This window comes from Camelus bactrianus, chromosome 1 (genome assembly GCF_048773025.1).
Source record: "Camelus bactrianus isolate YW-2024 breed Bactrian camel chromosome 1, ASM4877302v1, whole genome shotgun sequence".
In the NCBI taxonomy this organism is placed as follows: domain Eukaryota; kingdom Metazoa; phylum Chordata; class Mammalia; order Artiodactyla; family Camelidae; genus Camelus; species Camelus bactrianus.
Window position 1 is genome coordinate 111,464,498 of NC_133539.1, and position 61,987 is coordinate 111,526,484.

Genomic DNA, 61,987 nt, shown 5'->3' on the forward strand with positions numbered 1-61,987 from the left:
GCCATCATCTTCTTGTTTAATCCTTTTCTTTATAACTTCATTCACATATGGGACCGTCATGTCTATTGGTCCCTTTTATAGTATCCTTTTTCTTTTCCACTTCATATTTCCTTTTATATTTTATTTAAGAAAAATAATCTACATTTATTGATATTTATTAAAGGTAAGTCATGTTTTATTTCATTTTAGAGCTAATCTATATATTTCTCTCTCTATCCTTCTCAAAATACCCTCCTTCTCGAATATGCACCGTGTACTCTGCATGTGCTCAAAGCTTGATAGACAACAGTAAGAAACACTGATCTAGATTGATTATTTTATATTTTCCTTCATGTTTATTTCTCTTTTAAATCAGTAATTTTGTGCAATTTTTGTAGGTCCTAATATCAGTACCGTAACTCACTTTTCAGTAATCATTCTGTATGTTCATGATCTGTGTTTAGATGCTAGTGTGATTGACAGAGGCAGTACTGTATTGATTGCTTCATATGTGACCATCTGGATAGACCAAGGATTGAGATGTCATCATTTTGTGTTTTAATGTAATTAGTAAAACTTTAGAACTAGCATTCACTGCTGTATACCAACGCTTGGATACCCTCGGGGTGGGGTGGGTTATCTATATATTTCTTGCACTAAACGTAACCCCAAGTCCCTTCCAACAGTGGTTCTAAATGTGTGACCCCAGGAGAAGTTCCTGAGAGTGGGGGCCAGGAAAGAGCCGCCATGACTCCTGACCCAGCAGAGCAGCTGATCCACCACACGTCACTGAGAGCCCTGCTTCAGGGTCCCTTCTGACCCACACCTATAAGCTACTCCCTTCCTATTCCATCTCTAGGTGGCAGTAAGGGCAAGCTGGAGAAGGTTTTTCTTATAGAAATAAGCTCTTAGGCTACACACTAATGCAGTACATGCCAAGTGAGGCCTTCTAGACAGAACTTGAAATATTTGAGGGGAGAATACAAATCCAATTATTGATTTCAACTTCAAAATCAGACAGGTTAGCTCATCATTCTTTTGGAGGAGAGCAGAGAATCATTTACTTTTAACATCCGAAGTGGAGGCTGAAACAAAGGAGGGCACACGTGGACCCTAAAACTCACATGATTAAATCTGCCATGCTGCTGAAAGGAAAAAAGCCCAAGAGTTTAGAGAATCATTTCTGTCAGGTTGTCTCCGGAATAACCCAAGAATGAACTACAAATACACATTTTATCACGTCTTTATGCCTGACTTAATGGTTAATTACATTCTACAATGTTTGAATTTAGCTAGAAAAATGAATGGACTCATGAAAATTTGAGCTGACTACAACAGAGGGCAGAAGGCACCCTGGGGATATTTCTGGTAGAGAGAGAGAGAGAGAGTGCAAGCAGAATCCCTTCTACACCCAGCTGCTCTGTGGAAGAAGCCTTAATCCTTAAATGTAAGCCTTTCTACTTTATTATCCCCTCTCCTGGGTTCTTTTCTCTTTCTTGGAGTTTGATGTGATGGTGAAGGTATGTTGCCCAGATCTTGGGTCTTTCCATCAGCCTGTTGGAAGCCTGTGTCATGCTCACAGAAGGAATCTCACAACTTTTGGGGGTTGTAAACTAATAGTTCATTTGTTTTTTCTGTCATCTTGGATATTTTCCAGAATCTACTAATCACTGTACGAGAGGATGTAATGCTCTCTTATACTCAGTTTCCAAGTCACTGTTTCAATTTAACACACATATATTGAGTGCCTGCATTGTGCCAACCAATGTGGTAAGAACTGGGCAGACAAATGTAGTCGGAACATCTGCTCTGATCTCCTAAACACGGGAAACCTGATTCATCTAAACTGTAATTTCATTTCAGCATTCTTCCAATAATTTTAATACTTCTTTTCTCATTTTTTCTGACTTGGCATCCATGTATCAGTGCACACTTCCTGTTCAAGACCCATGATAACAAACAGACTGGTGTAAGTCCCATTGTCAGTTCCCAAGAGAAATTGAATCATACACAGGGTTATCTGACTTTAAAAACTTTAATGAAACATTGAAGGATGTTGTGAAAGTATCAAATGATACACCTTCTTGTTTTCTTCTGTCTTTTTGGCTCCGTCTTCATCCTGTCAAAGGATTGCTCTTCTGCCACTTGATCGTCCCCACCACACACCCCTGAAAAGTGTACAAATCCACCCTTTCAGGTGCTTCTCCAGTGTGGTGCAGCTCAAGCAATCAAGGTTGCTTTCATAGAAGGAGCTCTACCCCTACCTCCCAGGGTAGACCAACTAGCTACCTAACAATTGATGATGCAGCTAAATAAATGTCAACATGAACGCAGACAAGTCTTCAGGAGAATTCAAGTCTTCAAAATTAACTCAAAAAGAAGTAAAAAAAAACTTAATAGGTAAGAGCTAGCATATTTGAACCCAAGAAAAGTAAAGATAGTCAAATATTTCCCCCTAAATCCATATGAAGTCAAAATTATATCTTGTGCGTCTCCAGATTTTCAAGAACACGTAATTTCTATAAAACAGAAATTTCTGCAGAGCACAGAAATTATGCTAAATATGGAAATCTTCCCAAATCACCCTACAAGGATAACTCTGACAACACAAATGAGAAAAGAATGCATAAAAAGTCTCATTTCCTTGAACAGTTTAGAGGTATTATTTTTTTTCCTTGAGTCAATTCTGAAAAGTTATATTTTTTTGGATCTCATCCATTTCTTATAAGTTTAAAATTGTTATTATCTTAACATTAATTTCATTCTTTTATTATTTTTAAATTTAATTTTATCAGAATATCACACACATATATATATAACGTGCACAAAGCACTTGTAAGGTAGATTCCTTCTCACAAAAATAAATAGAAATACAAGCAGTTCTCACAAAAAGTAATGAAATAGTGTTCAGAAGTTTCCTTCATTCTCTCTGAAGAAAACTACATCATTGCAACCACTATTCTTTCTCATACAATCATAGACTAGAATTGTTTTTGACATTTATGTAAACTGAATCACACAGGTGTGCTCTTGTGTCTGGCTTTTCCTCTTAAGAGGGATTTATTCATATTATAGCACGTAGTTATTGTTAGTCTTTATTAGTGTGTTGTTAATTCTGTGTAGTCTTAGTTTTTATTCCATTGTGTAAATACTACACAAATATATGTATGTATGCTGCTTCTGATGGATATTTGAGTAGTTTCCAGTTTGGGCTATTTATTTTATTTTGAGTTTTTTTTTGAAAACAGTATTTATTCATATAATATAGTGTATTTATTATATTTCAGTAACCCATGTATTATCACAGGAACTTCTAAAAATAGATATCTGTATGGGCTAATCATTCAATCATAAGGAGTCAAGAGTGCATGCATTGAGGCTGGATTTCTAAGAACAGATTAGATCTTTAGCTTATAAACTTACATAGTGGGCCATTTCTTAAATGGAAGAAAATTAAAGTGGAGTTGACTATCTCTAAATAGATAATTTAGGGACAAGCTCCACCAGACTTTTATGAACCCATAATTTCTATTCTTTATAAACTGCTCCAGATCATTCTTACACAGGCCTTTTGGAAGGAATCACTGTGTCGCAGGGTGTGAGCAAGTTCGTTCAAACATTTTTCTAAGCTGGTATCCCTACTTGCACTCTCATCAGCACAGTTGTACTACATCCCCGCCAACATTTGGGATTCTCAGTCTTTTCATTACAGCCATTCTGGTGGCGTGTCGTAGTATTTCGTTGTGTTTTCATTCACTTATGAGTTTGTATTTATTGGTCATTTGGTTGTCTCTTGTGATTGGTTTCTTTTAGTCTATTTGCTTTTTTCTCATTAAATTCTTAAAAATATATCCTAGACACAGATCTTTCATCCCACATGTACAGGGCAAATCTCTTTGCCCACTCTCCACTTTGTCCTTTCACTGCCCTTAACGGTGTCTTTTGAGGAACAGAATATCTTCTTCATTTTAATTTAGACCAATTTATCCATTTTTTTCTTTATGGCTTTTGCTATTCTTGAGACTCGCTTAAAATATCTTTGCCTAACACAAGGTTTCAAAGATATCCTTCTGTGCTTTCTTCTAAAAAATTATTATTTTAAGTTTCTTATTTTGATATACGTAATTCATTTGGAATTTGTGTGAGTGTGTTTTATAAGATATTGTCAGGACTTCATTTTCTTATGGGTTATTGAGTTGTTGTAGTGTCATTTATTGAAAAGACCACCTAGTTCTCATTTTCTCTGCAGTGGTGCCCTATTCGTAAATCAAGCGTCTGTATAAGGATGGGTCTGTTACTGAGTTCCTATTCTGTGACATATGTTTTGTTGTCCCTACCTTCTTAATTCCTAGTCCTTAAAAATACATGTGATACTTGACTGTCAGTGTTCTTCAGGGTTGACATTCTTCAGTATTGTTTTGACTATTCTTGGCCCTTTCCATATGCATATAAAGTTTAGAATCCTCTTGTCAATTTACACACACATACGGTGCTGTGGGATTTCATTTGGAATTATATGGATTCTGTAGACCAATTTGTGAAGAAACTTAATTTTTTTACAAAACAGAGTCTTTCAGGAATACAATCTCTCTCTGTTTATTTAGCTATTTTTGAAGTTCATACAATTATGTTTTATAGATTTTAGTTTACAACATATTCTGTTTTTTGTTACTTGATTTTTATGCTATTTATTTTGTGTATTTAAATATTTTCAGTTTGTTTGTTGCTGGTATATAGAAATCTAAATTGACTTTATATTCTGCAACCTCACTAAATCATTTCAAGTCTATTTTATCTGTAGTTAGTTAACTTCTATATGCCTCTATTTTCTGATGTGTGAAATAGAGATACAATTTATATTACTAACTACACAGATATAGTGTAATAATTAGGTGAGACAATACGTATGAAACACTTATAATAGTTTTAGCACATAATAATTACTAAATAAATGTTCAATGTAATTATATGTACTAACATGAAATGATCTCCAAGACATGGTTAACACAATATTATAAATCAAGACACTATAATTCCCTTTATGTTTGAATAGCTATGATTATATGTATAAGTGCATATGAATGTGTAGAAAAATATCTGGGGGGACACAATCAATATGTTAATAATTGTTACTTCTGGGGAGGAAAAGTGAGGTGGGGAAATGTGAGATGCTTTATTATGTATGCATCTATGTTTTGTTTGTTTTTCTTTGTAATAAGACTGTATTAGAATTTTATTTATATTTCCCCAAATTCTAATTTAGAAATGAGAAAGTCTTTAATTAAAATTAGATTAATTTTTAAAATTTTAAAGCAGTTTTGCAAGTAGCAGTGGCACAGGGAATGGGGAAGAAAGTATGGATGTCCTGCTCATGTGGAATGAATACACCTCAGAGATGGACTAGGTGTGAGGGATGAAGGAGAAAGGCATTCACCGTGATGTCTGAGTTTCTGATTTTGGTGGCTGTGTGGATCATAGTGAGGTTCCCTGAGATGGCAAACGCCAAAGGAGGATAGGCTGGGAGAGAAAGAGACAATTTCTGTTTTGGGTTTGCTACATCTGAGAAGTCTAGGCTGCCTTCAGGTGGATCTTGTCCGTAAGCAATTGGGGTCCCATAAACAGAGTTCATACAGTGATTTGGGCTAGAGATTATATTTTGGGGTGGTCTGTGTCTAGCTGGCATTTAAGCAGCACAGGATGGACAGCAAAGATGAGCGAGATGGATGAGGAGAAGCCTTTCACCATTTTCCTTAAGAAGGAGTCTGGGGTACAGGACAGAAAAGCAAAAAGCTCTAACAGAGGCATCGTAATCTTTTATCTTCTCTTCCTTGCAAGATCATCATTCTATTCATATAGTAGAATATTAAATTCCTTTTTTTATGGTGGTCTGCTTTCTTACCAAGCTGAATCGCTTTTAAGAACAAAATAATAAAATAAACTTTGAGCGCTTTTCTGTTTCCACATAAACTAATAGGAAACAGTGGCTGAGGAACATGTCCTCCTTCTTCCTTTTCTCTAGAATTACCCCATGTGGGATCCTGATTCACCGGCCAGCCATTCAGAAACGGGTGTGGGATTCTGAGGCCTGTGAACATCTGAAAGCAGAGTCCTTTTCCTTGGTTGACCAGAGGTACATTGTCTCTACAGTCACACCATGAGTCCTGAGTGAGAAGTAAAGGGAAATGCTAATTTGTTGTTTTAGCTAGTCGACACAAATCAATTGATTTTTTTTTTTCTGTCATTGAATTGATTGTAGCAACAATCAGGAAAGTTTCATTAAATTCTTTGCAAGTTTAGGAAATGAGTCTAGGCCTAGTATCTTGGATTTGAATGTTAGATGGTCATTGTCATTTTTATAGCTCTCAGAAGGGCCCTAAATATTTAACATATGTGTCCTCCAACACTTTACAATAGAACAGTGACTAGTACTTTGAAATAGAGTGGGGAATTTCCAGTGTACATTTTTTGGATAGAAGTTTTTTTTTTTTTTAGTTGTCCAAAAGCTTTTTTTTTTTTTTTTTAACATTTTTTTATTGAGTTATAGTCATTTTACAATGTAGTGTCAAATTCCAGTGTAGAGCACAATTTTTCAGTTACACATGAACATACATATATTCATTGTCGCATTCTTTTTCGCTGTGACTTACCACAAGATCTTGTATATATTTCCCTGTGCTACACAGTGCAATCTCGTTTATCTATTCTACATATGCCTGTCAGTATCTACAAATTTTGAACTCCCAGTCTATCCCTTCCCATCCCTCCCCACTTGGCAACCACAAGTTTGTGTTCAATGTTTATGAGTCTGTTTCTGTTTTGTATTTATGTTCTTTTTTCTTTTGGATTCCACATATGAGCGATCTCATATGGTATTTTTCTTTCTCTTTCTGGCGTACTTCACTTAGAATGACATTCTCCAGGTCCATCCGTGTTGCTGCAAATGGTGTTATGTTGTCTTTTTTTGGATACATGTATTTTTATAAATGTATCAAAACAACAAAATTTAATACTTTGTCAGCTTAAATCAGTAGTATTTCAGGCCTGAAGAAACAATATGGCTTTTCTCTTAGTTACCAAGAGATTTTCTCAGCAAAAAATCAACAACATTGACATTTCCTGAAAGCTTCCTTTGTGTTGAGACATGGTTTAGGTATGAGAATTTATGATAATTAGTCAAACAAAAATAATTGAAGCTATCATTCAGTATGTGTGACTAGAAAGTAGTAACCTAAGGAGAAATATGGCTGAGTGATTATTTAAACAAAGAGTGTGGTCGTGTCTCATAAAAATCTTGGCAACGGTTTGCCAGGGACTGTATCTTAACTGAAAGTAACATATCCATTGTGTGGATTTCCTGACACTGCAACACCCAATCAGAATGTTAGGATAAACTACTGACTTCTCTGACCTACAGACACCACACATATACAAACACACACACACACACAGTTTTACAGAGTAAAGAAAATAATTCTCTGAATACTTTAGTCCAGAGTCCATTAAATTAAAAGAATAATTAAGGAGAAGAGAAGTTCTTCCCGAATTATTCACATTCACTTAAGTAACAAAAAGCAAACCAATAGGAAAATACAGGGTCTTTTTGGAAATGTTTCTGTAACTCAACGTATTGAATTTCTTTTACATCTGTAGCAATGATTTGTGTTTTACACACGCAAAATAAATTCATCCCATACTCAAGTTTCCAAATTCCAAGTTCCTGTCCCCAGGTTCAACCATCAGAGTGTCAACTCAAGTCTGAAATCTCATCTAAGTCTCATTAGTTCAAAAGTCCCAAATCTCATCATTAAATCATCTAAATTAGGTAGGAATGAAACTCTAGATATATTTCATCCTGGCACAAAATTTCTCTCCATCTGTGAACGACACTCAAGCCTTAAGTTATCTGCTCCAAAAATAAAATGATGAGACAGGCATAGGGTAATAATTATATGAGTTCCCATCCTCCAGAGGAGAAAAGGAAAGGAGAAAAGGAGATTTCAGGCAATTCTGAAATTCAACTGGGTAAACTGAATTGTGTTTTAAGGCCCAGAACTAGTTAATTCCTCCATGGCCCATGGATCCACTCTCTGGGCCCAAGGTTCTGTCCTCTAGACCAATAGTTCTGCCCAGAACCAGCTTACCTTTTTCATGAAGGACACTGTGAGTCTGAAGCTGAGTAGTTCTATTAACTTGCTTCCTGCCTATAAAATTTTGGGAGTCCAACAACTTCCTTTAAATTCATTCTCCATCAGTCCCTTTTAGTCCAAGCTGATGGTATTGCTGCTGATAAAACATCCTCAAAAAATTGGTGGGTTTCCTGTTTATCTCAGGAATTCATTTTGCTAGACAAGATATCGTTTCTAGATAATCTATCTCTATCTTTGGCTTCTGCAGAGATGGCTGAAGGGGACCAGGACTGACACGCCTAGTCACTTCAAAGAGCCTTCTGTGTGACTAAATATTGTGATTTTTGTCTCTTACAGAGATCTAGCAAAAAGCTGTTGAACAGCACTCTCGGATATCTCTCCAGAGCATAACTCCCTGATAGTGAATCTCCTGCTTTTCGTATCTCTTGCAATCTGGATAGGCTAAACATTTCCTAAATCATCGAGTTCTGGTTCCTATTTGCTTAATGGTTCTTTCTCTATTTATCTCTTTCCTATCACACTGTGGTATAGGCACCAAAGAGACACCAGGATACATCTTCAACATTTTACTTAGAAATCTCCTCATCTAAATATCCAAGTTTTGCTTTTTATCAGTTTTGCTTTTCTCTCAACTGGATCACACAGTTCAGCTGCGCTTTCTGTCACTATGTGACTAGGATGCCCTTTCCTTTAGTTTTCAAAAACATGTTACTAATTCTTTCTGAATAGCAGTCCCCTTAATGTCCATATTTTGATTAACAGTCTTTAATGATCATATAAATATTCTCTGAAATGATACAGGTGTTCTCTATCATGCTGCTTACTTCCTTTTGAGTTTTCACTAGCAGTACCTTTAATATCCATGTTTATACCAATTGCCTGCTCAAGGGAATCTGTGCTTTTTCTCTCATGCAGCTGAAAAGTTTTCCACCCTCTAACCATTACCCAATTCTGAAGCCACATTTACATTTTTAGATATTTTCCACAGAAGCACCTCGTTTCCAGATACCAAAATCTGTATTCATTTCTTCTGGTTGTTACAAAAAAAATTATTACAAACTTAGTGTCTTAAAATAGCACAAATATATTATATTATAATTCTGGAGGTGCGAAGTCTGCTATGAGACTTAATGGGACTAAAATTAAGGAGTTGACTGGTTTGGATCCTGCTGGAGGCTTTGAGGGAAGACTGTTTCTTCATTCTTTTCAGCTTCTAGAGGCTGTTTGCCTCTCCTGGATCAACCCCCCTTTTTTAATATCACGCCAACCTTTATCTCTTACTACTCTGATTTTCTGCTTCCCCTCTACAAGGACCCTTATATCAGGCCCACTCGGGTAATCTAGGATAATCTCCCTATCTCAAAATCCTTAATCACATCTACAAAGTCCCTTTTACTCTGTAAGATAAAAGGGGTTTGGAGATTAAGACATGGATATTTTTGAGGGAAATCACTCAAAGAAAACAGAATTTTGCCTAAATTACACAAGTAATGTTGTCAATCCCCTATTCTGACAATTACATATTCACTTGTCTTTTTATTTAATACATTAGCATTTAATAACCATCTCTTTTGGTCCAGGCACTGTACCATGCATCTGAGTTAATAAAGATGACTACTAGATTTCCTACTCTCAGACCTAGCAGGGGAGAGAGTTGCAAACAATACTGTAGGTGCAATAATGGAGATACAAACAGAGTGTCAGATCTGGGGCAATCAGTACCCTAGTGCCTGCTCATCATTAAGTGAAATGACACAACCACGTTGTCAAGTATTTTTCAAAATGTTAACCCGATTATAGCCTCCTCCTGGGAGTCTTGGTTGAAGACAAGCTGCTTGACAACTTTCACCCATTTCAGCACAATTTTAGACTCTATGAGAGGCTTTAAACCTAAAGTTTTCTTTAGCAGGAAGCATTTTAGGCATTTATTCCAGCAATCTCCATACCTTGGGCAATCCTGGTCCCCAGAAAATAGCCAGCAAGGTTCTAGAAGCATTGAAAATGTTTGCTAAATATTTGTCAAACTGAACTGAATTAAATTTGGATTTGAGTTGCAAAGAAAGACTACTTGAAAAAACATGATTCCTGGTATTATAGGTGGGATTTGGGAAAAGCACAATGAAATTTCTTTTTGTTTACCTCCACGTTAGCTGTAGTTCAGAGAAAAGAACTCCCACCAGGTGTAAAATGTAGATAGGGGATTAGAAGATAAGAGGACACTGGTTGGGATTTGAAAAATGATCAGGAGAGGTTTTCATTTATCCCTAGGTAGACACGACAGATCCTTGATAGTCATATCCTCCCTAAAAGGTTTAATTCCCCAACCACTCTGTCTGGCATTGACGGGATTGCTGATTACCAGTTGCATGCTTGCTGAATATTTACGAAGAGCAAATCCAGCCACTCAGTGTGCAGTTCAATAAAACTGACAACCATAGAGGAAACACTGGCCTTGAGGTGCTATAGTTGCTATAAAAGATCCAGGACTGTCTAGTCCTGACACTTTTTAATTCTACCGTTAACACTGTAGCCTTGGATACAAACTCTGCTCCTGGCTCAGAAAGTGATTCTGTCACCAGTATCATAGCTTCATCCTACAACAGACACACTGTACTGTTGTGGCATCTTCTCATCTACAATTCCAGAGGTTGGGCTGAAATTTATCTTTTCACTGTAGACCAAATATATATGGTTCAAAGGGTTTGCTGAGCAAATGGGTAGAATAAACATGGGGGGTGTTGATCTGCCTTCAGGGTAAAGGCCAACAAATTAATTTCAATCTCTTTAGCAGGTCCCTTGGTGTTCACAAAATGGAGTTTCTTACCAATCTGGTAAAAGATTCTAGAGATTCTCTAAAACCCAGAGCCTTATGTATCTAGTCTCCCTCCTCCACTGCCCAGACAGCAGTGTCCTTTCTGTTACTTCCTCCATTATCATTATTGTCAACCTACCATATACCAGGCACTGTAATGAACAGTTCATTTAAGTGATCCATTAATTTTATTTAATCCTCTTATATGAAAAGATTCCAACTCCCAACATCAGTGTGGGGTGTTCTTAGCCTGCTCCATTCAAGTCCGAATTTCAGGAACAATTACCTAACACCAATAACCCTCCAATGTCCTTGGGCCCCTTTTATGCTTTCAAATATGCTGACATGGGTCATGGAAGAGACCCTCACAGAGTAGCCCAAAACTATGACTGTCAGTGATACGAAGCATGGGCAAGATGTTGGCCTGCTTACATTGCAACTTAAGAAGTGACTTGCAGGGTCTCTGGGTATGAAACAGGTGACATTGTGACTTGCTCAAGGGAAGCTAGCCAGCCTTAGCAAATTTCACCCCAGCGGGAACCTCAGGATTGGTGAGCTCCTTCACACTCCTCGGCAGGACAATAGTGACTCTGCAGCGTCCTTGTGCTGGTCTGTATACCTCAGCATTTTCCACACTGCCAAGCCCCCCTCTGAAGTCTGGGCCCCAAGGTTTCTACACCTTCTGATTTGGCATCTCTTCTCCTTGGGTTTCCACCAATGATCCCCTTTCCCTTCTACACTGAAGCCCTCATCATGCTCCTTTTACTCCAAGAAAGAGTGCATGAGATATCTAGACATACCTCATTTCTCTGGATCCGAGCCCCTAATCATGATTTACACACACACACACATAAAATGTGTTTATTCTACCCCAAGTGTGTGATAGGATTGGAATTAGGGGCAAAAATATGGGCCCAATTGTTTCCAGAGAAAGAAAAATAAAGTTGAGTGTTGTCTTGAAAATTTGAATAGACTGCATACTACTGGGAAAAAGGAGAGCACAGAGGCCAGTCTGTGTGTTCTCAGGTCAGTCTGGCTGGGTTCAAAACTAGATTCTACCCCTGACTAGTGAATCACCCGAATCAGCTGGCAAAAAAATTTTCATTGTTAATAATAAATATTTTGGCTTTGTGGGCCATGTAGTTTCTGTCACAACTACTCAACTCTACCACTGTAGATGAGAGCAGCTACTTGCATTATATAAACAAATGAGTATGACCGTGTTCCAATAAAACTTTACTTAAAAAAAGAAACAAAACATGTATTGGGCTGGATTTAGTCCACAGGCTGTAGTTTATCAACCCCTGACCTAAGCAAAATTACTTAGTACTATGGGCTGAATATGTTTGTCTCCAAAATTGAATCCTAACGTTGAGTCCTAATCCCAGTGCGATGGCACTTGGAGGTGGTTGGGAGGGGATTTCAAAGGTGATTAGATCATGAAGGTGGAGACCGCATGAACGAGATTAGTGCCCTTTTAAAAGGGACCCCCGAGAGCTCCTTTGCACTTTCTGTCCTGTGAGTATACAGTGAGAAGGTAGCCATCTATGACCCAGGGAGCGAGCTCTCACCAGATACTGAACCTGCTGGCACCTTTATCTTGGACTTTGCATCCTCTGGAATAGTGAGAAACAAGTGCTTGCTGTTTAAACCACCCAATGTATGGCTTTATTTTTTCATAGCAGCCCCGAAAGACTAAAACACTTAACCTCTCTGACCTTATCTATAAAATGGGGATAATAAAATAATACTAATACTAATATAAATTACTTAAAAGTGTATCTGACACTCAAGGAATTCTATTACTGTTGTTATTATTATTATATGAATTTATGTCCAACTGCCTACTCAGTGATTGTGTTTTCAAATTTAACAAATCCCAAACTGAAGACTTAATCCTCCTATCAAACCTGCTCCTTTCAGGAATTTCTCCACTTTAGTTGATGATAATTCTATCCTCAGTTGCTCAGACCAAAACTGTGGAATCAATGCCAACTCTAGTCTTCCTCTCATATCCTATATTCAATCCAGTAGGACATCCTATTGGGTATGTATCTAAACATATCCAAAACCTGATGGTTTCTCCTCATTTCCACTGCAACACCTGGTGTGAGCCCCCATAGTCTCTTGGCTATAATTGGGCTTTTTCATGGAAGCTTGAGGAAAATTATCCTCCCATTTTTTTCTTTCTGACCAGTTTCACCCTCTCTCCTGCAGCTCATTAAATTATGTTAGTTTTGATTCTTTATAAGTATCTTGAGAACTTTTTAAAGTAAATGGGCAATATTTTCTTCTCTAATATATCATCACTGGAGAATCTTGAGCATTAAACATAGGAAATAAAATTACACAATCCATGCAGGAAAATTGCCAATGAAAACAGGAGGACGGTGACTTAAATTTTCTGTGGTTACTTAAGTCCTTGCACCTTACCAGATGCCAGGTAGAGGACTGTTCTGTAGGAGCTAGTTATTTCTTCCTCCTAACCAAGAAGTGGTAAGTCGGGGCAGGGCTGGGATGAGGGCAAGGCCAGTGAGGTATTTGCCTCTGGTGCAAAACTTAAGAGGTTGCCCAAAACTCTGTAGCTCCTGGCATAACCACCTGTTTTGGTCAGTGAAATTTAATTAGAAGAGAGCTCTCCATTTCTGAGGGAGATGGGTAGCAACTCCAGAGGTAGAGTAGTAGGGAGCTGCATGGGCAAGCTGCCCAGCCAGTCTCTGTGCCTATCGCTGACTCCCACCATCAAGCATCACCTTCCAAATGACCCTGGTGCAATGGAAAGGAAATCAGGCTGGAAAGCTCGTGACAAGTATTCTATTCCAGGCGCTACCCCTCCCTGGACAAGATTTGTAATCTCTCCTCATCCATGAAATAAAGGTATGGACTTCATCATCCTCAAAGGTTGTAGGCTTTTAAAATTCAACCAAATGAAGTTACTGAACTTTCTCTGGATACTTATTCCTGTATATGATTTGTCTTGCTCCCCGAATCCTCTATAATCACACTTTTCCTTTTTCCAGTCAAGTTCCTTTTATTCTGATTCCCCCTCCTCCCACCCCCACTTCTGGTAACCACAAATCTCATCTCTTTTTCTATGAGTTTTTTGTTTGTTTAATTTTGAAGTATAACTGACTTATGACAGTACGTCAGTTCCTGTTACACAACGTAGTGATTCAGTATTTATATACGCTTCAAGATGATCACCATGATAAGTCTAACTATGATATGTCACCACACAAAGACACTACATAGTTATTGATTATATTCCCCACGCTGGACATTTCATATCTGTTGACCCATTTATTTTGCAACTAGAATTTGTGCCTCAATCTCCCTCACCTATTTCTTTCCTTCCCTCATCCCCCTCCCCTCTGGCAGCCATCTGTTTGTTCTCTGTATATGTAACTATATTTCTGTTTTGTTTGTTCATTTTTTGTTTGTTTGTTTTGTAGATTCCACATATAAATGAAATCACTTAGCAGTAAACTCTCTATGTTGTTGCAAATGGCAAGATTTTATTCTCTTTTTGTGGCTAATAGTCCATTGTATATGTAATAGTCCATCTGTATATTTATATCTACAATATAGATGGATATATGTATATCTATATTTATCTTCTTTATCCATTCATCTCTTGATGGGCATTTAGGTTGTTTCCATGTCTTGGCTATTGTAAATAAATGTTGCAATGAATATATGGGTGCTTATATCTTTTCTAATTAGTGTTTTTACTTTCTTTGGATAAATACCTAGGAGTGGAATTGCTGGATCATATAGTAGTTCTATTTTTAATTTTTTGAGGAATATCCATACTGTTTTCCATACTGGCTCAGCCAGTTTACATTCCTACCAACAGTGCACTAGAGTTCCCTTCTCTCCACATCCTTGTGGAGCCACACTTGTTATTTGTTGTCGTTTTTATAACGGCCGTTTTGACAGGTGTGAGGTGGTATCTCGTTGTGGTTTTGGTTTGCATTTCCCTGCTAATAAGTGATGTTGAGCATCTTTTCATGTGCTTGGTGGCCATCTGCACATCTTCTTTGGGAAAATATCTATTCAGATACTTTACTCATTTTTCAACTGGGTTGTTTGTTTTTTGATGTTGAGTTGTGTCAGTTCTTCATATAATTTGAGTATTAACCCTTAACAAACACATTGGTTTCAAACTTCTTGTTTTGTGGATAGTTTCCTTCACTGTGCAAAAGCTTTTTGGTTTGATATAGTCTGATTTATTTAGTTTGCTTTTGTTTCCTTTGCCTGAGGAGAAATATCCAAAAAAATATGACTAAAACTGGTGTCAAAGAGAGTAACACTTATGTTTTCTTCACCAAATTTTGTGGTTTCAGGTCCCACATATAAGTCTTTAATACATTTTAAATTTATTTTTGTGCATGGCATGAGAGAGTAGTCCAGTCTGATTCGTTTGCATGTAGCTGTTCAGTTTTCCCAACACCATTTATTAGAGAGGCTGCCTTTTTCACATTTTATATTCCTGCCTCCATTGTGGTAGGTTAGTGGCCTGTATCCATGTGCGCTCATTTCTGGACCTTCTATTCTGTTCCATTGAGCTATGTATCTATTTTTGTGCCAGTATCATATTGTTTTGATTACTATAGTTTTGTAGTATAGTTTGAAATCCAGGAACATGATACCTCCAGCTTTGTTCTTTCTCAAGATGGTTTTGTTTTTTCAGTCTTTTGTGTTTGCATACAAATTTTAGAATTATTTGTTCTAGTTCTGTGAAAAATGTTACTTGTATTTCGATAGGAATTTCATTGAATCTAGATTGCCTTGGGCAGTATGGGCATTTTTATTAATTCTTTCAATCAACGAACATGGTATATCTTTCCATCTGTGTGATCTTCATTTTCTTTCATCAGTGTCTTAGAATTATCTGAGTCTTTTAGTTCTTCAATTAGATTTATCCATAGGTATTTTATTCTTTTAAAATTTGGTTGTAAATGGGATTGTTTCCCTAATTTATCTTTCCGATATTTTGTTGTTAGTGTATAGAAATGCAGCAGATTTCTATACATTAATTTTGTATCTGGCAACATTACTGAATTTATTGATGAATTCTAGTAGTTCGTTGGTGGTATCTTTAGGATTTTGTATGTATAATATCATGTCATCTGCAAATAGGGACGGTTTTACCCCTTTCTTTTTGATATGGATATCTTGCATTTCTTTTTCTTGTCTGAGTGCTGTGAATAAGACTTCCAATACTATGCTGAATAATAGTGGTGAGAGTAGGCAACCCTGTCTTGTTCCTGATCTTACAGGAAATGCTTTCCACTGTTCACCATTGAGTATAATGTTAGTTGTGAGCTTGCTATATATGGCCTTTAAAATGTTGAACTATATTACCTCTACACCCACATTATGGAGAGTTTTTATTATAAATAGATATTGAATTTTGTCAAAAGCTTTTTCTGCATTTATTGAGACAATCATATGATTTTTATTCCTCAGTTTGTTAATGTGGTGTATCACATTATTGATTTCTGGATTTTGAACCATCCTTGCATCCCTGGAGTAAATCCATTTGATCATGGTTTATAATCCTTTTAATGTATTGTTGAATTTGGTTTGCTAATATTTTGTTGAAGATATTTACATCTATGTACGTCAGTAATAATGGCCTGTAATTTTGGTTTTTTTGTGTATGATATTGTCACTTGACTTTGGTATCAGGATGAAGCTGAATTGGACACTATTTTAACCATGTATTAAACATGGATTTAACCAGCACAGAAGACAAAATAAATTGAGGTCCCCATCCTCAAGTATATCAATTTTTATGAACACCAATAAGTCTATTTCCTCCTTAAATGTTTAATGAATTTCTGTGGACACTAATATGAACCATTTCTTTGTCTGTCTCTCACCTGTTTCATTTCCCACTAAAAATAAAGAAAACCACTCAACTCATACTAGCTTTTTATCTAACTGATAGTAATCACGATTTCCACCCTTTTTCCTGTCAGTGAAAAAATTTTCCATTCACCACTCAGGAAAAAAGTGCCAGCCTGGACTGATTGCCAGAAAGACCTGCATCTTGTACAAAACCCAGTGACTAATAAGCAAACAAGCACTCCAACGAGCACCATTCATCATTAAGGTTGGCTTAGGGAATATTTTCTCATTTCCACTCAAAATAGTACCTTCCAGGCCATTAGTCTTCAGGCAACATTTGCAGCCCTGCTCTCCCAGATCTTTTCCAAGCAAAACTTGTCTTCATGAATATGGAACCTAGCATCTTTTATTTCCATGTTCACCCACTCATTTTCTGCCTACACTCATGCTCTGTCATCTCTATACAATTATACTAGACAGTCGATATTCTCAGAGAAGCCAGAATCATAAACAAAGAAATTGTCCTAGAGAGCTTGAATAATCAGTGAATGTAGTTGACATACGTCACAGTTTCTCTGAGACTCCTTTGTTCTGATTATTGGAGAAACTATTTAAAAAAAAATTTTTTTGTTTTGTTATGTTGTTGTTTTGTTTTGAGGGGAAGATAATTAGATTTGTTTATTTATTTATTAATGGAGGTACTGGGGATTGAACCCAAGACCTCATGCATGCTAAGCACGCACTCTACCACTGAGCTATATGCTCCACACCACCCATCCCGAGACTAATTTTTTTTGAGTAAATTTTAAACATAACATTGTTTTTAAGGGCCATTTTCTCACAAATAATGTTTTACAAACAAGGGTGTCTCTTGTTTCTCATAAAAGTGACTCTGTTATTGTTTTAAGCACATAAAAGCATTTTATAGTCCTTTGTGTTTGTAAAAACATTATGAAATTAGAATAACTTAAGTTTTTAAAAGAATTATCTTTAATCTCACTATCTAAATATAAGAATGTTTTTATTCTTACGTATCTCCTTCCAATCTTAGTCTCTATACCTAACTATATTTTTTAAGTTGCAATATTTTTATATGTGCAAGCTTACTTAACTTCCATCACAGGATTTTCCCATTAAACAGTCTCCACTGGTACCATTTTTTAATGAGAGATTAAGAATCCAATGGGTGACTAGATAATCGTTTGTGATAGTAACACCCTATGTTGCCCTAATGTTAGTAAAGCAACTTTGTGGGGTATAGATTCAAATTCCACTTCTACCTACTATCTCTTTTATCTGTGCCTACTAGAAAGACTCTGTTTTTTGAATTCCTTGAAGCTCGGATTCCATCATAATCATGCAACCCAGCAAAATGTAGGTGCGAGTTTTCTTGGTGTCATTTCTTTCTCTTTCTTTTCTCCTCCTCCACCCCTAACCCTAACCTCTAAAATGCAAAGATGAGGCTACAGCAGCCATCCTGTAACCATGAGGCTACAGGCATTGAAGAGTACACACAAGACAGCAAAACAGAATGACAGAAGAACTCGGAATTTTGAGCCATTGCACTGGCCCTAAAGCACCTAATTCCAGATTTGATATTATGAAGACAAATAATCTCATCTATTTTAAACCATTGGGGTTACATTTTCATTATTTGCAGCTGTACTCATTAATGACACAGTTGATAAGCCATTAGATTCTTCTTACTATACCTGAGGGAGTCACACCATAAAAGACTCCCCAGTTATAACACAGCAATGTTACCAACCATGACCCTGATGATGACACAGTAGTAGCTGCCATGCAGCTTCCATGTTGGTTTTCCTCATGCAGTACAGGGAGCAGACAGGGGAACTGGATATGCTTATACAAATTCTTCACCTCTGCTGGCTCTCAGTCAGTTAAGGTAATGCTTTCCCGTCCACCTATCCAAGACTTGTTAGGATCAAAGTATAAATACCCAGATGAGGACAGTAGAGAACAGCTATTGGGAGCATCTGATGATATTTGTTCTGTATGTGTTTATTTATTAAACAAATGTTGAGTGTCTATTATGAGCTAGACATTGGGTTAGACATTGGGATATTCAGATAGTTGACTAAGGAAATTTCTTAGCTGCAACTTGGTCTGAAGCACCACTGGGCCATATATGAGGCAGTATAATAGAGAACACTTGGAGAGAAGGAGCCCAAACTGAAAAGATACTAAGTAAGTGGCTGCTAAGAAAATAGAGAAGGTTGGTTGTAGGTCCAAAGTAAAAGGCAGATTAGCAGAAAGAGCAAAAGATGGTGAATACAGACAAACACTTTTTGTTTTTACTTAAAAAAAATCAGAACATATATGTATATACCACATACAGGAAGGTACACCTGTCACCTATAATAATTGTACAGCTCCATAATTTTTAACAAATTGAATACATTTGTGTAACCAGAACCCAGACCAAGAAGGAAAATATGGCCGGCACCCCCAAAGTCCCCCTCCTGCTTCTTTCTAGTCACAATATCGCCAGGGGTAAAACTATTTTACTTTTTAACATTGTAAAAAAATTTTGTCCATTTTGTTGCTTAATTGTTTTTTTTAATTGAGGTATAGTCAGTTTACAATGTTGTGTCAATTTCTGGTGTACAGCCCAATATTATTTTGTTACGTTATATTAATGGGACCATTCAGTAGGCACTCCTCTGTGTCTAGCTCCTTTTGCTAAATTTTATATTAGCAAAATTCACTCATGTTGGTACGTAAAATTATCACTCTTCTCATCGCTGTACAGTTTTCCACTGTGTTGCTGACCCACGATCTCTCTTTCTATTCTACCTTTGATGAATATTTGAGCAGTTTCCAGTTGGAGGCTAATTGCAAAAATATAGAAAAATTCACATACATAGGTTTGGTATACTTATGTAAGCATTTTTGCTGGGTGTGTATACTTAGGAGTGGATTTGCTGGGCCATCACATAGGTGTATATTTAGTTTTGGAGAAACTGCCAAACACTTTTACCAACATTATTATACAAATTCATATTTCAGCAGTGGTGTATGACAGTTCCAGCTGCTGCAAAATCTTTGCAACGCCAGGTTGTTTGCATCATTTTCAATTTAGCCACATAGTTCCACTGTGGTGTACAGTAGTTTCCCCTTATTTCTCTGTTTTTTATGCTAAAATGCCTTATTAAAATGTAATTTAAATATTATTGAAATTGCTCAACTCTTAAGGGTAAAGCTCAATGAATTTTCGCAAATGTATACACCCATGTAACAGCCACTTGCCGTGTAAGGATGTAGAATATTTCTGTGTCACAACATTCACTATCCTCTCTGGACACACGCTTGTAATTTCTAACACCATAGATTGGTTTCGTCTGTTCTTGAACTTCTTACAAATGGAAACATACAGTACACTCCTGAGTCTAGGTTCTTTAGCTCAACATATTGAGATTAATCCATTCTTGGGTATATTAATGATTTGCTCTTTTTCTTTGCTGGGTAGTATTTTATTGTATAGTACTTTTTTAAAGGCAAAAGGCCAGGCCCACCCAAACTAAACCTGATCTTCCAGGGACCCAGGAATCTACACCAATTTTAACACTAGCCTTTGTAGAATCGTAACAGTTTGGCATAAATGTGTGGTCTAACTTAGCCTTAGCTGATTTATAAACTTGGTTCTCTCTAGAGCAATCTCATTTTGGCGGATGTAGTCTGACATGACCCATTACTGTCAGAATGCTTATTCTGTTCTCTGCTTCGTGTCTTCCTCTTTTCACATTTTCCTTCCTACACAGATTTCAGCTTTTTACACTGAATTTATAAATGAAACCATACCATTTAAGTAAGAATGTCCACTGAAAATTCCTAGTGCCATAGAAGCTTATGGAAATTTGACCCAAGTGTAGTTGAAGTCCCTAGAATTACAGTTACCCGCATCTCCCATCTCTGGGACAAGTCATCATTTTCTCTGCCTTGTTTCCTAGTACTTTGTGAAGGCTTCTGTTACAGCTCTCGGTTCTCTGTGGTAGTTAGGATTTGGACCTTTTAAATATGGTGACTCCTTTAGGTCAGTAAATTGGTGCATTTTAGCAAACTCCTGCCAAGCATGACTTAGTGCCAGATACCAAAGGAAGAGAGAGAACAAAATTGTACCTCTGAGGGGGTCTAGCTCGAGCTTGTTTGGCACCTGGAAGGAATTCAGTAAATGTAAATTATTTGTTCCTCAGATGCACTGTCTTAAATGGGTTGGGCAAGGAGACTGTTAAATTGTGTTTTCAAATGATTATATTCTATCCAGATCAAAGTGTATCTTCAAAGTTCAGAAAATGGAAATGTTCAAACACCTTGAAATAGGTTTTTGAAATAGCTGAAATTCGGGGCCTTCTCTTTCTTCCCTTAAAATAAAAATCTGCTGGAAGAAAACTTAAAACAGTGTAATCTTTAGTAGCAAATTAGATTATTAAATGCTACCGGAAACACCAAAGCGGGATTAACTAGAAAAGGAGGGAGAGAAAGCAGGGTGCTTCTGGAATCACAGTGGTGCCAAATAAATGAAATGTTGATTTCGTTTGGGGGAGTATAGTCTCTATTATGCGTTTTGAGTATCATATTTTCCTGTAGCATATTTTCCTGTTCTACCCCTGGCTAAATAAGAGGGCTAGACTGAAACACGTAGCCAATAGGCCATAACTCAGCTCACCATTCAAACTGATGTTCTTTGTTTTTGTTTAACATTTATTGGTGAGCAGCTAAGTGTTCGTTAATAAAATTGTAGACTCCATTCTATATATTCAAAATAAGGCATTTATTGTATGTATTCACATAATACAAGGCTGTGATTTATTTGAAATTACCTTTCATGTCACTGTATTTTGGTACTTGTAGCTGACTACGGATGGTCATTTTCACTCCCTATGGACAGACATAACGTATATGCACCAAGCAACGAAATATCTCCTGAAATACTCTCGTGAATGTTGAATACTTGCCACTTCTCTGTAGTTCCTGTTCTCACTCCAGTTTTCTTTTTCGTAATGCATATGACATGGCTTGATGCTTAGTGATTAGGATCAGTCACTCCTCATCACGCTGGAACAGCACTTCCCAGTCATGCTTTGGTTTCTGCTTGAGGTACGAACCTCAGACTCAGCCTTCCCAACTGGTTGACTTCAGTTCAGGTTGGTGAATTCTGCTTTGTTTGTTTTTTTGTTTGTTTGTTTAATTTTCCTGTTACTGTTACTTTGTGTTATTTTTTCTTTTCTTTTCTTTCTTCCCTCTCCTTATCTTCTTTTATTCCTCTAAGACAGTGGGCATTTCTGAGGGAGGAGACTGTATTTACACTTTGTCCATTATAGACAACGCTATGTGTGAAAATCTGAGTTACCTGGAGTCATTCTCCTGTTTAATTTCAGTGCTCACATGACCTGACATCCGGTTCTTATGGGATATTCACCAAAAGAAGGCTGAAGAAACTAGTTTAATGAACTGTTAAGGCAAGATTTGGGGTTCCCTAGGAAGACATTAATAGAAAGATTATCCAATTGTTATTTCATATTAATATTTAATGTATTAAAATTAATTAAATATTCTAGTTTTTTCTCATTTTAAGTTATACTTACATATCTTTTTATTTTACTTATAAATTTAGCAAAATATACCACTCTATACCACTCAGTTTTAAAGGGACTTCGACTAATATTCTGTTCTATTTATAACTTTAAATTTTAAACTCTTTTGAACATTATAAATTCAATTTATAAATTTAATGTATTAATACATTAATTAATTAATTAATACATTAAATTTCTTTTTTAAGACCTTCAGATAACTGGCATGCGAAAAATATTCTTAAGTACCTAAACCACCTTTTCAAATCTGGAAATTAAGCTTATAAAAAATAGAAATTTTAAATTTGTATTAAGCAGTCTCACATTGTATATATGCGTAGTGAAATTTCAACCTCAAGTCATACATTTAAATCAGTTGCTGTTACACATTTCACATTGGAATCACAAAGCTGATATGTTACTCTCAAAGGCAAAATTATTTTAAATATCACAAACTCTTAAAATATCAATCACATATATCATACAAAATATTAATACCATAATTCCCTTAAGCATGTCTACATTTATTTCCAAATTTTCTCAATGTTAAGAGATTCTTATTTGCTAACAAAAATTATAGTATCTAAACAATTTTGAAATTACCTTCTCAACTTGTGAAAGTTACCTAAGAACTAGAGATACTGTCTAGGACCCTGATTACAATTTATTTGCAGACTTTTAATGATCATTGTGTCAGAGACAGTAAACAAGGCAGATCGCCTACCATCTTGGGTGGTGAATCCTATCAGCATCTCATTCTTTTGTCTGTTTAAGGACATTTGCAATCCATGCTGTTTTAACCTCTACTGGATTCAACTGCTTGTTTAATTCTGCGTTATTTTCATCATCTTCCCAGCTATTAGGTCTGTACAGCTTCAAGTGATACCACATTTCTGAAGAGTCAGACGTGCCATTACAAAGGCATGGCCAAAAAGGACTGGGATGCACACTCTGAAAAAATACAGAGACAAGAATGTAGGAAGGCAAGGGATCGAAATCTAGTTAACCAGTGTACTCAGAAGATGCTTTTACTGTGTCAAGTTCAGAACCATTGCTATGCACTGAAAATCCATCCTCTTTTATTCATAATAAGCAGTCAATAAGCTTATTAATATCTACCATTGTCTACCCTCCATTGCTTAAAAAAAAAAAAAGGAAGAAACAGGCAAAAGAAACTGATTGTTTAAATACCTATTATGCACCAGACATTCTATCTGCACTCGACAACCCTGGGAAGCAGGAAATATCAGTTTTATTTTACAGATGAGGAAAATGAGGCTCACAGGGGAGAACCAATTACAACCTAGAAATGGCTGATTCTAAAATATACAGAATTTACCTCCAGAGAGGAGTTCATCATTTGGAATGGAAGGTGGAGCTGGGGGTCCAAAAGGAGGTGAACAGAAATAATAGAGGCAGGGAAGTGAAATGCTAAACACTTGAACTTGATGCTGGAATTCAGATTGAGGGGCGTGTGTATGTGTGTATGTGCGTGCGTGCAAATGCGTGTAAGTGTACACATGTGTGTTGGAAATGAGGATGTTGAAGACGGGAGAACTAGACATGGTGATAAAACCTTCTCAAGGCAGGCCTCTGTCTCAGAAACAAATTTAAGAATGTTTACTACCAAAGATCAATACGAAGTGAATATGAAAGAGGTAGACACATAGCTCAGATAAACTAATGTTTTTAAGTTGTTACTTATGTCCCTCAACATCTTAGAGAATGCATATTGCTATTTCAAAAAAGAGAGTTATTCTATTGACAAATCACATTAGGCATATGTCTACATTAACCTTTCAGCCTTCTCTCATATCTGTGTGGGGAACAGTCTAATGCAACGACCGTCAGAGGAGATTCCCTAACTATGGGGGAGCAGCTGCCCGGATTGCAGGAACAAGTACCTTGCCCCCTTGTACAACTTGGTAGAGTAGACAGTCTTAAACGATGACCAACATCATCAGTTCGTGCCCAATCTCCAGTGGGCTCCTCCCATATGTTTCAAATTTATACACTTAACTTCTTGCTTTTCTATGGCTCATTTTTCATGTCCCCATAAGACCTTTTAACGTCCTTCCTTCTGACTACCTCACTGTTTGTTGCACTTGCAGAGTAAGCAGAAGAAGGTAAACGTCTAGTTAACTGATGGTGCGTTAGCTAAGAGCCTCTGTTGTAAAAATGGGCTTTGAGTTTTAATTTGCATGCCTGGTGTGGTCACTGATTTGGATTAACATCAAGGTCACCCAGGCTCCCCCCTGCTCCTGTCACAGTCACTCTGCTCTGTCTCCTCTTCTAATATGTCAACTTTGAAACCACCTCATTTGTAAATGATCGGCTATTTACAAGCTGGCTTTCAGCCAAAAAACTATTTTATGCAGAAAAGCTGCACAGCATCGTGCTTAAACTGGACACTGCAATGAGGGTCCCTGAGTGCAGAATTCATGCTTCTCATTTCCTAGCTGTGAGACCTCGTGTAAATCCTTTAAACTCTTTGTGCCTTAGGGTCACGCTGTCAGATGGGGACAGTCATAGCACCCACTTTGTAAGTTTACTGTGGGGATTAAATGAGTAAATAGATCCAAAGCATCTGGAAGCACTCCAAGTGCGTAATTAGCGCTAGATAAATGTTTGTGATCATCAGCCTTATTTTATGAGTGCAGGGGCTGACACAGGTTGCATGGAGAATGTAAACGTCAGGCTGAAAGAGAGATGCGCTGGAGTTTCTCTCGGCCCAGCGCTCTAGACCCCGAGGCCAGCAGTCAACGAGAGTCAGCTGTGGGCTTAGTTTCACTCCGTTAGAATGAAAAATGTGCAGGAATTATTTTAATTTGGCCTGAATCCCCATATCCTTCCAACTGTGCCCCTTTTCTACACTCAAAGCTCTCTTGACTCAGAAAGTAAAAACCCAGCAACTGTAAGAGCAACTAGAAGTCAGCTGTGTCCAAGGAAAGAACAGGAGAGAAGTGGCCAAAGAACGGGGGCTGAGTGGCCAGAAATACGTCCATCCGGCTCTCTGAGCGCCATGTTCTGAGGCCCCGAGAGACAGTCCTGGGCGGCATTTTCTTCATGATTCACTGGGAAGTTGAGTCTATGATGCTATGTTCTCTGGACACAGGTTCTTTTGGAATTTAGTTCTCACAGCATTAACCAGGTTCTAAATTGTGAATTACCCTGAATCAACTGGCAATGGGTAAGTATACAATAATCATTCTTGTTCTCTGAGAGCTGGGTCTAACATTTCTGCCCCCTTCTGAGGTTTGCCCGTGTGGGCCGTTTGGGGGTGGGAATCCAGGCATGCCATCTGGCCAGCCCCTCTTTCTTTCATTCTTCTGTAGTGGGGTTCTCTTCCATTGTGTTGTGTGTTGCATCTGCTTGGTGGGTGAACGCTGAGCCCAGCCAGTACCTCCCCGCTCTGGTGCAAATGCCACCTCATTGTCATGTTTAGCAGACAGGGGCTACTGTTCTAGGACCAGGAGTCCAGGCCGCCTAATCCTGATCACACAGATGGTATGTGGGCATGATTCAAAAGTTGTGAGTTGCAGTAAAACAGATACATCATCTCTTCCAGGACTATTCAAAAGAACTTTGTGTTAAGGATGAAAATGATTGAAATTATGTGCTATCAAGACTGTAGCCAGTAATCACAAGTGGCACTTTAAACTTGGCTAGTGTTACTGAGAAAGCGAATTTTTTTTAACATTTTTTATTGAGTTATAGTCATTTAACAATGTTGTGTCAAATTCCAGTGTAGAGCACAATTTTTCAGTTATACATGAACATACATATATTCACTGTCACATTTTTTTTTCTCTGTGAGCTATCGTAAGATCTTGTATATATTGCCCTGTGCTGTACAGTATAATCTTGTTTATCTACTCTATGTATGCCTGTCAGTATCTAAAATTTTGAACTCCCAGTCTGTCCCTTCCCATTCCCCTCCCCCTTGGCAACCACAAGTTTGTATTCTATGTCTATGAGTCTGTTTCTGTTTTGTATTTATGTTTTTTTATGGTTTGTTTTTTTTTTTTTTTTTTAGATTCCACATATGAGTGATCTCATATGGTATTTTTCTTTCTCTTTCTGGCTTACTTCACTTAGAATTACATTCTCCAGGAACATCCGTGTTGCTACAAATGGCGTTATGTTGTTGGTTTTTATGGCTGAATAGTATTCCATTGTATAAAGATATCACATCTTCTTTATCCAGTCATCCATTGATGGACATTTAGGCTGTCTCCATGTCTTGGCTATTGTAAATAGTGCTGCTATGAACATTGGGGTGCAGGTGTCATTTTGAAGTAGGGTTCCTTCTGGGTATATGCCCAGGAGCAGAGAAAGTGAATTTTGATCTAATTCACACATACTTAGGGACTAACATACTGGATGATGCAGAAGTCTTTATTTTATAGAGGAGAAAGCTAAGGCTCAGAGAGGGAAAGTGAGTTGCCTAAAGTCACAGAGTTGGTGCAGAGCAGAGCTGGGACAAGAGCTTGAGTTCACACACTTCCAGCTGAGCACTTTCCCATTTATCGTCCTGAAGCCAGGAACACAGTTTTGCTGGCCTCTGGGTGGTTTCTTTTGAGAACATTAGTATTCATTGAAAGCTTTGTTTTAAAACACTGGAAATTGGCACTCAAGTAGAGTGCAGCTAAGGGCTCCAGTCTGAGAAGATTTTCTGCTGCTCAGTGGAGAAGTCCACAATAAATAAATAAGTAAATAAATAATTTAAAAGATTCCTCCCTGTGATTAGATGCACATCCACCAAAAGGTGGAATATTTCTCAGTTTCCCAGCTCTCCGGGACACCAAAACCATTATTCAGGGTCCTTGCTCCTGAAATTTGGGCCCCTGCATTGTCCTGATAAGTTGATCAGAATTGCGATGCACTAGGGTAGTCACAATTTACGCCTTTCCCCCCTTGCTTCTTGTTTGTTTGATGACACAGCACAGAGGGTCCCCACAACAAAATCAACCACAGCCCCGCACTTTCTGTTTTTTTGAATAATGTTTTCTTCCTGGGAAAACTTTATAGCCAAACTTATTTTTTTTTTCTCTGCACACAGTAAGTACTTGGTAATGCACTTTTAAACATTAGACTCAAATGATTATTCTGCATATGTTTTCATCTCTTTCTAGGATTAGGGGTGTATGGGGAATAGCAAACCTGCCCTGTGGAATTTCTCTCTCAACCAACAGGTCCTTAGCACCATAACAGACTTGGATGGTATCCCTCACATCATACCAGATGGTATGTTTTGCAAAGATCAACATATAAGGAGCCCTTCAATAGGCATAAAGTTTTAGTTATACAAGATGAGTAAGTTCTAGAGATCTTCTGTACAGTTGATGCTATACTGTGCACTTAGAAAGTTAAGAGAGTAGCTGGTGCCGAGTTTCTTACCTCCCCCTACACACACAAAACAAAAAAACACGGGACTCAAAGGAAACTCTGGAGATGATGGTTATGTCTATTCTTTGATTGTGGTAATGATTTCACAGGGTATATGTATATGTACAAACTGTGAACATTAAATCAAGTATTCATTAACATCAAATTGTATACATTAAATATGTGTAAATTTTAAATATCAATTCACCTCGATACAATTATTTTTTTAAAAGAATCTGAAAAGAATGCAGCAAGGTAATGACTCGCTGTTTAAAAGGAAACAGAGTCACTTTTCAGTTAAAAAGATGCAAATATTTCTGTCCCTTTTAGGTGTGAAGGGTAGAATGTTTTTCCTCAAAGGTGCATATTTATATACACGAGTCTGTGTTTCTGATCTGCAAAGTCAGGACAGGAGTTTCCTTCCTGCTTATAATCTCCGATTCAGATTCAGTGGTAAAAACTGTTATCTAATGAAGGGGTGAATGGCTGATACCACAGCCCCAAGGATCACTTCACTGGGCCAGTGATGACTCAGAGTTCTTCATGGACCGACTACCTGGATGAAACAGATTCAATGTTGAACTTAATGGGATGTTGTGGAAATGCTGCGCACACAGACAGTGAACCAGATGGCTGAGTAGGTTCTGGATAATTTCTGCATGGATAAGCAGTGGAAATAATTGGAGCAACAAGCTCTCTCTTTTCTGTAACCCAGCATGTGGTGTCAACATGACAGTCAGTATGTTCTAGACAGTAGGTCCCGCGATCTCTGAAGCAAAGTAGGCATTACGGAGTTAGGCGTCAGTCAGGCTTGGGTCTGAACACCTCTGGTGTAATTGTGGGCTCTTGGGCAAGTGGCTTACCTTTCTTAGTTTCTGTTTTCTCACCTTTAATATGCAGGTAACAGTATTCAGCTTGAAAGTATTCACCTTATAAAATATAAATATAGATATACAGATCTATCAGTATGGGACTTGACATGCCACCAAAACACGGGCCACATTACAAGGTGGAAATATCTAAATTATTCTTAAAATTAAGAACTAGCTTATATAAAAACTTATAACATTCACTGGCATTTATTCAAACTCTGGGCTTCATCTCCTTGTTCCCCCAGAACTTTCCAGCCTGTGGGCACAGAAGAGGAAAGTAACAGGAATGTTCAAATTCAAATTCCCCAGCTCTTTGCCCCTTCTGCTCAGGCCCTGAGAAACACAGATTTCTCAGAGCCCTCTGGGGAGAGCCACGCACTCTGGAAGGAGTCTGCACCCTCAGGCATCTTCTGGAATCTGCCATGTACACCAGACTCAGGAGCACTTGGAATGACATGGCTGACATGATATGACAAAGCTTAGGCTATCTTTAATATGTGGATAAAAATAATACCGTATGTTCCATCAAAGGTGCTTGAATAGATGAAAAATAATCACATAGTCAAATCATTTTGGAATACAGTTTTACAGATGACACACTTTGTTCCTCATCTGCTGTGCTCTCCCGAGGGGATGACACTGCCTCCTGTTAGAATCACCTGCTGTCTGTTCTCCTGAGCAGGGGAAGACGTGCTTATTCTTTTCTGTTACACATTGTTAGACAGAGCTTTTCAGAAAACAGCCACCCTTACACGAGGCTCACATAAGCACACACACATACACACACACACACACACTTGCACATATATATATAATCCCTCCAGGGCCACTACACATACATGTGATTTAATGCTCAGTCCTAAGTGGTGCCATTCTCACAGATGATGATGTGAATGGAACCCCCTGGGTTGTGCAGTGCACAACCTGCCCAACTGTGCATGGGCTTCTGCACAGGGGAATGGACAGCAAGATCACCTCTCCTTTCCAGGATGTGCCCCCTGGTACCTGTACACAGTCTTCTTCAGAATAGTCTCTTCCAAGTAGAAATCAGCCCATGAAAATAGATTCAGAAGGTTATTTGACATCTTCAGTTCATCAATGGACACAGACGAGTCTCACTACCTTCCTCTATCAGTAGACAGTATGAAACAAATTTCTTCCCCTGCCACCAGAAGAGGGACTTCAGCTGGCAATTCACAGCTGAATGTAGCTCGTAGGTTTGTCTTGTTTTGTCAACACAATGTGTTAGGAACTTGGAAACTGAATTTCTTAAAGCAGGGCTTCATTTTCACATTTCACCTGTACCCAAACTCACTATTATCTTATTCCATGTGCATTTCTTTTTTCCCTGGTAATTGGGAGAATAGAACTTGATCTATGGGGTCATTTGCTTCATTGTAATATTCGATAAAATAAGAATGGTCACATAACATTTGATCAAAGTTCCAGCTTTAAAAGTCTAAGCTTTTATAAACTTGACCTTTGGAAATTTTCTTCTCATGTTCAGCACTGGATTTATATTCAAAAGTGTCTCCCTGCAAAGGGTTTAGAATATACCAGAATTTTCCAATCTCCAGTAGTGTTGTAGGATAGTAAATCACAATGAAATTTTTTTACAAGACTACTATTTAGTTTGTACTTAGTAAGGAAGAAAAAAAGAATAACTAATCTGTATTGAGCACACATTGTATGTCAGATCTTTTATTATCATATTTAATCTATGAAATCATCCTGCGAGTACAATCTTGTCCCCATTTTACATGAAAGAAATCTAGTGAACAGAAAGTTTATGAATTTACTTAAGTTCACACATTAAATAAAAGATCACACATATAAACCTAGACAGCGTAAGTATGGAACCCTTACTCTTAATACTAAGAAACATCAGGCCTTATTTTTGTATGAGCCCATTTGTCTTCACAACGATCCTGTAAGGTCTGTATTACTGTACGCATTTCATACATTAGGAAGCTAAAGTTTAGGAAAATTAAATAATGTATCCAAAATCCATATGTATATATCCATATATATATGATCCAGGATTGAAGCCGAAGTGCTTGATTCTAAAGTTTATGCTCTTGATCACAATGATATATTCCTTCCTTAGTCTCTAGACTTCCGGAGTTTCAGTTTCAAGTCTGCTATTAACAAAACATAAGGAAAGGGCTCCCCGCTTCATCTGGGATCTGCTCTGACATACAGAACCAGAAGAGGAAAATATATTTCTTTGCTCTGCCTCCGTAAAACCATTCCACTGGACACGGGGCTATGGAGGAGTGCCTCTAAAGACAGTGAAAGAGTAAGTACATAAAGAATGTTTTCTGTTACATATGCCCGATGGAGCTGTACAGTAGGGAAAGCAGAGTATCTATTCAGAGTATAACAGATCTGGGTGTGAATCTCTTCTTAAACATTTACTAGCCATGTAAATGGTGGCAGTAGCGGCAGATGACTTGATGGCCACAGCGTCCTCTGTTTACTGATACGGCAGGCGATGTTTTTCATTCACACCTCTCCAAATTTTGGGTTCTATATCTACAATAATACTTTTAAACAAAACTCAGTTCCAACAAGGGGTATTTATTCTTGTGTTTACAGTCTAAACGTCCACTGTCGGTTGGCCGATTTGGAGTGGCTTTCCTTCAACTTGTGATCTGGGCTTGCCTCCTCACTGTGGATTAAACTCAGAATTCCTCTATATGGGTCAATTCTGGGGCCCAGGTAGAAGGCACAGAAGCTATCTTGGGAGGAACCTCTTCACAAGGTAACGGAAGAGGCAGAGGAAGGCATGCCCAACGTCACAAACTTGATCCATGCCTTTGTTTGCCTCATAGACACTAGACATTCCATTGACCAGAGCAAGTCACATGACCAACCCTAGCATTGATAGAAGTGAGAAAATATACAAGGATGATTTAAATACTTGACTAATAATTGAAACAATCACGAGTTCCTTTTACATAAAATGGGAATAAGAGTGACTTTAAAGAGATGTGATGATAGAATGCAATGACATACTTCCATCGGTTTGTAAGGTATGAAGAACTATCTAAAAGTAAAGTATTGTAATTATTTTTTCAAAGAGAGGCATTGATAGCCAGCAGAATGTGTTTCCATCTTGAGAGAATTTGCTATTTTCCAAAACAATAGGCCAGCTCTTGCCCAGGGGATGATACCTGCTGAGCCCTTTAAAGAAACTGGTGAAAATGTCATTTGCAGACAATAGACTGTGTCTGCCAGGCTTGGCATTTTGATAGCTATTTTAATGTCTTGGACAATTAAATGCTGGCAGTAAATATTCACACATTTCAGTGAAATGACTAGGTGATGTGAGATTTTTGAATTAACATTAGTTTAGGAGGCAGGGAGTCAAATCTGATGACAAACGTTGGTAAACTAAGGGTGCCATGGAAATAGCTGAAAGATGAAGACTTATAATCAAATAAAGTAAGTCAAGTAGGGAAGGCAGAATAGTGGGAATAATTCACACCTTTCTTCATAAATCAAATGGCAAGGGCTCTCTTCTGTGCTCCAGACCAAATTCTTCAAACCATTATCCTGCTGGGTTATGGTGTATGCCAACCGAAAAAAAATGAGTCTGAGTTTTTTGAAATAATTCCTTTAATATGTATCTTCACTATCCAGGACCAGTAGCCTGTTTTTCTCCATCCTGAGCTCTCCCCAGGGTGCACTGTCAGGAGCTGCAGTGGCTAATGGCTTGATGGCCACAACATCCTTTGCTTACTGAAATGGCAGGCAACATTGTTCTGTCCACAGCACCTCCTCTTGGTCAGAACTTGGACCCAGGTTTGGGAGGCATTTCGTGACCAATTTTGTCCCAGAACACTAAGAAGCTTTACTCCTAGATCAAGTTGATAGGCCACGCAACATGTTGCTTTTTGGACCAGGTTCTGTTGATAATCTAAAATTCTCTGGGTTGCCTGTTTTAATAGTCTATTATGATCCAGGAAATGTTTTCTTGTTGCTTCTTCCCATATCTGGAGTTGCACTATGACAATTATTCTATGTAGATCTATATATATATATATATATATATATATATATATATTCAAGACATTAAGCCATCATTAATTTTGTTAGAGGTCTAGTTAAGCATTGGGTAATGCAAGGATATAATACAGCATATAAGCAATACAGCTAATAATGTAGGGGCTTAAACCATGAACTTCTGGAACCAACTCAACTTCCTAAAAGATCACAAAGACTGGGAAGTGAATCACTTAAGGCAGAAATCTGATTTTTCATGTGTCATTAAAAGTGTAATATTGAAAGGTTTTTCTGGTATGGAAATACAGCAGTCAGTATGAATTTTGGCACAGGTGCTTCCTTGAGATGCTCTAAAGCTATCAAAGTCTTTGTAATTTTGCAACACATCTTTCTTCATCACAGAGACATCAGAATTCAGTAGGCTAACAGCCTGGTTACCATCACTTACACTCTTTTGGGTGAATTCTGTTAAGGCTTTGATGTGAGCAATTACATCTTCCAATTCTACTGAAGGTACAAAAATATCTGCTAAATAGTCATACTGATGGAATGCAGATCCCTTGGTCCATTGGGCTCATATTAACGGCAAATTTGCTGGAGTCGTATCTAAAATGGCACTCAAGCGGCCTTGAGTCCAGGAGAATCCTCAAGTACGTCTTTCTGTTCACCCTGGTGGAAGCCAGGGCCATAGATTGGTGCCTCAAAATCATTGAGTTCCACTAGGTGCAACCCAGTATATTTCTGGTCACCTGACCCAATATGTTCCATATCAATCACCATCTTTAAGGGAAATGAGGTATTGGCATCTTTCATAAGACATATTTTCTAGTGTTATTAGGCTCATTATCTTTAGTATAATTTAATTTAACATGGTGGCCCTATTCTTGTTTAGCTTGGTATTCTGATCTGAAATCCAGTTTGTCCTCAAAATCTGTCTTCATTTTTCTACAGTCCCTTTTCCAATGATCTGTTTGGTTTTTGTTTTTTTGTTTGGTTTTTGTTTTTTTATTTGGTTAGTTGGTTTTTACAGTAAAAACAAAGTCTAGTTTCCTTTGTCAGTCGTGGATTGAACACAGGTTAGTTCATCATTGACCTTAATTACTTAATTGGCACAAGTGAAGGTTCATAGTTTTTATAGATGCATTTCTCTCCTTTCTTTTAATGATTTTGGGAAGTTGGTCAGCCAGTGAGATAGGGGCATTTGTACGTAACGTAGACCAATCTAAATCATGTCTGTTAACTAGAGTAGCAGATTCCTGGTCTGTACCTTCTAAAAAGGCAGAGTTAAGCAAGAGACCATTTTGGTGGTGAGATAATGATTCACATGTCATGCCAGAATATTGTTTGAAAGTTTTCTTGACCCCTTCATCATACTCCAGAATTGATTCATCTGGTCTTTATTTACTGTACTGAATCTTTGACCCGTCTATGTTTTTGTTTGGAAAAAGCTCTAGGGTAAATCTGAATAATTTGTGAGCTAATTCCTTGCATTCAACCTGAGCCTGTGAACTATGTAAGTCAAAATCCATTAAGGGCTTTTCAATCCTGCCTTCTCTATCCATTCATTTGCCTTATTTTCAGAAACTAACAGTTGTACTAACTGATATAGATTTGAAAACCTGGGCTCATAGGTTCAGATAGATAACCAGAATTCCTTAGCAAATCCCAGTGGGTCTTGGCTAGGATGGAGAAATTCCTTAGCTAAAGCTCTAAGTTCTGCTCAGGTTTAGGATGTACATGCACCAAGGGTGGTTGGCTTCTTCCTGTAATAGGTTTCTCTCTAAAGGAAGCTATGATTACTTCTGATTTTATGTCCTCTTTTACTGGAGGAAGGGAAGCAGCAAGAGGTGCAGGGAGGGAAGAGAGAAAGAGACAGCGTCTGGGTTAGGCAGTTCAGATGAAAGAGAATATAAAGGAGGAGAAGAGGGGGATACAGGGCTTACACTGGTGGCCTTTTTAAATTTTGATTTCATTTTAAGCCATGTTTTGTTGGTTTCCTGCAAAGAAGTTACTATATCATTACCTCTTTTAGAAACTTCTAAATACTGATCAAAATAAGCATTCCATTCGGTCTGTTTGATCTCACAGCTGGCTTTATCTAGCTGTGTACACACAAAAAACTAGTTTTGGAATATCAAAAGAACCCCAGTTTGGCTGTTTTAGGTTGAGATCTCCTTTAGTATAATTTCCCACATCAAGTAAGTATTTGAAACTATAAATTTCATATGCATTGTTCATGAACCCGGCTGGGATGTTAGTCGGAGGTTGGCAATCTGTCATTCCTTTCTCAGTTTTGTTTTGAAAGCTTTGTTCACAATTCTGAAGTTGGTTTGTCAATATGAAATTGTAGTGCAGGTGTCTTTTTGAATTTAGGTTCCCTCTGGATATATGCCCAGGAGTGGATTGTTGGATCACATGGTAAGTCTATTTTTAGTTTTTTGAGGAATGTCCATAGCCCTGTTTTCCATAAGGGCTGTCCCCAACTACATTCTCACCAATAGTGTAGGAGGGTTCCCTTTTCTCCACACCCTCTCCAACATTTATTGTTTGTGGACTTTTGAATGATGGCCATTCTGACTGGTGTGAGGTGATACCTCATTGGAGTTTTGATTTGCATTGCTCTGATAATTGGTGATACTGAGTATTTTTTCATGTGCCTATTGGCCTTTTGTATGTCCTCATTGGAGAATTGCTTGTTTAGGTTTTTCTGCCCATTTTTGGATTGGTTGTTTTTTTGTTTGTTTTGTTATTAAGTTTAATGAGCTATTTATATATTCTGGAAATTAAGCCCGTGTCAGTTTCATCTTTTGCAAATACTTTCTCCAATTCCGTAGGTTGTCTTTTTGTTTTACTTAAGGTTTCCTTTGCTGTGCAAAAGCTTGTAAGTTTAATTAGGCCCCATTTGGTTATTTTTGCTTTTATTTCTACTGCTTGGGTAGACTGCCCTAGGAGAACATTGCTGAGATGTATGTGAGATAATGTTTTGCCTGTTTTCTTCTGAAAGGTTTATAGTGTCTTGTCTTATTTTAAGTCTCTAAGCCATTTTGAGTTTATTTTTGTCTATGGTGTGAGGGAGTGCTCTAACTTCATTGATTTACATGCAGTTGTCCAGCTTCCCCAACAGCTCCCCTTTCCAGCAGGGAGATCAGTGGGGACAGAAAGGGAGCTTCTGAGGCTCAGAGGGAAAAAATAGCAACCACCTGGCAGAGAGAACTGAGAGAGACAGTCACACAGGGTCTCTGTGACCCTCAATGCAGGATGTGAGCTTGTGGGCGCAGGCTGGGGCTGGCCGCCGGAACTCGGTGAAGAGCAGGGAAGAGGGTTGGGGCCAACTACACAGAAGCAGCCACAGGGGGCTGGAGTGTGGTGCGGGCTGTGGCAAGGAGTGTGTGCAGAACAGAACAGCCTGGGCCCCCCATAAAAAAGCACCACTGCTGGTGCACATGTTGGGGAGGGCTGCAGTGCAGCTGGGCCATAGCCACTGTTTTTGCTAGCCTAGAGGGTTTTCTCAGCACTGTTGTTGGCACATTCTCATGAAAAGTGAGACAGGGCTGAGTGATAACTATAACAATTGCTGGTGCATGGCTCCCAGGCGGAGGTGGGACTGAAACTGAATGCATACCCAGGGGCCCCACAACCTCACAGCCCCAGGCGGAGGGGGCAGATTTGTTCCACTGGTGCCTTTGTGGACCCACCCTTCTAAGACGAATGAGCAACTAGTAGAGTTCTGGCGCACGGTGGGAGTGAGTTTAGTGTTTACAGCAGGGCTATGTGCCGGATGCAGGCACAGGGCTTGAGTCCACGCTGACCCAGTAGTGCGCTGTGGGTGCAGGTGCATGACTGCATGCTTGCTATGGCAGGTCCTAGTGACTGAGGTCAGCAAATCTGCACTGGTGGCTGTGTGGGCACAGAATCTAGGGGAAACCAGAGTGGGTGGCTGACATTCCTGCAGCTGAGGTGGGGACAAGGGCAGCATTAACAAAGAGAACTGTGTAAGCCCACATCACAGAGAGCAAACAACACCACAGAGGGCACTTCCTGGTGGACATGTCCTGCAAGGAGGAATACTCAGCATCTCTTCTTCCTGCTGAAGGACTCCAACCATGCCTATCACACACCACAGCTCAGAAGTGGGTCTGGAAGCTTCTATTCTAAGAACAGAGGAGCAGTCCGGCCCCTGTCAGGGCTGTGAAAACCATAGAACAAAAAAGAAGACCCACTTAGCAACCAGAGCAGGCTCTAATCACCATACCAACAACACACCCGATCAACAGGATAACAGCCAACACACATGGAAAAAGACGTGATCACCATCCACACTAAAAACAGCCCTTGTGACAAAAATTATTAGATGCTCACAGTCTACACAGGAACATTATCACTTTAAAAACAAACAAACAAACAAGCAAACAACAGCCCTTCAGCATCACAGTAGATAACTGGTACTCCTAAATCCAGAGTCAGAGAAATACAAATGAAATGAAGAAGCAGAGAAACCACTCTCAATCAAAAGAACAAGGGAAGTACACTGAAAGAATGATTAATGACATAGACCTCGACACTCTACTAGATCATGTCTTCAAAAGGGAAATGATAAAAGCACTGAAGGAAATAAGAGAGATTATGAATCATAATGCAGAAAACTATAACAAGGAAATAGAAACAATGAAGAGGAGCCAATTAAAAACAGAAAACTCAATGGCTGAGATAAAAGCTGAGCTAAAGGCAGTCAAAAGCAGACTAGATAATGCAGAGGAACAAATAAGTGACCCAGAGGACAGGATAACAGAAATCACCCAATCAAAACAACAGATAGAAAAGCCAGTGAAATCTAATGGAAGCAATATATGGGATAATATAAGGCATGGCAGTCTACACATAATAGGGGCCCCAGAAGGAGAAGAAAGAGAAAGAGATCAAAAGGTATTTGAAGAAATCATGACTGAAAATAATTAAATATGAATTATATCCAGTGTCATAATAATAGAAAGGGGAGAGTATTGGGTGGGAGAAATACCTAAGTCGGGTTTGGATTGCAAGGAAGTCTTCCAGGAAGGGGCAGTATGTAGATTGCTTCTAGAAACAGAAGTAGAAGATGGTTGGCATGGGGACAGAGAGTGAGACAGAGAAGAAAAGGATCTTTAGTAGGTTAAATTATCATTAAAAATAAACCCACTTCTCTTACTCCCACCTCTATGGATAGAGTTAATGTTCTTTCCTCTTTAATTCTATTTGATTTTGACCAACAGAGTGTGGGCAGAAATGAAAATGTGATAGTTCAGGGCTGAGGTCTAGGGAGGTATCATAAAATATCACTTGCATTTTCTGACTTCCCTGCCGTTACTATAAGAAGAATCCACGCCTCTAGTGTGATGGTCTAAGAAAAATAAGTGGTATACGGAGATGACCTGAGCCCAATCCAACATGAAGAGCCAGCCCCTCTGAACACACAGCTTGAAGTAGAGCTGCCCAGCCAATCATATATACAACAGCTGACCCATAGTCAACTTGTAGATGCAAGAATGAGCTTACGCAAGATCAGTAAAGCTGTCCTCGGCAACTTGCAGACATATGAAAAATAGAAGCTTATCTTTGAATGTCACTGAGATTTTGGGAATTGTTTGTTATGCAGCATTATTATAGCAAGAGCCTACTGATACAGGAACTTTCTTTGTTCCTCCCTGCATTCTAGGGGGAGAGTTTGAGTGAAGAGTGCATATAAAAATCTACAGCAAAAGGGAGCATAGTCAATATACTAATTTCCTAGGGCTGTAATACCAAATTACCACAACTGGGTGGCTTAAAATATCAGAAATTGATTATCTCGTTTTTTGAAGCCCAGAAGTCCAACATTAGAGTGTCAGTAGGGCCATGCTTCCTCAAAGTCTCTAGAGAATTCTTCCCTACAAATTCTAGCTTCTGGTGGCTCTTAGACATCCTTGGCTTGTGACAGTTTACCTCCAAACTCCTCCTCCATCTCCATATGTGCTTCTTCTCCATGTTTCTGTGTCTCAAAGCTTCCTTCTCTCATAAGGACACCAGTCATTGGGTCTTGGAATCATGCTAAATCCAAGACTATTTCATCCTGGGATCCTTAACCTACTTGTATCTCCAAAGGCCCTAGTTCCAAATAAGATCATATTCAGAACCAAGGGTTAGAACTTGGATATACTGTTCTGGGGACTCTATTCAACTCACTACAGCCAATGTGAGAAACTAAAAACAATTTAGTACAGCAGACTCAATACTCACCTGTTAAATGGAGACATGAATAATAACCTACCTCATATAGTTATTGGGAGGATTAAAGAAAAAATTAAAAACACTATCCAGCATTTGGCGAATGGTCAGTGAGCATTAGTCACCATTACCATCATTATTTGCTAATGTTATTTCTTCTTATTGTTGTTATTATTCATTATAATTGAGATAATCATCATTGCCTTATCAACTTTGGAGAACTATGTAAAAATAAAATGAGATACTAGTTGGCAAAACATTTTCAAAAAGTGTTTTTTTGTAAAAATCAAAATAATTTGAAGTGTTATTACTTCTGAAAGTTTTTCATGCATGCATTTTAAATAAAACAAATCACATTAAACATGTAGTGAGTTCTAAATGGAGAGACATAGTAGGTAAATCTTTTCCTAATGTAAAAAATACGCTTGTATATTTTTTTTCCAGTGAATAAGATTTTGTATAAATCAGTTAGCTAAAAGGGGAGCACATCCACTCACTTTGCTGTTCATGCAACACGCTAAAAAATTGATTTAAATGTGAAACTTTTATTAAAATAATAAGATATAGCCAAGAAGACAAACTAGTATTTTTTTTGGCTGGAATCCTTAGGAACCCTGAATACGCCCACATAAATATACAATTGTCAGATTTTCTTATGTAAATGCTTATTTATCTTCTTTTGAGATGTCTTTTGTGTAGAGTATGGTTTTGGAAAACATTTAAAAAGCTCTTATATGGTTTTTTGGTAACCTCAAATGGCTCTGGGAAATGTCCTTTTTGCTAAACAGTGGGAGGAAATGACATTTCAGCCTTTAAAATATGAACATTGGTTTTTATTGATGAAAAACAAACTAAATGGAACTCAAGTTTGCCTTTTCTGGGAGCTCACATGGGAGCTCAAAAAGCACTGAGAACCTGCAACATCCCAGGCCCCATGGCAACTGCTGGGGCAGAAATTTAAGTACAGAATTTAAATAAGATACTGTCTTTACTCTCAGCACAGTGAAGTCTAGGAGACAGATGAGAAGATCAGCAATCACAGTAGGGTATAATGGATATCTTAATGGTTCTATTAAGAGAGACATGTAGGGATACAGACCCAGGCATCCTGACAAATGGGGTAGGGGGGATAATTCTGCCAGAGGGAAATGTGGTGGAAGTTAAGCTCTGAAGGAAAAGAGCTAGAGCCCTGTCTTGGAAAGGACAGTAATGTCAGGAAGAGGGGACTGCCTGTGCATGTACATGTTGACAGAACATCCATTGAGGACAAGAAATTGTGTTTTGATCAATAATTGTGCTCTACACTGGAAATTGACACAACATTGTAAACTGACTATAAGTCAATTTAAAAAAAAGATATTGAATATAAAAAAAAAATTTGTAGAGAAAATTTCAAATGTTCCTTGATGTGAGAAGGAAGAGTGCATCAGATTGAAGAAGGAGATATAACTGTGGGGATGTCTCAAGGCATATATGGTGGACTCTGTGTAATGAGCCAAAAGCTTAGCATTTTATCTTAAATGTGTTCTATGCAGTGAGGGGAGGGGTCCACTGGCAAAGGAGAGAGAGAGAGAGAGAGAGAGAGAGGGAGAAGGCTGGAAGGGAAGTAGTTTAAAGAAAAGGAAATTGATTCAAGGACTGAGACATCAGTTCAAGGGGACAAAGCCTCATCTATGACAAGTGAAAGAATCAGATAAGAGAACATGTAGGCAACAAGGAGTAGCATCAGTAAAAGTGGATGATCAATAGGATATGTTGGACAGAAAGCCAACTTGGGGAGAGTCTAGAGCTGTGGTGTCCAACACAAGTAGCCACCAGCCATATATGGTTAATGGACGCTTTAGACAGGGCTAATATAATTTGAGATGTACCCTAAGTATAAAATACACACCAAATTTTGAAGACCAAGCATGAAAATCTAATATGAACTATTTCATTAATAATTTTACACATAGATTATACGTTGAAATGATCATTTGGGGGGTATATATGGTTATGTAAAACATACTATCAAAATTAATTTCACTTGATTCTTGTTACCATTTTAATGGGGCTACTAGAAATTTTAAACCTTATATATGTGGCCCACACTTGTAGCTTATGTTATATATCTAATGGACAGCACTGATTTACCCCAGCTGTCTGTCTTGAATGACTTGAGAATTGTGTTGTTAATCAACAAAGCGGAAACAACAGAGAAAGGAAAGTACTAGAGGGATGAGAAAGTGTGCTGACTTTAAAATGCCTGTTGGACTTGCACGTGGAGCCGTTCACCTTGCAGATATGTTAAATACCTGGCTTGGAGCCTCAGGTTAGAGATCAGCTGGAGATGATGGATTTGGAATGAGTGTGGGTGTGGTCATCCAAGCACAAACATGCAGTATTTACTGTGGACCAGGCATCCTGTTAACTAATTTGCATATATTTAATTCTCAGCAATCCTTTGAGTCATGTATCATCCTCCTCCTCCTCCTCCTCCTCCTCCTCATCCCCATTTTCCAAATGGAGAAGCTGAAGTTGACGTCAACAACGTAACAAAGCTATAGGTGAATGCTAATGATGCTTAAGCTTTGGGGCTCTTGTCTTGCAAGGTCCATTCCAAGGCTTAGCATGCTTCTCCTGAGGATGCAGGCAGGAAGCAGTAGTTCCATCCAATTACAAGGGGCGGAGAACAATGTCCCAGTCTGGGGGTTACTTCTGTGCCCTGGAAGTGGTCCTGGGGCTGCCAGCATGACCTGTATATTACCTCAGACACACTAAAATCTTGCATTAGGCATCAAGCTCTGGGTTCCAACTTTACTCCCAAGATAAGGATCTAAAGGAAATGCTTTTCCATTAGGGGCCACTGTCACTCAGGTTTTAGGAGCACTCACCTCCAGGATCAAGCATGAGAAGTTGAGGAAGGAGCTCAAGGGCAGCCCAGTGACCACCTGGCTGAGCTGAGACAGTTGCTGAGTGATCCTCAGGGGCCAAGCCAAGGGACATCATATGTCTGGAGACACCCAAGACTGCTCCTGGGCAAGAGGAACCTCCTTAGCAAAAATCTGCGTGAGAACTTACAGATGTGTCATCACCAAAAAGGTACTGAGAAGCAGAAACTCTTCTAAATTATCAACAGTTGAAAATCAAATTTTATGCATTCATGCCATGGGAAATATTGAAATCAATTCCTAGTTTCCCGAGAGATGGATTGCAATACTTTATCACATGAAAAGTCAAATAAAAATATATAGTCAAAAATATGAGAAAAAAAGTGTTATAAAGTTATGTCAGATATATTGATAGCAATTATTTATTTTTCTGGATTTGGAGATATTTCTACTGTCCAGCTTAAATTTTAAAAATTTGCTGAGATTTTCAAGCTAATTCTCAATAAACATTCACTTTTATACTTTGTTTTGTAATTTTGTTTAAGTTACCTTTATTCAGGAATAATTTACATAAAATAAAATACATCAATTTTAACTGTATAATTAAATCAGTTTGACAAATTCTGACAAAGGTAACCACCTTCCCAGTCAAAATTTAGGATATTTCTAATATCCCGGAAAGTTTCCTTGTGCCCCTTTGAGATCAATTACCTTCCACCTTAGCTGCAGGCAATCACTGATCTGCCCTCACTATAGATTAGCTTTATCCCTGTTGTACGAGGCCATATGAATGAAATAATGCCCTGTTCACTCTTTTTCAAGACATCTTGAACTCAGCATATTGTTAAGATTGAAACATGTTTTTGTGTGTATCAGTAATCCATTTGTTTCCATTGCTAGGTAGCATTCATTATGTGAATATACCATTGTTTTTAATCTATTCAACTCAGTGGACATTTGGGTTGTTTCCAGTTTGGGTCTATTATGAAAAAAGCTGCTATAAAACCCTTGTTCAGTTTCTTTGTTGATATAAGTTTTTATTTTCTTTGGAATTGCTTTGTCATAGGTAGATGAATGGCAACCTTTTTGAGAAACTGCCTAGCTAATTTCCAAAGTGTTTTTACCTCCCCCTTGGCTTTCCCTTGCCTACTGGCAATGTCTGAGATTTAAAAAAAAAAAGATATTGTTTTATATAATTTTTTTTCTTAAAGGGAGCCACTCAACTTACATAAGCATTAAACCCTACAAAATCTGAGCTGTCCTGTTAAGGCGGCAGAGTCAGGTCCAAGACTCCAGACCCCTGCACTATGCAGAGAAGAGCAGAGTGGCTGGGACAGAGCCCCAGGAACCAGTAAATCTTGTGGATGAATCTCACAGAAGCACTTTGAAATGATTAATTTTGGGTCAACTTGACTGGGCCAGGAGACCCAGATATTTACTCAAACACAAGGCTTTCCATGAACGCAGTTTTCAGTGAGATGAACAATTTTTAAATCAGTAGACTTTGAGTAAAGCAGTGACCCTCCATAATGTGGATGTGTTAGGTAGTCAGATAAGTGGGGGCACCGGGCAGATAAGATGGAGAAGAGGGAGGATGGTCCAGAAGATGGTCCAGAGGATGGTCCCTTCAGCATAAAGGGGCTTTATTTACTCTAAATGAAAAAAATCTGTTAGAACCCAACAGTTGCAACTGTGTGGTGGCCACAAGGCCTTAACCAGACATGACCCAATGCTCACTGCAATATAATTAGCATTGTGGTTTAGCAACCCCCCATGGGTTCTTCTGTGTGCATCATGGGTGAGGACATGTGCAAAAGGGGACAAACATGACTCAGCATTCCAGGGACAAGAGCCATCAATCACTCAAAAGCCCATCTCTGAGCGAGGTTTACGAGAAGGGCAAAGACCACTGCTATCCACCCTTGGATCAGCCCACCACCCATTCTTGGATGTGCACTTTCCCTTTGTGAAAAAATTCTTTAAAATCTTTCACTACACAATGCTTTGTCTCCCATCTGAATTATATTTCAGGTATGACAAGAACTAGAGTATTTTCCCTTCTCATTTTGGGTAACAGATGGGCCTCACCTGACCAGTTGAAAAAAGACTGATGTCTCCTGAGAAGAGGGAATTCTGTCTTCAGATTTGAATTGCTGCATCAACTCATCCATGGTTCTCTAGCCTGCTGCTCTATCCTGCAGGCTTCGGACTTGCCAGCTTCTGCAAGTAAGCCAATTCTTTAACATCTCTCACTCTCTCACTCTCCCAGCACACACACATGTATACACACACACACACACACACACACACACACACATACATACACCCTTTCTACCTGGAGAATTCTAATGCACACTGCCTCCTTCATCAGGGGCCCTGAAGGACTGTCAGCATTCAGAATAGACTCCTGTCCAATTTCCTCTCTTCCCCAAGTCCAAGGTAGTACTCCAAAGTCCTTTGGTTTGGGTTTTGAACACCTCCAGAAAAAGTAAAACTTATTGTACTTTCTTTACCACAGAGGACGCCCCTTCAATAGACCATGCAGAGAACATTTGCTCCCTTTGCCTTGGGCAGAGCAGTATGCTTTTCTAAAGAGGACCAGCTCTCTTCCTTTACTTGCCTGCCCCATCCCCTTCTCTTTATTAGCTTTAAAACTAGATATTCTTTTCCTCCTTTTCTCACTACACTGACCATATATAGTCAATATAGACAGCTGCTGAAGCAGGAAAAATGGGAAATACTGCTATATTTATGTACCAGGATCCACTGTATATCCTGAGCCTGGATACAAAATTGCTCCTTACCACCCTGGTCCTACCTAGGGAGCGTGGGACCCAGGAGGACACAGAGAGGCCCAATGCAATCAGATACAAGCAACAGCTCCAGTGATTTCTGCCTGGAAGTGCAGATAAAGGCTTCTCCGGGAGAGTGATTCTGGGGAAGAAAAAGCCTCCTCTTCTGTGCAGCTCAACACAGAGCATCACACAACTGCATCAAATTTTTGCGTCTCTCCAAAGTAATCACCCAGTGTAATTACCCAAAAGCAAAACTTGGGATTCTTTTGGCTTCTCCTCCTGGGCAGTAGGAGAGGAGATAACTCTTGGGAAGCACATGGCCCTCTAACACGGCTGTGAGGAAGTGTGAGTAGATAGCAGAAGGCTAAGGAGTTACTCACACCTGGATAGAGTTTTCTTTTGCAGCATTAAAACTTTCTCGAGTTTTAACTTCCAGGGGAGAATACAGACATTGTAAAGGCTGTGGTGGGAGGTTATGTTATGGACAATGCTTCCCCAACATTGAACAATCCTGTTGTGAGGGTGGCGCCAAGTTCTCTGCGGTACCGAAGGGGGAGGAAGAGACATCATTACCACTGCAGACAAAATATTGGGGCTCTTGCATTTCACAGTCCATCCCCCCTCCCTCAACCCATAAATGCTCCTTTCTGTAAGTGAGGTGCCATCTTCTCTTGTGACAGGAAATTTACGTGCTGGTCTCTTTTCTGTTTCATTTTTTTGTCTGTTTCTTTGATTTGCTATGTAGGTCATATAAGTTCTCCACAGTAATGGATAGAAGATAATTATCCATCAGGAACTACATTTCCCAGCTCCCCTGCATCTAGAGAGGATGAAATGGCCAGTTCTGGCCAATGGTATGTGGGTGAAAAAGGTGTGCTGTGCCTTGGATCCCAGGTGGTTAGGCATACCTGTGTACCCTCCTCTTGCTTCCTTCTCTCCATCTTTGACTGGTACGGATTCAAGGAACCTTGGGGCTTCGCTATGGAAGCACATGTGTCCCTGCGCCAACTCTCGCATGCTAGTTACCCAACAGAGCCGTCACCACATGGTGGACTTTCCCGGAGTGAGAAGGAAAAAAAAAAAAAACTTACTGCCTTTGAGCACTGAGATTTTCAGGTTATTTGTCATAAAGTCAGCATAGCCTGATTACTAGGAGTTATTATTATTCTACAGGTGGGTCACTAATATATGATTAGTCACTAACATCATTTTACATTTTTCTTCACGCACCGCCACTACCACATAGGGGATAGGCTTTACAACAATTCAGTGTTTATAAGAGCAATTAGGATGTTTTCACTAAATAAGCAGAAAGATGTCAAAGAACATGATACACTTGATGAGGGCAGAAATTGTGTTTATCTCTTTTTCACCATTTTACTAGAGCCTAGGTATAGACGCTTAATAGATATTTATTGCTTGAAAAATGCATTAGCCAAGTAGGATGAGGACTGAATAACATACACACCTAAAATGTTTTTGACTGACCACGTCAGAACTTTATTTCTTGCTTTAGACATCAGTTCAGTATGGTTCATTGGTGGGATACTTTCCAGGTGGGAGTTAAGAGGAGCAGCATCCTTCCACATTCTGGTTCTAGCTTGTCATAGAGTCTTAGAGTCCTCTGCTGCATCATTTTTATACACTTAGCAAAAAGAGATCATGGAGGATCACGAGAAATGATCTCGTTGCCCTGACATGGAAGTGGTGCATCACACTTCTGCCATTTTCTGTTGGCCAGAACTCAGTCACATGGTCACATTTAGCCTCAGAGGAATTTGGGAGATGTAGTTCAACTGTGTATCCAAGAGGAATGTATTAATATCCTATTGCTGCTCTAATAGATGACCACAAATTTGTAGATTAAAACAGCACAACTTTATTATCTTATAGTTCTGGAGGTCCAAAGTCTTAAAATCAAAATTTTGGCAAGGCTGCATTCCTTCTGGAAGTTCTAGAGGGAAATCTGTTTTCCTGCCTTTTCCAGTTTCTAGAGGCCACCTGGATTATTTGATTCATGTTACCTTCCTTCATCATCAAAGCCAACAGTATAACATCTTCAGTTTCTCTCTCTCTCTCTCTGACCTTGGCTCCTGTCATCATATCACCTTCTCTTACACTGACCCTACCACTTTTATCTTCTACAGACCCTTGAGTTTATTACATTTGGTCCACACCAATAATGTAGGATAATCTTCCCATCTCAAGATCCTTAACTTAATCACATCTGGAAATTTCCTCTTTTTCTATGTAAGGTCATGTATTCACAGATTCTAGCAATTAGGATGTAGGCATCTTGGACACCTTCAGTGGCAGGGGGGGCGGCTTATTCTTTCAACCACACAGAGGAAACAGTTTGCAGTGAATATACAGCAGTCTTCACTACAGGTGAATGAATGAATTAATTATGAGAAGAGAACAAGCATTCCCCTGGGTAGACAGGAAGATCATCTTTGACTTTCTCCAGCACAGCCCAGTTCCCTAGCAAAGGGATTTATTTAGGTTTAAACAAGAGCTACAGTCTGTAGAATTCAAACAAGAATGAAATATGGTTCCAATTTAGAAGAAATGGGACAAATGTCCAACTCCTAGAACAACAAGAGGGTGTTTTTCTTATTTATTTCCTTCCTTCCTTCCTTCCTTCCTCCCTCCCTCCCTCCCTCCCTTCCTTCTTTGTTCTTTTTTTTTTTTTGTTTTCGCAAGAATAGGCAGGAGCTAATTGCTAGAATGACCTTTGGCTGGCTCTCATGTCTAAAATAAGGTGTCTTTGCCAATTAAATTTCTTCCAAGATTCAAACTATGATTTATATATCGTGCCTTAAGATCGTAGACATGAAAAACTCTGGCAGAAAGTCCCCAAAAGGGCAACCTACGGTTAACACTGTTAATTTTATAAATCACGATGTTAAAATATTTGTATTTGTAAATTGGGAAATTTTCCTAACATGAATTGAAATATCCTTATTAACTTTTGGCAGGACACTGCTGTGCCTCAGTTGAAGAAAACAGATTTAGAAGAAAGGTCTGGAAATATTAAATAAAAATGGACTTTACAAAAAAAAGACTATGTGGCTACATAAACTTTGCATACATAGAATATTAAATTGACCACAATCACAGAAAAAAGAATTCTATTTCTCTATCAACTTCACATTAGAGATCTTACATGTAACTAATTTTAAAACAATAACACCTCCTTTTACCTTTTCCAAATATGTTGTGAAATCTGAATTCCATGGTTCTTTTTCATCCTCATTCAAGTGTCATGATGGAGTACTCTTGGTGGAGGTTGTTAGTCACTGACAACAGAATCCACTATAGCTATTAATCAGAAGGAGCTTTGATTTGGTACAAGCAGTTCATGGAGATCGAGGCTTAGATGCTATGCAGGGAAGAGCAGTGCAGCCAGATGGAGCAAAGCTCTCCACTAGAAACATTCCTACTGACACCACCTACCAGTCAGCGCTACAATGCCGAGGCCTAGACCTTAGAACGTACCCTGTGGTTCAGAATAGCCATAGCCCTGCTTGCCAAAAACTAGATCTTCTCCACGTAGGGCACTGCTTCGATTTTCTCCCTTCCCTTCCAAGACACGTGGGATAGTGCCTGTGCAGTGAAATTTAGTTCACATATGGATTTCTAACTTTATAACAGGTTTAAAATATAATTTTTAATGTGACAATTTCCATACCTCAGAAAGGTAAGCTAGAATCTGTTGAAGCCAACAATCTATAGCACATATCATAAACATTAGGCTTCTTTCTTTGGAGTTTTTCCCCCTACATGCACATGTAGGGGCATGTATCTAGCCCTGGGTGCTTTTGTCAACATAGAAGGTCAATAATTAAAGCTACATGGACTGTGGGCGTCCTTGACCTCTGCCAGATGCACAGTGATTCTGTGGCATCTCTGTGAAACTGAGAAACTTACTACTGTCCCGTGCGGGGGAAGTCTATTTTAGGTTCAGTGCAGCATTATGTTTATCTCAGGCCTGAGTTTCAGAAATCAGGAGTTTGGTCTATGTGTCATCATGTGATAGAGTGCAGCAACCCATGGCAGCACATATTTGGAGTCTGGGTGTGTTCTTTTCCTCTCTGATCTCATTGTTGCCGATGAGGACATGAATCCAGCATGACACCTGTCAGGAGGAATGGAGGAAAAAAATCATATTAAAACATTTATTGAACACTTGTACAATTACAAAGCACTTCTTCCTACATAGTAGGAGTCTTGGAAGTCAGACAATTAGAAGGAAAAGGAGACATGATCATCTTCGTTTTAAAGACAGAGAAATGTAGGCTTCCATTGAGTTGCCCAAGTTCATAGGGCTAGTAAAAAGCAAAACTAAAACCATAATCTACATCTTCTTATTACAAGCCTAGTATGCTTTGGACCACATATATCTGTATCATACGGAAAGGAAGGACTAACACCTGAAATGATCGTTTGTAATATTCTGTGAGCTAGGTCCCATCTCACACACTCTTCACTTGTTACTCCACATTTCCTCAAGACAACCCCTAGAGTAGGTGTTATTACAGATAAGGACACAGACTCAGAAGCAGCCCATGGATGATAAATTCCAGAGTCTGTGGAGGAAGGGGATGTGCTGTGCCTATCAGACTCAGGACCCAGTCCTTAGAAGACGTCTCATAGATAACTCCTTTCTTTGCTAAAATTTCCTGCCCCACTGATTTCTGGAAACTGGCATCATTTTCACAAGGGGTGTGGGGAGCAGAGTTACGATGTGGCCTTTCCCTTCTGGGCTAGTTCACTCTACTCGCAAGTCAGGTCCAACGTTCTCGTCAGTGTCCCTGCTACTGGTCAAGTATGTCACTAAGTTGCTTGATTTTAAGAGTGGGAGGATGAGCTAGGACTTACCATTTGGGAATAGTATAGTTAAAATATGCCTGGCATCTGTCTATCCCCCAACAGCTCAGCTTCAGGCATTCTTCAGTGCATTATAGATTTACCGCTTGACCCAATTCCTCCTACACAAAACCTAAAGGTGTTCATGGCAGTGTTATTCACAATAGCCAAAAAGTAGAAACACCCCAAATGCCATCAAGTGATGAATAGACCAACAAAATGTGGTCTATCCATACAATAGAATATTACTCGGTCATAAAAGGAACAAAGTACTGACATATGCTACCAATGGATGAAACATGGAAACATGATGCCCTATGAAGGAAGCCAGACACCAAGGACCACATATTGTGTGATTCCATTTATATGAAATGTCCAAAGATAGAAACCCATAAAGACAGAATGTGGTTTAGTAGTTGCCATAGGTTAGTGCAAGGGGGAAATTGAGAATAACTGCGAATGGATATGGGGCTTATTTCGGGGTGATTAAAATGTTCGAATTAGATAGTGGTGATAAATATACAACTCTGTGAATGTATTAAAAACCATTGAATTCTAGCATTCAGAAAGATAAACTTTATGGGATGTAATTATATCTCAATAAAGCTGTTATTAAAGAAATAAAAATAAATGCTGCATACCAAAAAAATTCAGTTGCTTAACCATACAGAATTCATCAAGCATGTGGCTGTAGCCCTCTAGTAGCATACAGAAGCTTTTCATCATCACATCGGATAAATGGAATTCCTTCCAGGGAAACCCACGTTTTAAGTCTTAGGAGAGTGAAGTAAAAATAAATTCTTGAAAAACTATGCTTTGGAAAAATAGACCTGTGGATTTCTTTCAATATGTTTTGATTTAATTAAAATGGATGCCTTCAGGATTTTTCAAGCTTTAGGTCATTTGTTCATTCAAAATATATTAATGGAGTGGCTGCTATGGGCAGGATGCAGAGTTGAGCAGCCCTTGTCAGAGAAGAGCCCTTTCGGAGAAGGGTGAGACAAAGATCATGTTAGGACCTCATAAGGAAGACAGCAGGTGCCCAGATACTCCTGAAGTTTAGTCCTGGGTCTATTGCTTGGCTGTGATTTTTTGCTTTGGCAATGGCAAAAGTTGCTAACTGAACTTTTTCTCGCTGACCCCGAGGACTGCCTTGGAAATCTTTACAGCATCCTGCTCCAGATGGAACTTATCAATCACCAAGCACAAAAGCTGAAGCTTATCTGAGGGCCAGATTCATCAAATCCTGTCATCAGATTCAGTAAAGTGGAGACACATTCATAATTTTAGGGCTGGACAGTGCTGATTTAGGACTAGAATTTGAATCTCTTGATCTCCGTGCTTTTCCCTGGGAAATGTTAAATATTAATAAATAAAAAGTGAATGGTAGTGATACAGGACTTTAGAAGAGGAAAGACAAATGTGGGCCTGGAGATTGAGAAGTTGTCATGAATGGTACAGGGCTTGGAAAAAATGAGAGACAGAGAGAAAGCCACGCCAGGACTCAGCAAATGCATGAAAAAAGGACTGAGAACAATGGCAGGATTTGGGGGATACATGTATATAGGCACCTAGGAAATAAACCACCAGGTGTATCAGTAGACTCCCCTATCCTTCAGAAATGTACTTGCTAACTACTGGTTTCGAAAATCAGCAATTTTAAGCTTTGTGCATCTCCACTTGATAAATAAATAACCCCGGGAGAAGCAACACATTGAATTCTTTCATTTTACAAGCATTTATTGAGCACTTATAAAGTGCCAAGCTCTGGGCTGGCTTGGGCACTCAATGAAGGGAAAAAAAGGCTTCGTTCCTGGTAGGGACTTACGGGGGAGACCAACAGTCATGTGAACCTCAGGGTGAGTGTGCTCATCTCTCGCCTTCTTTAGCATGAATGGATTGTGTGTTGGGTGTGGGTGGAGGGAAGGACATGAATATAAGTTGGGGTCAGGCTGTTGAGGGCATATCAAGCCAAGATGATAAATTTGAAGGAAGACAGGGCTTGTGATAAGGGTCTCCATGACATCTGCTAAGGGAGGAGCCTCCAGAATGATCTTGCTCGAGTCTCTGTTTTCCATGAGGGAGCTACTTGACAGAGAAGGCAATGGCTGTCCAAGGCCACACTGCTAACTAGTAGCTGTAAGTAGGACTCAGGTCCTCTGATTCCTGGGCTGGCTGATGCTACACCCTCCACATTACTTCCTGAACGTCTGATGGGCTGGTGCTAGGCATACAGTGAGGAGAAATGTGTCCTAGACGTTGCTGGACCATGGCCGCTCGCCATCAGTGCCAGCTTGCATTATTTGCTTTCTTTGTTTCATCAGAGCCAACACTGACTACAGCCACCTGGACTGACAAGTGAGTGAGCTGCTAAGGGACTGTCACCACCACTGCGTGGCCCCTCAAACTCGACCTGCCATTTGCCTCAGAGAACTGTTCGGTGGGCAGCGTGCTGGGCCGGAGCTTGAAGTGATCCCGCGGGAGACGCGTGATGACACTGTTTGTCGTTAATATCAAGAAGCTGCTCCCTCCTGGGGGCGGGGAGATGTTGCTCAGCACAGCGGTGCTGCCTTTTGGTGAGAGGGCGGTTCTCGGGGCCTCAGTCATTTCCGCTTGTCTTAAGGAAGACTTCTGTGGTCTGCAGAATGTGAGGTTCTTTTCATTTCACCTGGGGCTCTGGTCCCATGGATCACCCCCTTGAGAGGTGTATCTACTTCAGGAGAATGAATTAAAAACAGAATTTAGTGAAATCCCCACCTGAGACCTTCAGGAAAAATTGATAAATAGAAATGAGACACAAGCATCTAATTAAAATAATTCAACCCAATTACAAATTTCCTCCCTGAAAGAGAAGAATCCATTTTAAAGCGGTAGATGAATACTGATGTATAATTTGTGACCTAAGTATGTGTTAGCTTCAGTGAACTGAGTGTTAGAAGACCATGAGTGAAGTCCAAATGGAAAGGATTACACTGTAATCTTTCAGAACACCTGTCAGTGGCCAGAAGATGCAGGAACGGTGACAAAAGACTCAATATGAATGGGGCAACTATGGAGTAGGGAGCTGAAAACAGAGGGTGGCTTGCTTTTAACTCTGTAGTCATATGGAACCCAGATGTCACCCAGGCCCCATCTTTAAATGGATGGCACCCCTTTTATCCCTTCACAATAAAAATGTCTCAGTAAGGCTTCCCTCAACTTTATTCCTTTTTTTAGAATTAACCTTTATTCAGAGCCTAGTTTGAGCCAGGCTCTGAGGTCGGCACTGGGGATATAAGAATAAGAGTCGGATTTTTATAGGATTAATAGAAATTCCTGAGGAGAAAGCGAGGGGATATCTCAAAGTGGCAGGATCAATGCGTTTAGTCCTTTACAGTCATGACTTTCGCTTGGTCCAGAAGACAACTATTCTGTCTTGCAAAGTTTCTTTCAATAATTCAGAAACGTATTTGATTATGGAGGTGCCTTCTGGAGGGAGAGTGTGTTTTAATCTTTCTCCCAAAGATGCTTGCCTTGTAAAAGCCATGTCTCTCTGTCCATTAGGAAAGGGTTTTTAACCATTAGGTGCAGGTTTCAAGGTACTTGTGTCAAAGCACTGGGACCATTTAATATCCTCTTTCAATCACATGACTTATAGAAACTGGTCACCTTTCCTCTGGCTGTGGGTCTGGGAAGCAAATGCTTGTAGATTCTTGAATAGTTTTTACATGTTTTAAGAACCAAACCTACCAGTAAAAAGTTTGGCTTGGTTTGCTGTTTCATACATTTTGGGGCACAATTCATATATTTTCCTCTGTTTCCTGTTTGGTATTTAAGGTTTTTGAAACCAGTATGTTTATCTAGAATTCAAGCCAGCACAAAGCTCGAAAAGAAAATATTGTGTTTTTGTATCTAAAAATCAAGTACACTGATGGCCATGAGGACTTAGATTGTTTTTAAATAAATATCATTTCAAAAATTCTCAGGCGCATTTTCAGTAAACAGTATACGCCGTTTCTAACACTTGGATAAAAGATTTTTACCTTAAAAACACATTAATTTACTTCTTAGTTAAGTACTATAAAGAATTTTGGGAGAGGGGTTTCCCCAAACATCCATTGCCCCTTTTGTCTACCATAGTTACCCTAACTTCTTTTGGAATTCACCCATTCCATATTATGGGGAATGTGGCCCGGATAGATTTGATTATTCCAGACTCCAGAAGGAGGGTTCTGATTGGCCTGTGCTCAACAGCACATCTCATTTCACTACTCACACTTGACTGGCTCAGGGACCGGATGAAAGACTGAAACAGTCAAGGAGACTATCGCTGGGGATTCTGGATACAGGGGCTTTTTTTTCTATTTCCTGAGAGGTGTTCTTTCTTTTTCAGAATACTATGTGTTAGTGTAGGAGGCTGCGGAGTTGCTGCACTCAGTCGATGCCACAGCTGGAATGGAAGCTGTACCACGAAAGGCAGAGCGAAGAGACAAGGAAGCCGGGCGTTTGAAGACCAGATCAAGCTTCACCTGCAGCCAGATCTATTTGTAGATTGTTCAGATTTTCTTTATTTACACCAATTTGAGTTGCATTTTTCACTATTTACCACATTAAAAAAAAAAAAAGCCTAATTCATGCCAGTGTCTCCTATATACTTAGTATGTGGTCACAGAGATAGATGTAACATGGTCTTTAACTTCAAATAGTGAGCCACTAGTTGAAGGGGAGAGAAAAAAAAAGGTGGAGTGATGCTTACAGTACAAGGCTGTAAGTGCTGGTGTAGAATTAATGTGTAATAGTTAGAAATACCCGGTTAATGTATTTATTTGGCCAGAATAATTTCTTCCTATATGGTTCTGTAAAGCAGAGAGACTGGCTGTATCTTGACCCTGAACTGAGCTATGTAGCTCTTGGCTGAATTGATGACAAATGCCAGGTTCCATCTTGACGAGTCTCCCTGGAGCTGACCACTTGTTTTTCCTGGTGGATGACTCCAGTCGAGTTACAGCAATCTCCATCCTTTGGATACCCGGTCATTCTCCCAGAAGAATGCTGTAGGATTCTAGAAACCTCTCAAATGAAAGCAATTTGTTCTTGAGAGGACATATTTCTACAAGATTATCACAATTGCTGTAGATTTTTTTTTTCTTTAGAAAGGAAGTGGATCAATCTTTGTCCTCCTTAAACTTTTAAAGTGATAGAAAAAAAATCATCTACAAGCAGAGCTGTCAACTGAAACTTCCACAGATGAAAATAGAAACCTACCCGACAGTCACCAGCTCCCTTTCTCCCCCTTCGTCTCCAGATCCAAAGAGGCTGAGAAGCCTGGAAGCTGTCTTATAACCCAGACGCACGTTCCATTGCAAAAGAGGTAGGATTGCGTAGAAAGAATCTGTCTCTTTGAAAATTCATGAAAAAAAGATACTTCTGTAGAAATTTCACTTGGACTATATGCTAGGTTGGCTCTGCACTGGGAAGCAAAGGGAGTAAAGGAAGGAAAGGCTGATGGAACAGAAAGTGAAGAATAAGAACGGAAAACAAAAAAGAAATGATAAGGACAAAGAAGGGAAATAGGAGTGTAAATAATTATAGGGATATGAAAAATTTTCAAATTGCACGTACCTGTTATTTTTGCGACACCTTCCTTGATTGCAACACGATACCTTGATCTTATTTTTTAATGCAACAACATTTTAAACAGGATAAAAACCACTTTAAATCATGTAGCGTGCTAGGTGTCTTCACAGAAGGCTTGCTTTTTGAGGAAGAGGCAGCAAAACATTTTGTGGCAAGGAGATGCTTTTATGAAAGATTTTCTTCGTGTTGATTGGGGTTTTGCAAGTCTGCCCCTAACAGAAGGATTTGCAATCGGATTATCCAAATCAACTCCTTGAACCAAGGAATGGTTTCTTATTTTATCCTGATTTTTTTGTTTTGTATTCTACCTAATGTTTAAACCCAAATCCTAGAAAGTTCAAATAAAGTTTGTTGACTGGTGAGATAAGGAGAATAAGATCCTAGGACACAAATCTGGGCTCTAGGAAGGATTAAAAAAGGTTGGTGGAATGGGTGAGGGGTTCATTATTAATTCTAGTGAAAATAGTGCTGTTTCCAGAATAGTTCTAGAAAATTTCAAAGAAAGTAACTTTTTACAAATGGTTCATAGCATCAGTAGAGACCCACATGTAATAATAATGAAAACTTAATAGGGTATCGTTAGGAAACTAAACCTGTACTTCGCTTGTACAGAATGAGCGAAATGAGAAAATGACAGAAAGGATGTTAAAGTTTAAAGCCCTTTCCCTTTTTGGATCAGTAAGGGTGCTATTAATAAGACAAGGTATTTTAGAAATATGAGAAACCCTGCTTCCCCTTTCTCACCCAGGCCAGCGCCGAGTGCTGTCCACTCTGGAGCCCACTGGCTGTGTGTGCGCTCTGGCTATCAGCCCAGGTGGTCTGGTTGAGATTCATCAGGCCTGTGATTAACTAAAGGAGGGGCTCGCTGCAACTCTACATGATCCATGTCCTGGAAGGAGAGTAGGGAAACCAGTTGGTCATGGAGCTGAAGGCCAGCAGGTAGGCCCAGGGTCTGGGCTAAGGCAATGTGCCTGTTTTGCCAGAACCAGTGGGCGTCTTTAAACACATGACTCGTAGCACATAAAGATGCCTGTGAAACTCTTAGGACTTCCCCAGTCTGATCCAAGTCATTTACCCGAATCCATCTTCCACACATCCTCATTTTCCAGTCTATTGATGCATGGGGGACTGATCATGTTTCCAAGGTGTTATTTTTGCCTCTTGTATTTTATTTTTCAACACTCACATTTGTCATAAATCTTACTTTCTATGGTCCTGCCTGCGATCATTTCCTGTCAGTGTGCTCTCAATGTCCAATGGGACATCTAGCCTCTAAGCCTCTTGTGAACCCCTGTCAATTGTACCCCAGTCTCCAGTTGGGACCTTGAGCACATTCAGACCCCGCCTCCTTTTAGATGTGCAGCTTTATAACCAAAAGAGTGTCTGAGAAATTTGAATGCACTTTCAGATTATTCTTTTCATCACAGACAAGACAATGACCATGTAGCCTGTGATGCACTCACGGGTTTTCAGATTTGGGAGTTCCCTGAGCCTGTCGTCCTGTGCTCCTACCCACGGCTGATATCCTCCCTAGATCCTCCCTGACGAAGTGTCCTCTAGTGCCTGTGCACGGGCCCTGAGGGACAGGCACTCGCTCTGCACAGCGAGCACTCAGCGTGTGCGCGGCGCTCTCTGAGCAGGGCGCCCCCTCTGGTTCTGCTCTTTTCTGAGTCGGATCTGCTGCCTAGTAAGTAACACCCACTGGCGCTGGGCCAGCTTTCCAGAGCTTGACAAAATAAACTCCAATCCACTTGTCAATAATCACTCTTCCCGTATTTGAAAATCATAGCAAAATTTATCCCAGGGTCCCCTGTTTTTCAAACATAGCTGTGTTTGTAGACTTGTTCTAATGACAGCCTCCGAAAGGCATGTGCTTTGTCAATGTTCCTCTTACGTCATCTGTCCCAGAGATGAATACACACCAGGTGAAAAGAAGAAATGTGCAAAGGTGGTTTTGGTTCAACACTGTGCTTATTTCTGCAGCCAATTACCTCAGCTACAACTTTCTCACCGCTAGATTATGCATTGATGAAGGCCAGAGAGCCTGTCTGACTTTCTGTATGCATAAGGTTTAGCACTGGACATGACCTAGATTTTTTTGAATAATGGAATGAATAAGTGACAGCAACCTTAATTGACTTAATTTGTACTTGCACTCAGATAAAATATGTACATATTTTGTATTCATTACTCCTATCATTTCAGATCTCCCCAATCGCAACTTGTACAGTCAATTTCTTGGACTGAAGGTGTGGAATATTCCATTTATTATAATACCGTTTATCATTTTAGATTTGATCTAATGCACTATGTGTCTTTTGGATCCAAATTCTCTAACACTTTTCAAATGGCTGGACAATTGAGAACCAGCTACTTTATGATGTCCCTTTTCCCGCTCTCCCGTGGAAGGAAGCGGGAAGTGATGTAGGTTATACTGGAGTGTGTTCCTGGGGAGATTTGACAAATGCGGAACCTTGGATTGTCTTTTATTTTATTGGCCACATCTCCACTCTTGGGAATCCCACCCTTCCCTTGTGCTTTCTATGTGCACCGACAAACAGAGCCTTAAAGATGACTTGCAAACTCACGTCTCAGAGTTGTATGGTTGTGCAAAGGGAGAAAGTTGCTCCTTTGGCCACTGCATAACTAGCAAACGTGGTACCTAATACAAAAATGTCACAGGGATGTGGACCACAAAATTGTGAGCACATTTTATCTCCTGTGAGCAGGGAATTTAGACTTGGTTATGAAAGAATGTGATATTATGAGGGTGCACGATTTCTTTCTCCAGTTTTATTGAGATATAATTGACGTATAACTTTGTAATAGAGTGTGCAACTTAATGATTTTATAATGTATATGTTGCAAAATGATGAGTTTCTGGTTTTTCTTCTCTCTCTCTCTCCTTCCCTCCTTCTGATCATTGGCAAGAGAACTGGGGCTCCTCTGAAATTCCTAAGGCATCTGCTGACCTATATTTATGTCTCTGGTCACTTTCTGAAGAGAAAATGGACTAAAGTCTTGCTACTGCACGTGTCACCCATGGGCCAGCAGCATCGGCATCACCGAGCTTGTTAGAAAGTTCTCATCCAGACTTATTCAATTTTAGTCTTCATTTTATCAACATCCACTGGTGATTTCTCTGCATATAAAACTAAGAAACATTTGCAATATAGAAATGGCACTTGAAATAACCCTAGAAAGTAAAGAAATACTGATACATGTGTTCTGACCTATAAAATTCTGATTTAATTCATCTGGACTGTGACCTGGGCAGTACAATTAAAAAAAAGAAATTTCACCAGGTGATGCTACTATGCAGCTAAGTTTGAGAATCATTATAGTCAACAGCATAGTTTCTGTAGATCTGCATGTTACCACGAGGGGTTCCCCAAACTGCCAAGCTGCTGGAATTGAATCTGTGCTTCCTGGTATCTTCCTGACATGAAAATGTACCATGATCTTGGCTGCATGTTGGAATCACCAGGGAAGCTTAAAAAAATTCTGATGCCTGGGTTCCACCCATCAAGCTGCTAAGCTAGTTGGTCCAGGCATGAACACCGGGACTTTTAAAGTTCCCTGGGGCAATTCTAATGTGCAGCCAAGACTGGGAATCTCCAGACCAGATTCTAAAGACCACAGAGCTCACATCATGCTGTCCTAGCCGCTTCTCCCTTCCTTCCTCTTACTCATCTCCATTCCTTGCTAAATTTTTGCAGGGGCTGCCATGACAAACCTGACTGAGGAAACTGCTACAGACTTTGTCTCCATCTGGAGCAAGCTGAGCGCCCGCTCTTCGAGACCTCGGCTCATGGGACGGGACGTGAGGCACCAGCTGGGTGTGGATTTCCACCGGTTGGTTGACTTGTTGGTCATCCTACATATTGTGCCCAAATTGGTTTTCTTTATTTTCTCTTTCATGTTGACACCATCAGTTCCATAACCGCAAAACATAACAGGAATAATATAACTGAAGGAGAAACCCCTTCTCGCTTCTGATTTCCCTGCTTTTCTGCTCGCAGGCTGGCTCTCTAGCTGTGAGCTGTGGGACAAGGTGGCAGATTGCAGGGAGTCAACGTCCACATGTTTCCCACCAGGTAGTGGGTCTCAGATGCAAGCTTCTCCCTGCCTGTTGAGTTGTTTGTCCAGGATGCTACGTTGGCCCATCAGTGGTCAGGAAGGAAAGGAGCATCTTGCCCAGTCACTAGATTACTCAGAGGGTTTTCAAAGTCCTTAGCTGAAGGAGCTTGGGTGACTACCCCAAAGAAACAAGTCACTTAGGTAGGAAGATGGAGTTAATGGCAACCCATCCTGTCTCCACTTCCAGGTGATGCCTGCGAGACAGGTCATATCCTGGAAGGAAGTGTCAAACATGACCTCTTTGTTACTTGTTTGCTTTTATCTTCCTACTTCCTCAACTTTTCTCTCTAAACTTTTCCCACATTTTTTAATCCAAGTTGTTCATTTTTTTCTTTTCCGAACTACCAGATTCCAACAAATCGTAGCCTCCGTCTGTCTCTTCTAACATCCTATACTTTAAAAAAATTTTTTTTTACTAAAGTGTAGCTGATTTCCAATGTTAGTTTCAGGTGTACAGCAAAGTGATTTAATTATACATATACATACATATATATATATTTTTTTCTTTTCATATTGTTTTCCATTATGTTATTATAAGAAATTGCATATGTGCTCTACAGTAGGTCCTTGTTGTTTATTTTGTATATAGTAATATGTGCCTGTTAATCCTCAACCCCTCGTTAATCCTATACATTTTCGTAATCTTGGGCATCGATCGGCAGTGCAGTCCTTTTTAGCCTCTGCCTAGTTGTGCTGCTCTGGTCTTGGTGTCCAAGACTCGCACAGGAAGGGAGTTGGTCTAGGCTCCCATGCATTCTGGATGGGGAATTAGGGAAGTGGGGAGGGAAAGAATGAGAAGGATGTTCTCCAAGAAGTGGACGGTTCTCTCCAGGAATATCTAAATCCAAGCACATCACAGTGCTGCAAAATTTCATTTCCTTCCTGGATTCTCAAGTCTGGACAACTTGAACAAAGCTATTCTTCATATTAACTTAACTTTGACTTTCTTTCTTATGAATTAATAGCTTGGCCTTATAACTACAAAGAAACCATTCGCCACTTTCCCTGAGTTATATCAAAAGTATCTCACATCACCAGGACAATGAGACTCTCTAAACCTAAATCACAAATCCCTAATCCCTGGAAAATGCTCAGGCAACACCACACAATGTTAGCCATCTCGAGTTTCTAACTACAAGAAGGAATTACATGCTTCGGACTATTCGGAATTGTGAGATATTGTGACAGAAACATATCAGGCATAAACAGATAGCATTGTCAGTTTGGCTTAAAAATGAAATTTCTATTCCAAAATAATAACTGAGGAACTCTGTGTGTGCAAGTTAAAAATTGACAAGCAGAAGTTATTTACATCAGCCATAAAACATTTGAAAAGTATCAGTAAATGGCCTATATCTTTTCTATCTACAATGGAGTTGGGATAATATCTCAGAATGTAACAATTTATTTTACTTGAAAGGTTAGCTGCTCTTTTTTGGTTGGTAATATGATTTTTGTTCATTAATCCAGGCTTTGAAGACTATATTTCAACTCATAATTCTAATATTTTGACATAGAACCACACTCCTAGAGTAGCAGAGAAAGAAATTGGCTTGAAGTCTTTCCCTAAGAACATGACTCCTGGCTTCCTATTTCTATAATGGGATTTTGGGGGGCAAGTTGGAAGGTACCATTATTTTCCTTTAGTGATCACATTTTATGTCACATTTCCATTTCCACGCCTCAGATATTTGTCGCATCAACATTGCTTTGTCAAATCTTCATTACACCATGGCTCCCTTTTTATTCTGTTGATAATAAAAAAAAAAATCAAGGGAAAACTGACACTTTTCATGAGTTTATCCTGAGGTGGGAATACATTTACATCGTATCGATATTTTAGTGGTACACTGGGTGCACTACATTTCAGATGAGAACATTCAAAATTGGTAATGTTGCTGTTCATAGAAAAGCCAAATGGGACGAAATTACTGTGTCTTTCTTTTCACAAGAAATCCTTTGATTTAATTTGCATACTTTGAGATGATGATTTGTTTGAAAGGTTCACAGGTATTTCCTGCAGCACAACACGTGCCTATTCATCCACATTCTTGCTTCCTTCTGGAAACAGGGGGCAAGAGACACGGAGGCTAGCCTCCAATGGGACAGCACAGGTGTCTGTTCACCTGCCCACTTCCTGCTGCCTTCTGGTTTCTTCTCATTCTCTTTTCAGACTCAGTTTTAATTCCCCGCCTTCTTCAAGGAGCCATCACCAACTCTTCCTTTCCACATTGAGTTCCTCCTTGCTCTGCGTGTTTCTGGTTATTGTCTTGTCAAATATACAGTGTCTCCTTCTGTTTAGGGATCTTGTTTTATAATTCTTATATTCTTACGGTGTGTTAGGTACATAGTAAATTTAGTTGACTTTTAAATTCACTAATCAATAATTCATTCAACACATGTTTGAGGAGAGTCCTCAAAATGTGAGCCATTACTCCAAGTGCAGCAAAGGCAACAGTGACCAACACGGTCGCTACACCTTATTTAATATAATGGTTGGAACTTCAGGAAGAAGTATCCTTCAGGAAGAAGTATCCTTCAGGAAGCGGTAGCAACGAGCCACAGAGGATGTGCTAGCTTCACTTCTGTCCTCACGAGATCCTTCAGAGGTCCTGTTTACACTCCAGCCTCACTGAGGGCACAAGTCCAGGCTCGCAGACCAGGAAGCTCCCAGGGTGCTGAGACAGAGCCAGTGGCTCTGGGTGCCCTGGGGTGAACCTGTCAGGTCACAGTGGGGCCAGACACCCTAAAAACGTTGAGAGATTATAGTGGCTATGGAACCTGGCTTTTTACTCCTGTTT

At 39.3% G+C, this 61,987-nt stretch overlaps 1 long non-coding RNA gene across 2 annotated transcripts; it reads left to right on the top strand.

Annotated features, from left to right (window-relative positions):
- Positions 1–25,188: 25,188 nt before the first annotated feature.
- Positions 25,189–54,149, top strand: LOC123614759 (uncharacterized). Of its 2 annotated transcripts, none has more exons than XR_012509430.1 (7): positions 25,189–25,578; positions 30,756–30,947; positions 31,247–31,412; positions 41,736–41,977; positions 43,798–43,992; positions 51,755–52,006; positions 53,803–54,149. It is a non-coding gene; the product is annotated as an uncharacterized LOC123614759 (long non-coding RNA). The 2 variants fall into 2 exon arrangements; XR_006722232.2 differs by having other exon boundaries at positions 25,190–25,578; positions 43,844–43,992.
- Positions 54,150–61,987: the final 7,838 nt, after the last annotated feature.